The sequence below is a fragment of the Oncorhynchus nerka genome, linkage group LG24 (genome assembly GCF_034236695.1).
Source record: "Oncorhynchus nerka isolate Pitt River linkage group LG24, Oner_Uvic_2.0, whole genome shotgun sequence".
Classification (NCBI taxonomy): Eukaryota; Metazoa; Chordata; class Actinopteri; order Salmoniformes; family Salmonidae; genus Oncorhynchus; species Oncorhynchus nerka.
The window spans coordinates 28,570,017-28,634,123 of NC_088419.1; the positions used below are offsets into that span (position 1 = coordinate 28,570,017).

The following is a 64,107-nucleotide window of genomic DNA, read 5'->3' on the forward strand; positions in this document are numbered from 1 at the left end:
GCTATACCATTGGGAATCAAATATTAAACCCATAGGCTACTAAAATAGAGTAATAGTTTTCGTTTAGGTTAGACTATTTTGTATTTAGCATTTTTTTTACACAAATAGGTAGACCTAATAATCTATTTAGCTTGTCTATTTTTTTTATAAACATGACTTTCCCCCCATGCACATTTTAAATAGATAATTATTTCAAGGATTTTCTTAAATCTATTGGCAGCACATTGTAATTTTACAAAAATATAGCTCACTAAATAAAATTGTCTACAATTTTGTATCTGAACATTTTAAAAGTGATGGATAAAAATCTGCAAACGCCCAGTGAAAATCACTTATTTTTACTATTACTTAAAAATGAGTTAATATAATTGCTAAGGTCTCAGGGTGTTTCGCCATTCTCCCATCAGATCTCGTAATGAGAGATTCGTTTTTACCAGTGATCATGATACTTCCCTCGGGCCATCCGTCAAATAATGTCCAAAACGAAGCCAAGCATGGAAATGATTTGTTCATTCAGACAAAACATTTCACACACTGCCTGCTTATTGGCAGCACCCGGACAGGTTAAGAATAGGCTCAGCGTGAATAAAGCTAAATTCGGCAACTACGGTTATTACACTGGACCCTTGGAAATTATAGGCTACAAATGTGAATGTCTTCTATGTGCAGCGTGAGCTATCCCCGCATGGGATGTGTAGCCTACTTCGCGGAAACATACATTTTCGTTGCATTACCGCATGTTTTCAGAAACAGGACTATCAGTTTGGTTTTGGTTGCCTATGTCTCCAATAATTACGCTACACTAACTGCAGTTTAAAACAATCAACACAAGATAAAGTGTACACCTACAGTACTGCCCTGCACCGTAGCCTAAATATTTTCAGTTTAATAAACCCTTAAAATTACTGCATACAAGAAAATAGACCAGTCTACTGTGTTTGTATAATTGTACAAATATATTCTCCCTCTTTGTAGGCTAATGCGCAACCTAAATATCGGAATATGGCATGTAGAATGAACCAAATACCACAACATCTATATTATTTTGGCTTCATATGAAATAATCACAGCTCAAACATGAAGGGAAAAAAATGTCATTACCTTTTCAGTGAATACATTTTGGCATTCATCTCGTGCACGAGGTGAGATTTCTCGGAATTTCTTCCTGAATTCACAGTTGTATCCATGTTCATGTCTTGTCACCCGTTGTATCTAACAAATTAAGTAGAATCTGAAGATGTGGAGTTTCACGGCGATCTTTCCGACCGTATCTTAAATGGCACTGAGAAAAGTCGTCCAAGCCATACCAACTGTGCTAATAAAACGAATTAAATCCTTCATGGCAATAAGTATCACCAGTTGCAAATATCGGACCCGATACAAACTAGTAGCCTACTCTCAATTCCACTGCTGCAGTAGCCTATAGCCCAAGTGGTGAAATTGGCTGTGAATGTGCAGGCGTTTGCTTTGGTGCAGCTACAAGTCACAACTGACTGGAAACAGCCAAGCCCTTAAAAAAGGTATCGACAGCGTGTGTCGACGTCAAAAAAGTGCAAGATATTTCGGCGGCTAACCTAGCAAATTGAGAGGAATAGCAAGTTTAGAATTGTGATTGTGTCCTTCGTTACAGTGCAAAAGCCTGTATCTACAAGTAGGCTGCTACCTATTACTGAAAGCTTCATTAACGTCGTGGACATTGACCATAGCCTATAGTTTATTCAATGACCATTTCCAAATGAAACGGCATTGTCATGACATGCAAATAGCATCAGACATTCAGAGGTAAAACAACTTTTCAGCATGTCCAAATTCAATATCAGGTTGCACCTATGCCAATGAGTAGAACCAGCCAGGATTTTCTTCGAATGCTGTGTGCATTAAAAAAAATCTGAGTCAAATTCGCGGAATACCTTTGGCACACATCAAGCGGTAAGGATGGAGCAGAGAGATCGATTGAGGACTTGAGTGCCCCAAATCCTTTTTTAGCATGGGCAGCGCCATTGAGGACTTTCAACATTTGGAAGTTGTCAACTGGGTGGGACTTCCTATGGGATTTTAAGGAAGGATCACATGATTCCATCTGGGTCATCAGGAGAGCTCAGCCAATTAATTATACTCCTGAGAAAACCTTCCATAATTACAGGTGGCAGTATGCACCCTTTTCAGTTTATTTGCCAACTCAGAAGTAGTAGAAGAAGAAAATGGACAACTTCAAAATGTAGATGGCTTTAATGGCGCTGCCACAGATAAAACAATGAGCCAGGGCCTCATTTCCCAGTTGCGATATAACTTAAGCATTATAATGATTGTACCAGATGCATCGTTATTTATGAGCCTTTTTTAAAGTATTTCCTAACAAACATGTAGTGAACCTGTAAGAGCGACAGCTAAGAGTTTCATTTGGGGCGTGTTCGGTTTTTCACATGATCCAGTTAGGGGAGCTGTCCTGTTCACTGGTTCTGAAATCGATGCTGTTTGCGTCGTAAGCAAACACGACTAATAGCCTTGTTTCATGTGAAACGTAGGCTAGGCCTATACATTTCGCAGACTAGTTTTATGAATAAAGATAAAAAACATAATCTACAAATTAACCATTTTCGTAATGTAATGTTAATTGATTTCAAGATTTGTACCCCAGTCGTCTTCTTTCCTCCTCAGTGCTTTAGCACACTGCGCCACAATACACCAAGTGTACAAAACATTAGGAACACCTCTTTCCATGACATAGATTGACCAGGTGAATCCAGGTGAAAGCTATGATCCCTTATTGACATCACTTGTTAAATCCACTTCTATCAGTGTAGATGAAGGGGAGGAAACAGGTTAAATAAGGTTTTTTAAGCCTGGAGATAATTGAGACATGGATTGTGTATGTGTGCCAATCAGAGGGTGAATGGACAAGACAAAATATTTAAGTGCCTTTAAACGAGTGGTGGTAGTTGTTGACAGGCACAGCAGTTTTAAGTGTGTCAGCATGGGCCAGCATCTTTGTATTCCACATAAGCATTTTGATAATGATTTTTTTTTTAAAATCAATTTCACCCCCCTACTTACTTTCAGTTACTTTTGGATTACTTTGCCCTTAAAAGGGATTATAAGAAGAGACAAATTATCCATTAAACACATTTGGTGTTTGTCATCATAGAGGTCTCTGATTTGTGGTCAGATTTGCAGGCGGAACAAATTTAAACTTGCGCCATTTTTCAATGCTGAATTGAATGTCAGAGAAAACAGAAAGATGACAATGTATTTTTCTCAAACATTCTTTCTGAATGTAAAAGTAATCCAAAAAGTAATCATCAACAAAAAAAGTAAAGTAGCTGTAATCTGATTACAATAGTTTTGATGGTAACGTAACGGATTACAGCTAGGTTTTTTTGTAATCAGATTACATGCAGTTACTCACCAACCCTGATTAGTGTTGTTCTGCTGAACTCTGACAATGGCTTGGTGTTTATAGTGTTGCATGTATTTCCAATTCCATCATTTGTACTGGATAAGATTAATCTTTGGATAAAGCTTGCCAAAATACATTTTTCAAATATTACATTAGATCCTATACATTACCTAAATTAAACATTTAATATCGTATGATCATGCCCATTCACACAAAACGCGTAGAAATGGTTTTAGAATGATATATTGTGAGCTGTGACGTGTATTCATGGTTGCCAAGGGAAGCCAGGCTTACCCAAATATTTGACTAATAAAAAATTCTCTCCCTTGTGTTTTCGTAATTTTCAATTAGTTTGCAAGTGGCTGAATCTCACAGGGGAAATCATCCGAGCGAGGGACACGTGCCCCCCTGTCTCAGTATGTGTAGCCCATGTATCGGGTGCTGTCTGGACCAAAAGAGTATGACATGTTGTGGTCGTAGCAGTTGGCCTCCCTTGATAAAACAATTATAAAATAATTAGCCAATCAGTGTACAGCTGAGCTCGACTGTGGGTTGTCCTGGTGCAGGAAAACACAGCCCAAGGGAGGCCAGTTTGGATTTGGCTTCACACCAATCCAATCACATCATCAGCAAAACCTCATTTTCATTTGTGGTCTGCTTGTGTTGAAGTCTTGCAATAGCTTCCTTTCAAAATCGTCCCTTTCCTAAGCCATGGATGGAGATGGGGATTTTGAATTTATGGTCTTGACTTAATTCTCTTTACAGGCAAATGATTATGGCAGCGATTCTGATCTAAGCATAAATATTTTTTTGCCACTGGCCTGAGATGATTGAAGTTCTAGATGTAGACTAGCCCTTTTAGGCTCACGTTAACTAGGTAGCTAATTTAGCTGGTGAATTGTTGCCCATGCGAGGAAGTTAGGCTAGCAAGCATTTTAACTAGGTAGCACATGACAACAAAAAATAAAAGCATACTCTATGATGGAGAGTTGGATGCTAAGTGTACTTAATGTTTTGTCATGCGATCGATAAACTTACACAAACGCTTGGATTGCTATCGCTGTAAAGCATCATTTCAAAATCTGAGATGACAGGTGGATTAACAAAAGGTTAAGCTGTGTTTTGCAATATTGAATATTTTTTAGTAATATCATTTGACTGTGACGCTATGCTATTCAGTGGTTGCTGATGACAATTATCCCGCTTAAGGGATGCGTAGCGTCAAATTAACGCTACGGAGGCTCTGGGTAACTAGGCCCAGATCTCATAGGACTTATACATCTAAGCAGCGGTTTAGAACTTCTCAAAACCAAATATGGCGGGAAGTGGGAGAGGCTGGAGCTAGGTGAAACTGGGCCAACATACTGCTAATTTTGAAACATTCGATCTCAGTACAGTTTTCTGTTCCCAAAACTACAATCGGTTACGAACAGAGTGGACTAAGTTTTGTAGACGTATATTTTAAATGACATTGTTTAGAAGGAATGCCAGGGCGAATTGAGTTATTGCACATGCGCACAGAGTAGGGACCAGTTCTGTCTGTGATATAATGCTGCGTTCAAGTACTAGTCTTAACTAGGAGATGTCCAATTTGCTAACTGGTTGTAGTTACACACAACGAATCAGAAAGTTTGACATTTCCGAGTTTCCTATTTCCAACTAGCATTTGAACGCGGCATAAATCTATGGGATGAGGGAGGGAGTATGGACATAATGGAGCGCTCTCCACGCACTCACATGACATGTACACAAAAAGTGATGTTACACGCTCCTTCCAGTGTTTACGCGCCGCCCGCGTTGTGTACGAGATGGAAGGAAACATGACAATAACAATTAACCAAAACGATGTCCTGATGCCGGAGAAAGAAGACATGTCCGTGTCTAGATCAGACAGGTATATATAAATAGTTGATCTATGTTTCAGGCTAACACAGAGCAGTACAGAGGCCGAATATATATCTCATTGGCAAACGATATTTCTTAGGAACTTGTTTTCAGTTCCAACCGCTTCCACTGGATGTCACCAGTCTTTGGAATTTGGTTGAGGTTATTCATTTGTGCAATGAAGAAGTAGGGCCATCCTGGAAAAGGGTAACGCTGCTGAGAGTTGGCCAAGACTTGAAAGTAGCGTTAGTTTCCTCTCGTCCTCCATTGAAAACAGATAGACCCGTCTTGAATTTGATCGATTATTAACGTTTAAATGCAAAAGTAGTTTGAAATATTTTGGCAAAGTTTATAAGCAACTTTTGAAATATTTTGTAGTGACGTTGCGCATTTTGGAAGCTGTTTTTTTCTAGATCAAACGCGTCAAATAAATTGACATTTTGGATATATATGGACGAAATTAATCTAACAAAATGACCAATTGTGATGTTTATGGGACATATTGGAGTGCCAACAAAAGAAGCTCGTCAAAGGTAAGGCATGTTTTATATTTTATTTCTGCGTTTTGTGTAGCGCCTGCAGGGTTGAAATATGCTACTCTCTTTGTTTACTGGTTGTGCTATCATCAGATAATAGCTTCTTATGCTTTCGCCAAAAAGCCTTTTTAAAATCTGACATGTTGGCTGGATTCACAACGAGTGTAGCGTTTATTTGAGTATCTTACATGTGTGATTTAATGAAAGTTTGATTTTTATATCAATTTATTTGAATTTGCCGAGCTGCATTTTCCCTGTTTTTTGGCCAAGTGGGACGCTACCGTCCCCTATACCATAAGAAGTTAAAGGTCTTACTCACATCGGCTACAGAGAGCGGGATCACAGTCATCCTGAACTACTGGTGCTCTCACTCATGTTTAAAAATATATATATATTTCACCTTTATTTAACCAGGTAGGCTAGTTGAGAACAAGTTCTCATTTGCAACTGCGACCTGGCCAAGATAAAGCATAGCAGTGTGAATAGACAACACAGAGTTACACATGGAGTAAACAATTAACAAGTCAATAACACAGTAGGAAAAAAAGAGAGTCTATATACATTGTGTGCAAAAGGCATGAGGAGGTAGGCGAATAATTACAATTTTGCAGATTAACACTGGAGTGATAAATGATCAGATGGTCATGTACAGGTAGAGATATTGGTGTGCAAAAGAGCAGAAAAGTAAATAAATATAAACAGTATGGGGATGAGGTAGGTAAAATTGGGTGGGCTATTTACCGATAGACTATGTACAGCTGCAGCGATTGGTTAGCTGCTCAGATAGCAGATGTTTGAAGTTGGTGAGGGAGATAAAAGTCTCCAACTTCAGCGATTTTTGCAATTCGTTCCAGTCACAGGCAACACAGAACTGGAACAAAAGGCAGCCAAATGAGGTGTTGGCTTTAGGGATGATCAGTGAGATACACCTGCTGGAGCGCGTGCTACGGGTGGGTGTTGCCATCGTGACCAGTGAACTGAGATAAGGCGGAGCTTTACCTAGCATGAACTTGTAGATGACCTGGAGCCAGTGGGTCTGGCGACGAATATGTAGCGAGGGCCAGCCGACTAGAGCATACAGGTCGCAGTGGTGGGTGGTAATAAGGTGCTTTAGTAACAAAACGGATGGCACTGTGATAAACTGCATCCAGTTTGCTGAGTAGAGTATTGGAAGCTATTTTGTAGATGACATTGCCGAAGTCGAGGATCGGTAGGATAGTCAGTTTTACTAGGGTAAGTTTGGCGGCATGAGTGAAGGAGGCTTTGTTGCGGAATAGAAAGCCGACTCTAGATTTGATTTTAGATTGAAGATGTTTGATATGAGTCTGGAAGGATAGTTTACATACTTATAGATGTCCACATATTCTAGGTCGGAACCATCCAGGGTGGTGATGCTAGTCGGGCGTGCGGGTGCCGGCAGCGAACGGTTGAAAAGCATGCATTTGGTTTTATTAGCGTTTAAGAGCAGTTGGAGGCCACGGAAGGAGTGTTGTATGGCATTGAAGCTCATTTGGAGGTTAGATAGCACAGTTTCCAAGGACGGGCCGGAAGTATACAGAATGGTGTCGTCTGCGTAGAGGTGGATCAGGGAATCGCCCGCAGCAAGAGCAACATCATTGATATATACAGAGAAAAGAGTCGGCCCGAGAATTGAACCCTGTGGCACCCCCATAGAGACTGCCAGAGGACAGGACAGCATGCCCTCCAGATTTGACACACTGAACTCTGTCTGCAAAGTAGTTGGTGAACCAGGCAAGGCAGTCATTAGAAAAACCGAGGCTACTGAGTCTGCCGATAACAATATGGTGATTGACAGAGTCGAAAGCCTTGGCAAGGTCGATGAAGATGGCTGCACAGTACTGTCTTTTATCGATGGCGGTTATGATATCGTTTAGTACCTTGAGCGTGGCTGAGGTGCACCCGTGACCGGCTCGGAAACCAGATTGCACAGCGGAGAAGGTACGGTGGGATTCGAGATGGTCAGTGACCTGTTTGTTGACTTGGCTTTCGGTTCAGTGTTGCTTGCCTCAAAGTGAGCATATAAGGCATATAGAGCTCATCTAGTAGGCTTGCATCACTGGGCAGCTCGCGCTTGGGTTTCCCTTTGTAATCCGCGATAGTTTGCAATTAAACAGGGTGATATATCGAATGAATTTGATTAATTTGAATGTGTTTTTAAGCTATATTCCAAATGCCTGTATTGCAAAATCATTTTTTTTGTTTCATTTTTCATTTTTGAGCATTTATGTCTGCTTGTTCTCATGTTGTCTATTTGGTCTCGTCTCATTTGCTCTCTCTGTACTGTGCACCTTCCCATTACATTACATTACATTTAAGTCATTTAGCAGACGCTCTTATCCAGAGCGACTTACAAATTGCTTCCCATTTACACTAGAGATCTGTATATCATGACGAGATGCTCATGTCTCCTCCCTAACAATTGGAGTTGTTGTCCCAAAGGCGGGAAGGCAGGCAACAAGCTTGGGTTCAAAATAAGTGCATAGAAACGCATTGGGATTATTTTGGATAGATTTTGGTGAGATTGAAACCTCTCGCTTCGCCTCTTTCTCACAAGCCCCTCCCCCTACCATTCACAACAACAAAGATGAGAGATCACTTCTTCCTCTCTGTCAAACGGTTTCAACTCGCTATTTGCATTTGAGGTTTGGTCCTAGAGAATCTGTTAAATGGACACCGAAACACGTGGAGACATTATTTTACTGTAATACAGGAGAAGTTAACCTTTGGAACCATACCATGTTTATGTTACAACTCTTCAAATTTCAAGCAGAGCAGACACTGCTAAAACAGATGTACTAATGACCGTTCATTCTAGCCTTAAACTCACTGTATGTGTTGCTTGTAATCCATGGCTTCTGGTTGGGATATGTACGTATGGTCACTTCCACATTGAGCGAGTCACTGGTACTTCCTGTTGGAGTTTTTCTTTGTAAGCAGGAATCAGGAGGATAGAGTTATGCAGTGGTGGAAAAAGTACCCAATTGTCATACTTGAGTAAAAGTACAGATGCCTTAATATAAAATGACTCAAGTAAATGTCACAGAGTAAAATACTACTTGAGTAAAAGTCTAAAAGTATTGGGTCTTAAATAAACTTAAGTATCAAAAATAAATGTAATCGCTTAAATATACTTAAGTTTCAAATTCCTTAAGCAAACCATATGGTGACAGTGTTTTTATTTTATTTACAGATATCCTGGAGCACACTCCAACACTCAGACATCATTTACAAACTAAGCATGTGTTTAGTGAGTCTGCCAGATCAGAGGCAGTAGGGATGACCAGGGATGTTCTCTTGATAAGTATGTGAATTAGACCACATGAACGTGCCCTGCTAAGTATTCAAAATGTAAAGAGTACTTTTGGGTGTCAGGGAAAATGTATGGAGTAAAAAGTACATATTATTTTCTTTATGAATATAGTGAAGTAAAAGTTGTCCAAAATACAAATAGTAAAGTACAGATACCCCTAAAAATTACTTACGTAGTACTTTAAAGTATTTTTACTGAAGTACTTAACACCACTGGGGTTATGGTCAGATTTGCCAAATGGAGGGCGAGCTTTATATGCGTCTCTTTGTGTGGAGTAAAGGTGATCTCAAGGTTTGTTGCCTCTAGTTTCACAGGTGACATTCTGGTAGAAATGAGATTAAAATGGATTCCATTTTTTTACTGGATTAAAATCACTGACCATTAGGAGCACCGACACTGGATGAGCATTTTCTTGTTTGCTTATGGCCTTATACAGCTCTTAGTGCCAACATCTGTTTGTGGTGGTAAATAGACTGCTTTGAAAAATATAGATAAACTCTCTTGGTAAATAGTATGGTTTACAGCTTATCATGTGGTATTCTAACTCGGGCGAGCAGAACCTCGAGTCTTCCTTAATATTAGAGATCGCGCACCAGCTTTTGTTAAGGGAGAAATAAACACCGCCCCCCTTGAGCTTACCCTACGCTGCCGTTCTGTCCTAGAAAAAACTGCTAGAATATTATCCATGTCCTTGTTTAGCCAAGTGTCCGAAAAACATAGGATATTACATTTCTTCGGCCTCTAGATCGTCGTGTCTTTCTCTTCTGAGTGTCTGGGAGTAGGGCCTGGTCAGGGTTGAGCAATGTGTCCTTTGCTGCCGAAATTGTTCATCCAAATTGAGGTCAGTGATCACTGTTCTGATGCCCAGAAGCTCTTTTAGGTCGTAGGAAACGATGGTGGAAATATGTAAAAACCAAAGTTAAGATGAGCTCTAAAAAAAACACACAATAGCAGAATTGGTCTGGAGCCATAAAACGGCCGCTATACATTCCAGCGCCCTTCTTCTGAAGATGCCCTGGTCGACGATTCCCATGAAAGGGCCACCCTGCTGGGCTGCTCTGGCCAGCACTCTGCTACTGATGGAAATAGTTGGAAGTCCACTGGGGTGGAATAATCAACCTGCCTCAGAGGTCAAAGAGGAGAAAGAAAGAGGGCACATAAAAGGAGTTTGACATTTTCTCTGGTTAATAATTCCAGACAGATGCAATGTAATTTACCGGATGGATTGCTTCATGGTCTATCAGTCAGTCTGATGGCTGGGTTTCATTGTGACAACAAAGCTAAATTCGAAGTGCAATCCATTTTATTTGGACTATTTTGAAAAACAGCTTATCCAGGCAGTTTTCAGTTCCATTTTGTTGTCTTAAATATTCTTTCTGTGCAAGTTTGAAGGCTAACTCAGCAGTTTTGAACTTCACCCTGTGTTATCTGAACCATTGCACCTCTCTGGTTATGTATTCACTACTTAATAGGGGTTCCACTGCCAGTGCAGCAGCAGACACTACAACCACTGCATTCTGTTTTTCACAACCACTGCATTCTGTGTTTCACAACCACTGCGTTCTGTGTTTCACAACCACTGCATTCTGTGTTTCACAACCACTGCATTCTGTGTTTCACAACCACTGCATTCTGTGTTTCACAACCACTGCATTCTGTGTTTCACAACCACTGCATCCTGTTTTTCACAACCACTGCATCCTGTTTTTCACAACCACTGCATCCTGTTTTTCACAACCACTGCATCCTGTTTTTCACAACCACTGCATCCTGTTTTTCACAACCACTGCATCCTGTTTTTCACAACCACAGCATGTATTGTTGGATTCACTCCTGCCGTTGTTGTTTTAGATTCCTAGTGTACGTTTGTCGGGAGTCCCGCTTTACCCCCGTTTCCTCCTGCAGGCCTGTGTGGAGGAAGTGCCTCTGGGAAAACTACAGTGGCCAGTAAGATAACTGAGGCTCTGGATGTTCCCTGGGTGGTCCTCCTCTCCATTGACTCTTTCTATAAGGTATACTACAGGACTATTTCTAGAAGGTTAACTTAGTTTTCTAGAATCTTTCTACTAAAAGAGTATCATGTAAATGCTATAAGGAGGACACCAAGGTAAACTATAAGAAGATATGCTTAGCCCCAGGACTTTATCCTTGGTAAGATCCTGGCTTTATTTATAATGAAGGCTCTAAAGGTAAACTCACCAAACTAGTCCCCTGTGATTTTGTATAGGAGTAGTACAGAACTATCAATACCCTCTGCAGCAGAGATAGGCAACTACCGGCCAGCCTGCAGCCCCGCTTTTGTGGGGGGGTGTCCATGTCAGTCCATGTCTCTTACTTTTTCCAAGTTACTTTTGAGAGTTAGAATACAAAAGGTGCAATATTTTTACATGTGGTTATGCATCAGCAGTTTTTCTCTTATGTCAGTCACTGACAGTCACTCAATTAGCCCATGTAGGCTAACATTTATTAGATTGGTAGGTTAGTCTAGCCAGATATCTAAACTTCTAACTTCACTTGGGGCCTCCAAAATGCTAGTCCCTGCAATGTATTGTGGGTACGCAGACTCGCGAGCCACTGCGGCCCCTCATGAGAAGTTCCGATTTTTTTATGATCCTCCCCCATCAAAGTTGCCCATACCTGCTCTAGAGGCATGCTCATCCTACCCAGGAAGACCCACTAAACTCAATAGCATTCTGAGACTGCTGCTTGCATTGTTTCCCTGTTGTTAAAGAAAGTTTAACAGAACCTGGTTGTGGTGTGTTTACCTTGATTTGTCCTCAACCCTCCAAACGGTCGGCCATTTTAATCCTGATTTGAGCTTTTTAATTGTGTAAACCTCTAACTTGAATAATTCATATCAATTTACTGTAGCAGCCATGTCCTCATTTGAGGTGACAAAGGAATGGCTTTAACAACTCATATTTTGTTGCCCCAATAGGCTTGTGTGAATTTAAAACATCTCTATATATTGACTATCACAAAGGGCATTTCGTTATAGTAATTCCATTCGGTGTTTAAAGTCGATGGCAAAAATAAAATCTTGGTCGACCTAGAGTCTGTTCTTTCGACCAGAAATTCAAAAATGTGTATTTTTCCCTATATAGACACACCCTTTGCTACTGAGCTTGTCTGATGCTTTAAGCACACTGTGTTTAAATAATGAAGACACTAATTATTTAGCCTAACCAGAAGAAAAAAATGTGTTCCTGACCCTCTTCCTCACGCTGCTGCTGGCCTTCGCAGATTCTACTGTTACGCTCCTGCTGCTCCACCAGGGGTCGGCAACCTTTTCCATTTGTAGTGCCAATTCATCCTAACATTTCTACTGATCTGCTTGCCAGTTGTGATTTTAAATGCTCATTTTCATGGAACAGTTGCATTTCATTTATAATAGTCTTCAAATCTCAATCATTGTGGTTAATCAAAATTCTAAAAGTAACTTCTATTGGCATTGCCAACTATGTAAAAAATAGTTTACACAAAGCCAACAAATAAAAACATTACAGCCTTAAGGTAGAACATATCCTGATTTAAAAATAAATATCCTATAAATCATATTGGCTACGCATGGCCTGTTTGCAAGGAACTTGAAATATTTGGTAAACTATTAATTTAGGTCCGGCCTGAAAATCGCACTAGCAAACTTATAACATTGTATAAATATTCTGGGCCCTCAGTTTCCCTCTATGAAATAACACATATGGAATCATGTAGTAACCAAACAAGTGACAGCTTTGCACACTCTTGGCATTCTCTTGGCTTCACCTGGAAAGCTTTTCCAACAGTCTTAAAGGAGTTCCCACCTATGTTGAGCACTTGTTGGCTGCTTTTTCTTCACTCTGTGCTTTTCCCAAAACATCTCAATTTGGTTGAGGTCGGGAGGCCAGGTCATCTGATGCTGCACTCATCACTGTCCTTCTTGGTAAAATAGCCGTTACACAGCCTGGAGGTGTGTTGGGTCATTGTTCTGTTAAAAAACAAATGATAGTCCCACTAAGCGCAAACCAGATAGCATTCTGCAGCGATACGCCATCCTGTGGTAGCCATGCTGGTTAAGTGTGCCTTGAATTCTAAATATATCAGTGTCACCAGCAAACCAACTCCACACCATAACACTGCCTCCTCCATGCTTTACGGGGGTAAATACACCTGCGGAGATCATTCATTCACCCACACCGTGTCTCACAAAGACACGGCAGTTGGATCCAAAAATCTCCAATTCGGACTCCAGACTAAAGGACAAATTTCCACCTGTCCATTGCTCGTGTTTCTTGGCCCAAGTAAGTCTCTTATTATTGGTGTCCTTGATTCCATATGCTTTTTCATAGGTTTGATGTCTTCACTATCATTCTACAATGTAGAAAATAGTACAAATACAATAAAACCCTCGAATGAGTAGGTATGTCCAAACTTTTGACTTGTACTGTGTGTGTGCACACACAGTTGAAGTCAGAAGTTTACATACACTTAGGTTGGAGTCATTAAAACTTGTTTTTCAACCACTCCACAAATTTCTTGTTAACAAACTATAGTTTTGACAAGTCGGTTAGGACATCTACTTTGTGCATGACACGGCATAATGGCATAATTTTTTCAACAATTGTTTACAGACAGATTATTTCACTTATAATTCACTGTATAACAATTCCTGTGGGCCAGAAGTTTACATACACTAAGTTGACTGTGCCTTTAAACAGCTTGGAAAATTCCAGAAAATGATGTCATGGCTAGAGAAGCTTCTGATAGGCTAATTGACATAATTTGAGTCAATTGGAGTTAGGCCTTGAAATACATCTTCAAACCCAGTGCCTCTTTGCTTGACATCATAGGAAAATCAAAAGAAATCAGCCAAGACCTCAGAAAAAACTTGTAGACCTCCACAAGTCTGGTTCATCCTTGGGAGCAATTTCCAAATGCCTGAAGGTACCACGTTCATCTGTACAAACAATAGTACACAAGTATAAACACCATGGGACCACGCAGCCGTCCAACCGCTCAGGAAAGAGACACGTTCTGTCTCCTAGAGATGAATGCACTTTGGTGCAAAAAGTGCAAATCAATCCCAGAAAAACAGCACAGGACCTTGTGAAGATGCTGGAGGAAACAGGTACAAAAGTATCTCTAACCACAAACAAGTCCTATATCGACATAACCTGAAAGGCCGCTCAGCAAGGAAGAAGCCACTGCTCCAAAACTGCCATAAAAAAGCCTGACTACAGTTTTGCAACTGCACATGGGGACAGAGATCGTACTATTTGGAGAAATGTCCTCTGGTCTGATGAAACAAAAATAGAACTGTTTGGCCATAATGACCATTGTTATGTTTGGAGGAAAAAGGGGGAGGCTTGCAAGCCGAAGAACACCATCACAACCGTGAAGCACGGGGGTGCCAGCATCATGTTGTGGGGGTGCTTTGCTGCAGGAGGGACTGGTGCACTTCACAAAATAGATGGCTTCATGAGGGAGGAAAATTATGTGGATATATTGAAGCAACATCTCAGACATCAGTAAGGAAGTTAAAGCTTGGTTGCAAATGGGTCTTCCAAATGGACAATGACCCCAAGCATACTTCCAAAGTTGTGGCAAAATGGCTTAAGGACATCAAAGTCAAGTTATTGGAGTGGTCATCACAAAGCCCTGACCTCAATCCTATAAAAAATGTGCATGCAGAACTGAAAAAGCATGTGCGAGCAAGGATGCCTACAAACCTGACTCCGTCACACCAGCTCGGTCAGGAGGAATGGGCCAAAATTCGCCCAACTTATTGTGGGAAGCTTGAGGAAGGCTACCCAAAATGTTTGACCCAAGTTAAACAATTCAAAGGCAATGCTACCAAATACTAATTGAGTGTATGTAAACTTCTGACCCACTGGGAATGTGATGAAAGAAATAAAATCTGAAATAAATAATTCTCTCTACTATTATTCTGACATTTAAAATTCTTAAAATAAAGTGGTGATCCTAACTGACCGAAGACAGGGACTTTTTGCTAGGATTAAATATTAGGAATTGTGAAAAGACCAGTTTAAATGTATTTGGTTAAGGTGCATGTAAACTTCTGACTTCAACTGTGTGTGTATATATATACTTGTTTTTGTTTTTTTGACTGCCTGACCAAAAAAATCTTGATCGACCGACCAGTCGACTAAATAAGGACAGCTCTAGTTTAGTTGTTGCTTTCATGTCCTCAAGACGCAATACATTTTCATGGCTGAAAGAAGCACAGCTATCCAGAGAAACAATGACATTACTTGTAACTCTAAACTTGTTTTATGAAGGGAGTGTTGATGTAATTAAGCCATAGAACCCTAGGGAAGCACGAGTCTATCTGTACATATAGCCAGCATTCGTGATGGACTTTATAACACATTATCAATAAAGAATGACTATTTTGCCTGACTACTAGGGAACTTAGAGGTCACTTGGCTCCCTCCCTATGAGCTGTTGCCTCTATTATTTTAAAGCCATTTTAAATCACCAGGGGGTAGTAATGTGGTAAATTAATGAAACCATGAACACTTTTTCTCTCTGTGTGAGATCCACTCCCCTCTTTCTGATCAATATGAGTTATCCTGGTCATTCACTGCAGCTCTGTAATGGGGTCTGGACACTCTGTAGCTCTGATCACATCTGATCGTAACAAGCTGGCCTGCACTGTTCTGCTCAGCCACCTCTGACATTACTTCCAATGGTTAAAAAATCACATTACCCATTATCGGAGCTACAGTGGGAGGTAATTACAGCAAACAAACTGGGGCGGCAGGTAGCCTAGTGGTTCGAGTGTTGGGCCAGTAACTGAAAGATCAATCCCCGAGCTGACATGGTAAAAATCTGTCATTCTGCACCTGAACAAGGCAGTTAACCCACTGTTCCTTGGTAGGCCGTTGTTGTAAATAAGAATTTGTTATTAACTGACTTACCTAGTAGTTAAATAAAGGTTACATTTAAAAACGATATATATATATTTTTTAACTGCTTCGTTTAGGGCCTTAAATCAGAGAGGGATTGGCCGGAGGATTATGGGGTAGAGAGCAAGGGATGAGCGGGTATAGGTCAGAGGAACAGAGGGAAGAGGGGGGATTTGGAGCGTCTCTTAACCATTTGGTTTTACTGTAAACATGGAGACAGGACTGCAGAGGGGAGCTGCCAGGAGCTGTGTCCTTTGGACCTCGCCAACCCACCTGTCTCCCTCTGCCAGCCACACTCACACGCTCTTACCTGGCACACCTGGTGGGCACATCCTTCATAATGCTTGAGAAACCTGGTCCAGTCCCTGTTCTGCCATATGCTGTCTGCCTAATTATGTACAGTCAGTGTACACCATCTGCTTTGTGTGGTAATAATCTCTCTTTATGGTGTGTCCTCTTTTTTGCAGAAAACTGTGTATGGTGCCAATGTTGTCATATTTGAAGGGATTCTAGCATTTGGGCCGTATTGGGCCGTACTCACCACCAATGTTCTCTCAAATGATTTCCGGGCACTGAGCAAATTTCAGGTTTGCTGAGCGCAAACGTGAACATTGACAATTCTGTGCAACTTCCGACGCACATTTACTGTGAACTCTGAGGCTGTACCCGCTTTAAGTTAGTTTTAACAGAGGTCAAGTAGGCTACTGTGGCTATTTGATCAATGTTGGTCTACCAGAGTGGCCTATCATCAAAAACAATGGAGAAAATGCATCCCATAACATTTTATCATGGAAATAGCTGTTCTATCATTCAGCCTACAATAGTAGCCAATGTGTGGTGTTCAATGTAGGCCTGCATTCCATGAGACGTTTGGAAAAAAACATGCAGGGCTTAACATTAACCTGTTCCACATGTCCTTCAAACAAGGAAGTGACTGAAAATGTTGTCTGATGCAAGAAACAACTTTACAAAAACAAAAATACATAATTATTCCCATACCATTATTACAGAGAATCAGACAAATCATGCAACCCTCAGCCTATTAGCTATTTAGCTTATTCAAGCCTTCCCCATTAAGAAAAGGAAAAAAAGCTTGGACTCATTTTTCAAAAGGTGGCTAGAAATGCACACATTTTGTGCTCTTTTAGGAAGCAATAACTCCCCCATTGGTGACTACAAATTATCTATAACTGGGATAATAACTCACTAACTACCAAAAGATATGAACAAATGTGCCCACGTGGCTACATGCAGCTCTCGCTTTGATCTCAAAACAAGCATATTTACTCTCATGCTGTAAACACAGTCCAGTTCAAATGGAATCTCACAAATCCATATATGGCAATGGTTGGTTTGCGTATAGGCCTACTGCAGCTCTGATTGGTTATGGTGCACCGGTCTGTGAGTACGCGCCTGAGTTGTGCCTGTCAATGCATTAGAATCCTATTCCGATGCGTTCTGCCTACAACAAAATCTCTTGCATAGTTAGTTTTGCATACTAATAAGTTTTGCATAGTTTGTTGCATTGAAAGTGGCTAATATTGCATTGATTCGATCACAATTCCATCAGTAAAGGGAAACGTTGATAGTGTTATCTAACGTGGAAAACTCTAGAAAGTTGAGAAGTTCAATCTCTTGCTTCTCTACAAAAGCTGATATTTCTTCTGCGTGGCAGTCCTGCGGCAGTGCCCTCTTCAGATCTGTGTGGGTGTGTGGACCATGTTAATTCCTTAGTGATGTGAACACAGAGGAACTTGAGGCTCTCGACCCGCTCCACTACAGCCCCATCGAAGTGGATGGGGGCATGCTCACTCCTCCATTTCCTGTAGTCCACAATCAGCTTCTTTGTCTTGCTGATGTTGAGGGAGAGGTTGTTGTCCTGGCACCACACTCCAGGTCTCTGACCTCCCTATACGCTGCCTCGTCATCGGTGATCAGTCCTACTGCCAATGTGTCATCAGCAAACTTGATGATGATGTTGTTGGAGTCGTGCGCAGCAACGCAAATGTAGGTGAACAGGGAGTACAGGAGGGGACTAAGCACACAACCGTGAGGGGCACCCGTATCGGTCAGCATGGGGGATGTGTTGTTGCCTACCCTCACCACCTGGCTGCGGCCCGTCAAACTCCAGGATTCAGTTGCAGAGGGAGGTGTTCAGTCCCAGGGTTCTGAGTTTGGTGTAGACCACTGAGTTGTCATCAGTGAACTGTTGATCTGTTGGGGCAGTATGCAAATTGGAGTGGGTTCAGGGTGTCTGGGATGATGGTGTTGTGAGCCATGACCAGCCTTTCAAAGTATTTCATGGCTATAGATGTGAGTGCTATGGGGCGATAGTCATTTAGGCAGGTCAGCCCTTGCTCTGAGTAGGCGTCCTGGTATTCCGTCTGGCTCCCTGGCCTTGCAAATATTAACCTGTTTAAAGGTCTTACTCACATCGGCTACGGAGAGCAAGAAGTCGTCATGGACAGCTGGTGCTCTCATGCATGTTCAGGGTTGCTTGCCTCGAAGCGAGCGTGTCTGTTAGGGTCGCGTCGCTGGGCAGCTCGCGGCTGGGTTTCCCTTTGTAATCCGTGATAGTTTGTAAGCCCTGCCACATCCGTTGAGAGTCAGAGCTGGCATAGTAAGATTCGATCTTAGACCTTTATTGATACTTTGCCTGTTTGATGTCTCGTCTGAGGTCAAGTGTTTGGATTAATGTCCCGCTCCTTGAAAACGTCAGTTCTAGCTTTTAGCTAAGTGCAGATGTTGCCTATAATCCATGCCTTCTGTTTGGGGTATGTAAAGTGCCTTTAAGTATTCACAACCCTTGACTTTTTCCACATTTTGTTGTTACTGCCTGTAAATTAACTTAACTTTGTCCTGAATTCAATCTTTATGTTGGAGGCAAATACAACACAATGCATCACTGAGTACCACTCTTCATATTTTCAAGCATGGTGGTGGTGGCTGTATTATGTTATGGATATGCGTGTCATCTCAAGGAACGGGAGTTTTTTTAGGATGAAAAGAAATGTAATAGATCTAAGTACAAGCAAAATCCTAGAGGAAAACGTGGTTGTCTGCTTTGTGGCCTAGTTACAGTTTTGACTTAAATCTGTTTGAAAATCTATGGCAAGACATGAAAATGTCTGTGTCTCAACAACCAACTTAAAGAATGTGCAAATATTGTACAATCCAGGTGTGCAAAGCTCAGAAATACTCACAGATGTAATCACTGCCAAAGGTGACTCTAAAGGGTGTGAATACTTATGTAAATTTGATATTTCTGTATTTCCTTTTAAATACATATGCAAAAAAAATATAATACATGTTTTCACTTTATTCTGGTGTATTTTGTGTAAATTGGAATCCATTTTGAATTCAGGCTTTAACACAACAAAATGTGGAATAAGTCAAAGGGTATGAGTACTTTCTGAAGACACTGTACGTAGGGTCACTGTGTGGATGACGTCAATGGACTTATTAATGAAGCTGGTGACTGATGTGGTAAACTCAACTCAACTCAATGTTGTCTGATGAATCCCGAAACATATTCCAATCTGTGCTAGTGAAACAGTCCTGTAGCTTAGCATCCGCTTCATCAGACCACTTCCGTATTGGGCGTGTCACTGGTTTGAGTTTTTGCTTGGAAGCAGGAGGATAGAGTTATGGTCTGATTTGCCAAAGGGAGGGCCTTGTATGTGTGTGGAGTAAATGTGATTTAGAGTTGACACAAGTAACATGCTGTTAAAAACGAGTTATGGAGAAGCCACGAGAAATGCTGCCTCTTAATGTGCATTTTCTTGATCGCTGATTAGGGTCTTTGTGTCATAGAAAAAATATAGATGAAAAGTCTCTTGGTAAATAGTATGGTCTGCTGCTTATCATGAGGTATTCTAACTCAGGCGAGCAAAATCTTGAGACTTCCTTATAACATTAGAAATCACACACCAGCTGTTCTTAAGACACACACTCTTCCTCCCTTTGTCTTGTCCGAGTCTGCTGTCGGGTCTTTGCGATGCATAGAAAAACCAGTGAGACTTACAGCCATGTCCTCGTTCAGCCATGACTGCGAGAAACATAGGATATCACAGTTTTTCAGGTCCCGTTGATAGGACAGTCTCAAACGGAGTTCATCCAGTTTGTTCTCCAGTGACTAAACGTTCGCCAATAGAACAGAGGGCAATGGCGGTCTATTTGCTCGCCGACCTAGTCTCGTCAGGGTGCCGGCTCGCCTGCCTCTCTTTCTCCACTGCTTCCTCTTTCGAGTCCTGGGGATTAAGGCCTGGTTCGGCGTAAGCAGAACGTCCAGGATTGCTGACTCGTTTAAGTAGTCATTTCCATCCAAATTGAGCTTAGGGATCGCTTTTCTGATGTCCAGAAGCTGTTTCCGGTCAAAAGAAATGATGGCGGCGACATTATGTACAAAACAAGTTAAGATCAGCATCATCATCGATTTAATGGAGAGCCGCTACCATCCTCAAGCAGATTCAAGGAAATAAGAGGGATTCTCTCTCTGTATTCACTGTTTTACCTTTCTCCTGCTCACTGCTCTCTGCCTGGGCCTGCTTGGGTTGCAGGCTGGGGCTGGGGCTGGCCCTGGGTGACTGGGCTGGGGACTGGCTGATAGAAATGGAGGAGCACTGGGTAGGGTGAAGTGTGGGGCTGTGTGTCTTGTTGGGGATCCATTCCAGCAGCAGGCTTGGCTAAAGTTACACTTGCTAACACAAAGCCCAGTTCTCTTCAAGGAAGAAATGCATGAAAAATGTCCCTTAAGATTAAAACAAAGGAACGTGTAAATTAGTACTCTTTTAGTACAATTGATGGCAGTTCTTCAGGCAACCCTTGTCAGCTATCTTGGTCCTCTTTATTTCAACAGATAGATCAACAACTTTTCACAAAGACTACGTTGGCTCATCTAAATCCATGAAGTAGAGTCTAGACTTGCAGCCTGCCTAGGACTCTCCTTCCCTCCATTATATCTAGAGGTTGTGTTTGGCCAGTGTGTCAGTGAATGGACTAGACTGTGTTTTATTGATGGTGCTGTTGATGGGTCCCTTAGTTCTCTTCGATCCGCCAGTGCTGTGTGTACAGAAATCCATACAAATTAAACTCTGAGCACATGGGTTTGCATTGGCAAAGCACTTCTGTTCCTGGTGATTTATCAGTTCAGCCATTGTAGAGTGAGGTTGGGCTACGCTTGGCAAGGATGAGAAGCCAAACAATGCAGATAATTGGATGTACTTTCATTTACATGTTTTCTATAAAAGTGTTGTTGTTTTTCTTTTAAGATGTACGACTTTAAATCACTGTAATTGTGGCTCACTTAGTACTAAACATTTCTAATCAACCACTTTATTTATTTTCCTATAAATTGGTTCCCTCTCAACCCTTTGCCATGACTCCAACAGGCCTTACCCTGCTGGCTGCGCCAAGTGTCCAGTCCGTTCTGGCCCGACAATGAGTAGCCATCTTTAATGCTGTAAAATGTTCCTAAACTGCCCTGCTCATTTCCCCAAATAACAGAGGTCCTGAGAGAGATTCTAAGCCTCAGCCTAGAGAGATGGAGAGGCCAGGTTGATCTACTGCCAAGCCCCTTCTCCCTGTCCTATCATAGCCCGTCATGTGGAGAAGCTGGAGCCCTTCTCCTCATCCCTTCCTATACACTGACAGCTCTACTGGCGTGGCGCTTTGGGTTCGACTGGTTGGTCAGGAAGCATATTTACTGCGCAATGACTGACCGTCTCATTGTCTGTCTGAGTTACACTCCAACACTCAATGGCCAATGAGTCATCAATAGCTCTTTTTGGGTTGTTGCGGTCTTTTTGCGTCTCCATCGCATACAGTGGTTCTGCTGGACCATTACTTCTACTAACGTTTGTTTTGCTGAGGTTAGAGCTTTGAGCACTGCATTTAGTTACCCCTGACTGGCTGATGATGGCTGTTTCAATTGATGTGTGTTCAGGAAAAGAGCATTAAAGACCCAATAGGCAATCTTTACAGTAGATCCGATTTAACTTCTTTCAACCCTGGGACATTGATTTCCCAACCATCATGTATGTGGGGTGTCCCACCCCTGAAGGAATTTAGTTTTTACCCAGCACCCCGCCATGAAATTATATCTTGGGTTAACACTGCCCTATGAATTGATTATATACATGACCTCTCTTAACCCTCTCTTTCTCTCCTTCTCGCTCTCCCCCAGCTGCTGGACATGAAAGTGTTTGTGGACACAGACTCAGACATCCGTCTGCTCAGGTGTCTGAAGAGGGACATATCGGAGCGCGGCCGTGACATCAGTGGAGTCATTAAGCAGTACAACAAGTTTGTCAAGCCTAGCTTTGAGCAGTGCATCGAGCCCACTGTACAGGTGGCTGATATTGTGGTCCCCAGGGGTGAGTGGTTTGTAGATAGCTACTACCACAGTAGTTTCTTTAGATTCAATTCAGAATAATACAAGTATTGTACAAATACTTCTGAAAACTATAGCGAATCTGCTATAAAAGTGCAATGTGTGTGTTGGCCACTTCAGGGGGTGAAAACTTTGTTACATTGGATCTGATTGTTCAGCATGTTCAGTCAGCTTGAAAATGTATGTGTGAATCGTGCTCTATCTCCAATACCTCTTCCCATAGACCCTAACGTGAAAGCATGGAGGAGTCCTTCCTATGTCTGTACATGTTGTCATCTCTCTGGCCCACACCATGCCCAGAGTTTGTGCATGCCAGCCCGACATGACCCCTATCCCATGGTTCAGGACTAGGATAAGGAGTTTTTCCTGACCACCTTCCCTATCAAGAAAAACACTTGGTGCTACCCATGACCTCTGAACCCTGTCCTATCCCTCAACATGGGTGGGTCATTTCTGGATTAATGAAATGATTGATGATGATTCTCATTCTCTAGGAGTGCTCAAGACTACGTCCTATTGTACTATGTCCTACTACGTCCTATTGTACTATGTCCTACTACGTCCTATTGTACTATGTCCTACTACGTCCTATTGTACTACGTCCTATTGTACTATGTCCTATTGTACTATGTCCTACTATGTCCTATTGTACTATGTCCTACTACGTCCTATTGTACTATGTCCTACTATGTCCTGTTGTAGTATGTCCTACTACATCCTATTATACTATGTCATATTATGTCCTATTGTATTATGTCCTACTACGTCCTATTGTACTATGTCCTACTACGTCCTATTGTACTACGTCCTATTGTACTATGTCCTATTGTACTATGTCCTACTATGTCCTATTGTACTATGTCCTACTACGTCCTATTGTACTATGTCCTACTATGTCCTGTTGTAGTATGTCCTACTACATCCTATTATACTATGTCCTATTATGTCCTATTGTACTATGTCCTATTGTACTATGTCCTACTATGTCCTATTGAAACCAGCCGACTCAAACTCAGTTGTCCTGTATATTCACTGTTTCAATCTGGTATCCAAAAGTAATCCTGAAATCTCAGAGGCTAGTCTCCAAGTAGAAGTTGACCCAACCAGTTGCCCATTCCACTTCTGCCCTCTAGTGGTCAGGATTCACCAACACACGTTATGAATTTGTCATGTAGATTGTCTGTCTGGTATCGGGCTGAACTAAACTCAACGCTTTCTCTTCACCAAGGGCCTCCTAATGAGTGGATTTATAACTGAGGGGCTATTCCTCATACTTTACATGCGTGTGTGTCAAGGGCCTCCTAATGAGTGGATTTATAACTGAGGGGCTATTCCTCATACTTTACATGCGTGTGTGTCAAGGGCATCCTAATGAGTGGATTTATAACTGAGGGGCTATTCATCATACTTTACATGCGTGTGTGTCAAGGGCATCCTAATGAGTGGATTTATAACTGAGGGGCTATTCCTCATACTTTACATGCGTGTGTGTCAAGGGCATCCTAATGAGTGGATTTATAACTGAGGGGCTATTCCTCATACTTTACATGCGTGTGTGTCAAGGGCCTCCTAATGAGTGGATTTATAACTGAGGGGCTATTCCTCATACTTTACATGCATGTGTGTCAAGGGCCTCCTAATGAGTGGATTTATAACTGAGGGGCTATTCCTCATACTTTACATGCGTGTGTGTCAAGGGCATCCTAATGAGTGGATTTATAACTGAGGGGCTATTCCTCATACTTTACATGCGTGTGTGTCAAGGGCCTCCTAATGAGTGGATTTATAACTGAGGGGCTATTCCTCATACTTTACATGCGTGTGTGTCAAGGGCATCCTAATGAGTGGATTTATAACTGAGGGGCTATTCCTCATATTTTACATGCGTGTGTGTCAAGGGCATCCTAATGAGTGGATTTATAACTGAGGGGCTATTCCTCATACTTTACATGCGTGTGTGTCAAGGGCATCCTAATGAGTGGATTTATAACTGAGGGGCTATTCCTCATACTTTACATGCGTGTGTGTCAAGGGCCTCCTAATGAGTGGATTTATAACTGAGGGGCTATTCCTCATACTTTACATGCGTGTGTGTCAAGGGCCTCCTAATGAGTGGATTTATAACTGAGGGGCTATTCCTCATACTTTACATGCGTGTGTGTCAAGGGCATCCTAATGAGTGGATTTATAACTGAGGGGCTATTCCTCATACTTTACATGCGTGTGTGTCAAGGGCATCCTAATGAGTGGATTTATAACTGAGGGGCTATTCCTCATACTTTACATGCGTGTGTCAAGGGCATCCTAATGAGTGGATTTATAACTGAGGGGCTATTCCTCATACTTTACATGCGTGTGTGTCAAGGGCCTCCCATTTATCTGTCAGCGCCATGACCCATATGCTCCGACTCCCATCTGCTGTTAGACTCCTTTTATGGTCCCTACAAACTATGATCTACACTGAGTGTACAAAACATTCAGAACACCTGCTCTTTCCATGACAGACTGACCAAGTGAATCTAGGTGAAAGCTATGATCCCTTATTGATGTCACCTGTTAAATCCGGTTAGATCAGTGTAGATGAAGGAGAAAGGTTAAAGAAGGATTTTTAAGCCTTTAGACAATTGTGACATGGATTGTGTATGTGGGCCATTCAGAGAGTGAATGCCTTTGAACGGGGTATGGTAGTAGGTGCCAGATGCACCGGTTTTAGTGTACCAAGAACTGCAAAGTTGCTGGGTTTTTCACGCTGAACAGTTAGTTTCCCTTTGTATCAAGAATGTCCACCACCCAAAGGACATCCAGCCAGCTTGACAAAACTGTGGAAAGCATTGGAGTCAACATGGGTCAACATCCCTGTGGGTTTCGACACCTTGTAGAGTCCATGCCCCAATGAATTGAGGCTGTGCTGAGGGCCAAAGGGGGTGCAACTCAATATTTTTGGTTACTGTACCACCAACTCAATTTTGCTCTGCCCGGAGTACCCCTGAAGTACCTCCTTGTGCATTTTACCAGTAGGCCTATGGTCTCTGGAGTCGTACACCCATACACCCGTACACCCGTACACCCGTCGGCGTGTGGGTAAAAGAGCAAGAGATCAAGAGACAGCATGTGCTAAAGAGAAAGCAAAAAGTGTGTGTGCACGTGCCTGCGTTTGTGAGGATTTGTGGATTAAGGGATCTCTGTAGTAAAATACCATTGTGTCTGGTGTGGATCAAGTAATGAACGGTGTCCAGTGGACAGAGACGGAGGCCGCTCGTCCTCCATACATCACTGTGAGTGTCTGATGATGATGAGGACAGGGCCTGTTGTAGCCTAATGGACCATAACACCCTCCACTAAGAGACATCATATAGCAAGACTGCTGAGCCCACTATAGTACTTCTGTTCAGGAAAGCCCCAAAAGTAATGTAAATGTTTGGGGGGCATTCTGTTTGACATGTACTACAAAAAAAATATATATTGCCCAGAAAAATTTACATTTCAAATTAAATTCACTCGGCTGTTCACTGGGCCTTGCTGTGAGATCAGCGCACCAGAACGTAACCTGATCTGATGCATGATTATACCTTCATGGAGAGAGAGCTACCGGTTCATTTGAAATTATGGAAATACACGCTGCATTACATGGAAACGGGAAACCAGTAAAGATACCCAGAGCTTATCAGATGACACGCTGAATGTCTGTGTGATTCATGGAAAAATGGAGGGGAATGTAATATCATTGCAAGTCATCAACGGGAAGGATGTTTGTGTTGATTTAAAAGGGTGGTGGGGGACTGGGGACATTTGGCTTTGGAAGGTTGGAATGGCTTGTCTCATTTCATGAGTTATGTTTTGTTTTTATATCTCTCCTCCCTGTGTCTGTAATGAAATACTTGCTAAACCCTGGCCGAATGCACTCTGACCATCTCAGCGTGAAGTCACAATGAGGTATGACTGCCACGCCCCCCTCCCCATCCATCTACCCCCCCCCCCTTCCTTGTGGTACCTGTCTTTTATTCTGTTTCCTGTCAGCAGAAGCTCAGAGAGCACATCAAAGAAAAAATATGTGCCCAGTCTGAAGGATTACTGACTTAGACCAAACAACTTATCTTACCAAATATTGTTGACATGGTCAATTAATGAAAATACCAACAGAAATGTTTGTGTAAACTAAATGAAAGGCTGTCCACCTCCTTTCTTCCACACTGTCAGTCATGAAAACTATCGCTAACTCCATGAGGATGAGCTGTGGTTAAGACCTTAATAGACAGTTGGAAGATGTCATGGATAGATCACTTTGCGGTAGCTGCAAGTAGATGTAAGGAATTCCTTGTTATCGAAAAAGATCAGAAGCTTCGGGTTATCCCTCCATGTTTATCAGATGACCTCACACTAAGGCCATTGAAAATATTGTCAAACAACTCCTCCCAGTCAGACATGAACCATTGAAATGTCGTCTGGTCCTGAAGCCGTCCCCTTGCTGAACAGGGGCCCTAACTCTCCCCCCCCCCCCCCCCCCCCAGGGCCCCCTCTCAGCCTGCTCTCACACCACCTCCCTGCCCTATCAGCTTCTCCACAGAGATCATATGGCATCTACTCTGTCCTGCTGCCGTCTAAGTGATGTATTTTCTTTCTTCTCTTTGTCATCTCTCTTGTTCTTGCAAAATGAATATTTATCACCTTCTGCAGAGAACTCCGCTGGGATATGTGAGGATAAACTCTTGCATCTTCATCTTTTTTGGGGGGGAGATCCTCTCCCCCTCATTTCCATGTATTTAATGATCTGTTGTTAACATTTCATCCAGAATCAAAGCCAAACCTTTGTTTGCTGTCATTGCTGTTTTTCATTTATCTCTGAACCAACTGCTTGATTCTTTGTTTTCTTTCTGCTTTCTACACCCTAACTGGCCTGTATTTTGGTTCCAGATACATAAATAGAAAAAATACAGTACTAAAGTATTTAGAGGGAGTTGTCTTGGCTTCTTTAATTGGCAACAACATTGCAGAACATATAGCAAAGTGTTAAATTGCTTTATGGCATTTCTATTTCAAAATAGAACCACTGTTTAGTACTGTACAACGCAAGTTATTTTCTAGATTCTAAATGGTCCTAGTTTTCCATTGTCTGCCAGTAAAGCACCATATACTCCAGACTGGACCAGAGGAGCCTGTTCAAGCATGGCTGTTGCCAGGATCTGCGCACAAATACCCCTCACCCCACTTTGCCTGGCTGTGCAGCCGTGACCTCCAAACATGTTCACGAGGAGGAAAGTAAAATATCCCAGTGGTATCTTACTTTTGTCTCCCTGGCTTGACTGCTGTCTCTGTGTGTTGTTGTAGTACTGTGAACTCCCCAGCAGTGGTCTGTAGGTGTTGTAGTACTGTGAACTCCCCAACAGAGGGCAGTGTCTCTGTGTTGTGTAGGTCTGTTCTGGCCTCAGCCCACCAGGGACAGCCCCTACCCAAGACCCTCAGCGTCATGGAGGGCACCCCACAGGTCCACGGCATGCACACCATCATCAGGTAAGACCATAGAGGTTTGGAAGAGCGCTGGGGCCCGGTTTCTCACCCTGTCAACACTGTCTCTGCACTGTCACGAGTTTATAATGAATATACACTCAGTGGCAAGGTTATTAGGTTCTCGAAAATGTTTTGCTCCCTCAGACAGTGTGTCACGTGGCTTGCTATATATGGCAGGCAGACAGGCATTGTTACTGTTTTGAACGTTAGAATGGGCAAAACGAGTGACCTAAGCAACTTTGAGCGTGGTATGATCGTCAGTGCCAGGCACGCCGGTTCCAGTATGTCAGAAATGTCCAGCCTCCTGGGCTTTTCACGCACGATAGTGTCTATGATTTACCGAGAATGGTGCGACAAACAAAAAACATGCAGTCCAGTGGGTGAAAACAGCTTGTTAATGAGAGAGGTCAAATGAGAATGGCAAGAATCGTGCAAGCTAAAACTGGCAAATAACAACTGTGGTTTGCAGAACGGCAACTCGGAATTCACAACTCGTCGGTCCTTGTCGCGGATGGGTTATTGCAGCAGACGACCAAACTTTTCCACTCCTATCAACTAAAAACAGGAAGAAGCGGCTCCAGTCGGCAAGCAATCACCAACACTGGACAATTGAGTAGTGGAAAAAGATCACCTGGTCCGACGAATCCCGGTTCCTGTTGCGTCTTGCTGAAAGCGGAGTCAGGATTTGACGTTAGCAGCATGTGTCCATGGCCCCATCCTGCCTGGTGTCAAAGGTACAGGCTGGTGGTCTAATGGTGTGGGGAATGTTTTCCTGGCTCACGTTAGGTACCTTGATACCAATTGAGGTACGTTTGAATGCCACATCTTGTACAATCAATGCCCTGAAGAATTCAGGCTGTTCTGGAGGCAAAGTTGGGCCCGAACCCATACTAGATGGGTCTACCTAATTAACTGGCCACTGAGTGTACATGCACACACCCTCACTCCCAGGCCTTGTGTGTGTGTGTGTGTGTGTGCTAATCGTGACAAGTTCATCTTCTACTCCAAGAGATTAATGAGGCTCCTGATAGAACATGCCCTCTCCTTCCTGCCCCTCAAGGTGAGTGGCCCTGCAAATGCATGGCCAATTCTATATCGCCCCTTGTGCACAACCATACACTAATGTAGGTCTCTACTTTGCCTCTCATCCTCTCTAGCCTGTGCAAGTGGAGACTCCCCAAGGTTCCATCTATGAAGGCAAGAGACTCAGTGGTAAAAGGGTAAGGCTCTGTGCTGATACCTCTCCACTTTCACACAGTGTTTTGGGCCCTAAACTGCAATAAAGTATCAATGTACTCCCTGATACTACATTACAGCAAAATTGTTACGATCATGCTGATTGCTAATTGTCATTCTTGGCCAGAGATTTTGCAGTGGTTAAACTAGTGTTATCTCTCTCCAGTCCTTGTCTTCATCACCATTGAATCTGCTTTGTTAACGTGTGTTTTTACTAGACGCCTGCATTGAAAATGTCTCGTCACAAAATGTGTGGCAGTGTGGATGGGCCAGAGAAAATCATTAATTTCACTCACGTTATGGGGATGTGTTTGCTTGGCTCTCAGTGGGAGCAGCTCGGTTAGACAGCAGGGTTATTATGACTATATTACTCTACTGCAGATGTCTATCTCCTGACATCAGGCTCTGTAACATTGAACGCTCACCATGCTGATCCTTCTGCTCAATGGACGTTTACTTGCAAACTAACTGTGAGGGAGTGTAAAGCCTAAAAAGCTATTTAATTGTGTGTGTGTGTGTGTGGATCACAGGCGTGTCCATACTGAGAGCAGGGGAGACCATGGAGCAGGCTCTAATGGTTGTGCGTAAAGACAATCGCCTGAGAAAGATCCTCATCCAGACCAACCATGACACTGGAGAGCCAGAGGTAGCACACAAATACATCAGTCCTGTAGTTCACCAAGGCTTCTGTATGTTTTGCGTGGCCCTCTGTCTGTGATGCAAGGCTTCACGCACACCCAGACATTAACCTTTCAACTCTGAGACCCTAAAGCAGGAGTGTACGATTGTATCGGTCGTCTGTTTTGTCTGTGGCTTCATTCAAGGCTAGGTGTCAGTCTCATTGCTAACTAGCCTCATTGACCTCAGGTTCACTTCATCATCAGGGTCACAGACTATCCATATCTTTGAGATAATACCGTATGATGTCAGATGTAGTCTTCACGCTTTGGCCGTTTCTTCTTCAGCTGTACTGGTTTCATTCACAACAGATGCTCAAATCGTGACATTTTAAGTTAACACAATCCACAAATTAAGATATTGTATAAAATGTTATTTGACCACTGCTGTCCTGTGTTCCCTGTCTAGTTCCACTACCTGCGTTTCCATAAGGACATCAGTGAGGACTATGTCATCTTGATGGACATCACTCTGTCCACTGGGGCTGCTGCTCTAATGGCCGTCTGAGTGCTGCTGGTCAGTTCTACTTTATTCTACCTCATTCTACTCCTCTTGTCTAGTCGAATATTCTCGTGTTAGTCTTCTCTACCCTGCCACACACATGTTGAGGAGAAGTTGGGGCTTGGGGGTTTATCATCCAGATAATGTTGGTTATGCCTGAGACATGGCCTGGTGTTGAGGTAACAGGAGAGCAGCTCTGCTGGTGGAGACTGGACGACCACAGCGGCAGGAGATGGAGGAAAGATTTGGATGCTTGTTGGCTGTCATGAAACATTGTTTTAGTTCAGTAAGTTCGAGGCTCTGTCTCATTTGTGATAAGGCTGCAGAGCTAAAGGTACAGCTCTTGTGCTTTAGCCCTCGCCCCCTTGTGAAATGGAAACATTTGGGGTCAATAATTGCCATCCACCATGGTGGCCAAAGTCCATGGTTCTGTTTGCCCTCAGAGAGCAAACTTCACTGCATCCAGGTCAATCCAATACTTTTCTCCCATGTCAATCTCTGCGAAAGATATTCATGGTCGTGTGTGTTTGTCACTAGAAGCATTGGTTGTAGTATGTATGTTATATTTGACAATAAGGCGCCGAAGACATCAGACTAACCCCATTAAGGAGCACGTTTTGAAAGGTAGTGGGAACTGGGAAGAGCTTGAGATCTCCACAAGTCTGGCTATGGTTGCCACCCATGTGTATGTCTGACACCCTGAAGGACCATGATGTCCAGGAGGATAAGATCATCCTGCTGTCTCTATTGATGGCAGAGATGGGCGTCCACTCTGTGGCCTATGCCTTCCCCAAGGTCCTCATCACCACCGCCATCGACAAGAATGTCAACGACGAGTACCACATAATCCCTGGCATTGGTGGGTGTCTCTCTCACACTCTCACATACACACAAATATCCACATTTTCCTTCATAACTTTGGCCTCATGCTAATCCAGTGAGTAAGCTGTTTGACTGATTTGAAGTGATATGACATTGTGTGATGACCTAATCACAAATTGAAAACATCCAGATTGTCAAATGTAGCTGGTTCCACAGCTCTGTTGTGAATCAACCCAAACTCCGACCCACGTGTTCCATCAGCAGGGTCACTGACACACCCCTCATTGTCACTAGTCCAAGTCAACATGACTGACTCTCCTCTCTCTTCCTCCAGGTAATTTCGGGGATCGTTATTTAGGGACGGACGCTCCCTCGGACTGGTATGAGAGTGATGAAGGAATGGATTACTGAACTGTTTTGGAAGAGGAGGGAGGGGCGGTCAGCACACGAGCACGTAGACATGCATGCCCTTGTCCTGCTCCTAAGAGCTCTGGACCCCCACTCAGCACCCCGCTACTGCCCACCGCCCTGTGCCAACTCCTCCCCTCTGAGCGAGGTGGAAGGTCATGAGGCTACCTACCCTCCTGAGGAGGAAATGTGATATTAGCTTAGCTAGTGACACCCAGAGCCATGTATTTTTAGAGCTGGGCCATTACGGTTTCTGCATTATGACTCATTTTTACATGACACTACAACATTTTTAACTTTTTTTTTTGTCCCCAATTTTGTGATATCCAATTGGTAGCTACGACCTTGTCTCATCGCTGCAACTCCCCAATAGGCTCGGGAGAGGCGAAAGTCGATACATGCATCCTCCAAAACATGACCCGCCGACTTACGCTGCCTCTTAACACACTGTTCGCTTAACCCGGAAGTCAGACGCACCAATGTCGTAGGGAACGCTGCTTGCAGGCACCCGGACACAAGGAGTTTCTATGGAAAGGAAAGCTCCCCGGCCAAACCCTCCCCTGACCCGGATGGCTCCTGACATGACCGGGAGCCCCATAGGATCGAACCCCAGGCTGTAGTGGGTCATCAGCACTGTGAAGCAGTGCCTTAGATGACTTTGTCACTCGGGAGGCCCAACACTACAGCATTCTATAGCGGCCATGTTATTGCCCCATTAACATTACATGAGGAATATGTAAGGAATAATCGAGGGGCTATGCATTCTATGTAAAATAATGAACGGCGTGGAAGGTGTGTTCCAAGTGGCACTAACCTTCCATGGAGTTGCATTATTTTCCAGTGAACGCATAGAGCCCCAAATTGATTATCCCTTTTATACCATGGCTATAATTTAACACATTTGCCACTAAAAATGTGCATCTGCAGAAAGAACTGTTTATCCACTTAAAGATACAGTAGTTGCATTAGTAACCAAACCAACAAACTTGCTAGTTTAGCTAACCAAACCATCAATGCTAGCTTGCTATTATGAAAATCAAATTCAACAATACCAATAATGTTTTCAACTTGACTTTTTCTTTCAAAAGCAGCTCAAACATTGAACATGTAAGAATGAACTATAACCATTGAATTCTACCGCGCTGATATGCCGTGTTATAGGGAAATAATGCACACTCTAGAAAGACCTTTAAACCAATCAGAAACAAGTATTCAACAATGCCATGGTATAAAATGTCTAGAATGAGCATTATGATGCATTTACATGACACTTTCCAATTACATGGCAGCATCCCATTAACATGACGTGGGGAATATGTAAATAATGCTATGTAACTGAATGTCTGAAATTAGAACAATTAGTCAACATTCTAAAATTTGGCCCAAATCTCTATATACATGGCTCTGGTGATACCTATAAACCCATACACATCTATTCACTGATGAGAATACTTGACATCAGGGAAGGAGAGAGAAAACCAAATGCATCTGTTAGTGCCATATCTTAACTGTGCTTCAATAACATGAAGATTAATATTATATGGTGATGGCCGTTGTTATTTATAGGGGAGTCTTTGTCTTATAGCTGAGAAGAACATGTTAATGGTCTGAGGGTACAATGGACCAGGTAGGTAGTGAACATATAAGGTAGTATAGCTAATAGGTAGCTTTAAGCTCAATATAGCCTAAATATTAGTTAACAGTCCGCTTCTATGGACATTCTGTACTGTCCTCTCTTTGGAGATAATTTACAGTTCTCTTAGCTGTGACAAAGGTCTTAGGCAATTGTTCACCAAAAACATAATAATTTGCTTCATTGTGGTTTAAGATGATTCACTTGAATTAGGGAAAGTATTTATTATTTGAGGCCATTTTGGTTTCCTTCCATCACCGATATGGAGCGTACCAAAGGGCCCGTTAGTAGGGAAGTCCGTTGATTACGCCGAACATCGTCCCGTTCATCTAAGGCTGGGTTAAAGCTAGATATGAGGAGTAGTATGGGAACTTTGAAGCCCAAAAGTGTGTTGCATTGCGGGGAGTAAATTAAAGGCCCAGTTTAGTCAACAACTTGATTTCCCTGTGTTTTATATTTCCACACTGAGGTTGGAATAGTACTGTGAAATTGAAAATGATGACAATGCACTTGTGTAAGAGCTGTTTGAAAAGACCCCCTTGAAATTTCACCCTGTTTTGGTGAGATGAAGTTTTGATATGTGAACGATTGCCAGTATATTAGTTAATAGACCAATAAGAAAGTGTTCCAAACCTAATTTTCTGTTTTTCCATCCACACTCGGACCACTTCCAGACGGTCCTAGTAACATTATTGCTTGAGAAATGGCTCTTTGCTATTTTTGCTTATTTTTGACCATTTTGATTTAAAAACAATCACATTACCCAGAAATTATTTAATATTGAGATAAAAGCAGCTGCATTTGACCTTAAAGGATTTTATTAGATTTCCCCTCATTTATATATCATAGGTTGTAGTTGATGCAGAAAAATGTTTTTTACTTTGCATCCATTTCTCTGTGTAATATACTTGAATAATACTAATATTTAATATTTTCTCATTTAAATTGATACCCCTGCTTGGTTCACAAAGGCAGTATAATAGAGAGAATTTACCACAGGATGCTTTATCTTGGATGTAACCATCATGAATGATGTTTTTATGGCCTGACCAGCTCTTGCCAATTTACATTTATTGTGTTTTCTGGACTTCATAGTTACAATATTGCAAGACAGAACCTTGAGGATTCAATGGCTATATCAGCGTTAAAATACAGTGTCTTAAAAATAAGGTTCCAAAATATGGTGCCTCAGGCATTTTTTGCCTAATCAATGACATAATGCAATGCATATGGGTAGCTTAGACATTTGGATAGTAAAGGTACAGTGTAACCTATTTATCCAGATAGAAAAAAAAAAATAGGAAGACCGTCTGTATCACCATGCGTCAGACAGTGCTTCTGTATAGGACTTCTAATGCAGCTTTCGCTACAGTATTTGCCTATTCAGTTACCTCACCTGCATTTCTGTTTTGTATGGCTTGAACTGTTGATGGGTCTTTGGTTACTTTATCGGCTTGTGTGGTTCACTCCGCTTGGTTACATTTTTATGCTAAACAATTTGCCATGAATCTTGTTTCTTTTTTCTTTTTTTTTGCCTTTTGTTGTTTTAAAATAGGAAAACGCATCATGTATGAACAGGCCTTGATTGAAAAAGACAATTAGTTTCCTGTTTTAAGTGTGTTAACTTAAGTGGTGTAAAGTACTTAAGTAAAATGACTTTATTAAAGTACCACTTAAGTTGTTTTTTGTTGTATCTGTACTTTACTTTATTTATATTTTTGACAACTTTATCTTCAATACATTTGTAAAGAAAATAATGTACTTTTTACTCCATATATTTTCTCATGACACCCAAAAGTACTAGTTAAATTTGGAATGCTTAGCAGGACAGGAAAATGGTCCAATTCACTCACTTATCAAGAGAACATCCCTGGTCATCCCTACTGCCTCTGATCTGGAGGACTCGCGAAACACACGTGCTTCATTTGTAAATTATGTCTGTGATGTTGTAGTGTGCCACTGGCTATCCATTAATAAATATAAAACAATACAATTGTGCCATCTGATTTGCTTAATATAAGCCATTTGAAATGATTTATACTTTTGCTTTGATATTTACATATATTTAAAACCAAATACTTTGACTTTTACTCAAATAGTATTTTATTGGGTGTCTTTTACTTGAGTCATTTTATATTAAGGTTACTTTTTACTTTTTTACTGAAGTATGGCAATTAGGTACTTTTTCCACCACTGGTTAATTTAGCAAATAGGAAAATGGTGTTATTATTTCATGTTCAAAGAAACAGTGCGCGTGTGCAGGAGTTGTCACTTCATATTGGTGACGTCTTGATGAAGTGGGGTTAGCTTCGTTTGCACCGCCTGAGGGCGACATTCCATCGATCTGATCCTAGCTTCATTGTGGAAGTGACGTATGTTACAGTCGTGATCATCTGTGTATGTCAATTGGATCTGTAAAGGAGGAATGTATAGCAAACCGTTTTGGTAGTGTGTGTGTATATACTGTATATATATTATTATATGGTGTTATTATTTCATGTTCAATATATATGGGGTTTACAATTGGTTCAGTAATGTTAGGGTTGTATGACAAAGGTTGGTGACAGATCTTTTGCTACTGAGGTTGCAAGGCTAGGATGGAATGCTTTCTTCTGGTTGACTAGCAACCAGGGTTTTTATGGTGAATAAAGAAAGGATATACACACTATTAGGATTACATTAAGTACGGTTCATATGACACGCTGACAATTAATTTTACACTTCATATTGATATTTCTAGCAGCTTGCTTTCTCGGGTAATGGGGAACGTTACGTGGGCCCGTGTCATTCGACGGCATGGTCTGCGGAGTAAGCTAGTTACGTTGTCCATTATGGCAAAAGTTGTCTTTATTTTGTGACCTCAATAAACGATTACCGATATCACCCGACCATTGAAGTCGACTATATTTAAGTCATATTGTGAAGTTATGTCTTGTATTAAATTTAAAGTTATAATAAACTACCAATGTCGACACGCAATATTCGGGATGCCAAGGCATATGATTCCGGTTATAAGCAGTTCTGACAAGTTTGTCTGTGTTCCTGCAGAGCAGGGTTAGGGTCAATTTCAATTTTTATTTGAAATTCCAATTCATATATTGAATTAACTTGTGAAGTGGAGACTTTAATTTGAATTGAATTTAAATTTGTGGAATTGTTGGGGATAATATTGAATTATTCGAACATACCTAACATTGGAATAGAGAGGAATTCAATTATCTGAATTCAAAGACTGACCTGGAATTTAATTTGAATTAAATTGAATTTACAGGGTAAGCGAATTGACATAGGCTTGAATTTGGGGAATTAAATCCATCCCTGCTGCAGAAAGCGGAGAATGGTGGGCCTGTGGAGATCCTACCGGGCTCTGGTGACAAGGCATCCATGGACTGTCCAGATAATCACAGCCAGTAAGAAAACACCAATGATGTATACAAACCCTGGATTGCTGATGTTATGTTTTGGCCAATGAGAGGCTTTGAAGCCACTGGTCGGCCATATTGGCACTCCTCAGAACAACAGTCATATTCATAGGAATGAATGGATTTATACTGTATTTCATTTAATTGTTTCAAGATCAAAATGTATTTTTGTTGTAGTGGGGAGAGTAACATAACTATATATATATGTGAATGTATATATATATATATTTGTGTGTATGTGTTTCGCTTGCTTAATATAAATTAAAAGTATGCATTAAGGTGTCTGCAATAGAATAAACGTGGCAAAACCAAATATAGTATTAGTAAATGCCTTTCTGTAGCTTCCAAAATATTTTTACACTGGTGGTGGAGTGGCAAGATGGAGACACAGTGGCTTCAAAACAGTGACTCATCTAGTGTGTGTATATATACATTTTAAAATACCCACTACACTAAGCTACACTACAGTAACTACACTATGTCCATTATGCTCCTCTACAGCAAAGCCCCTGGCAAGAGTCCCTGAAATTCCCTCAAAAAGAGAGGGCGACGGAGACAATTTACCCCAGCATTTTCTCTGAAGCTTTCACCTGATCAGCTTAAACTTTTACAGGTCAAATCAATCAGACTTTTTCTGTCCAAATGTTTACAAATGCAACCCCGTATTCCATGGCTCACGGATGAGAGCTGCAGTCTGAATGGGGTTGTTCAATTTGTGCTGTACCTTAAAATGGAACCATATCTGTGTTTTGTAAATATTTGACATATTCCCTGTTGATTCAGTGACAGTGTTGCTTGTGGTGGCAAACATGTTGGTTTTTGACACATACCCTTATGAAAAAAGATTGCAGTCAGAGTGCAGTATAACTATAGTTAGAGTATAGTTATTCTGCAGTATGCTCTAAATAGTAATTTAGCAGTCATTTAGCTGTGTAACTGCAGTTAGAGTGCAGTATAACTGCAGTTATTCTGCATTTACTGTGTCTCTTTTACTGCAGTTTCAAAACAGCATTTTTTTTGTAAGGGTAGCATTCATCAGAAGAGGAAGCACTGACTACTCAGGGTATCCAGGTAAATATTACTTAATTGATCTTTTGCTGAAGTTTTTCTTTTCATAAAGGAGTGAACATTTCCTTGCCGACATAGGCGAACCATAATGTTGTCCTTTTATGCAGTTTTATTATGTAGGTTACTCTTGTAGAATAGAGGCGTTTTTCCTATGATGCTGATGTGACTCATTAACCAACATCTACATGCCCACACGGTCTGTTTTGTCCGTTAACCAACACAAGATGGCAATGAAGAAGTATTTTCGCTACACGGTCTTTACTACCCTCACTAGCTGACAGGTCATTGCGGCGATGAATATGTCAGGGTTAGGTGCCAGCTTTGTTTTGATAGCTAATTAAATCCAATCAATATTTGGTCAGATATTTCACCCTGATTTGACTTGAATATTTGTCTGACTTAGTCCTCTCTATAACCTGTAGTTCAGGGGTAGCTAGTGCTGAGAAGTTAAGGGATTTTTTATTTTATTATTATTTTTAAACTTATTTGACCGATGTGTGTTCAATTATTTGAATTCCATTTTGTTCGTTTTTTTCTGTGAGCTCAATGCGCACATTGCACAGCTTTTCAAGCGATAAATCAGATCCTACCTGAACTGTGTGATGTAGTAGGGATTTGTAGTTTCCAACAGGCCAACATTCTACATTGTTTATCGCATAATTAACTACAATAACCATAATCCATTGCGCATCTACTTGTCCAGTCTGTGTTTCTTTTATGCCTGCTATGGAGAATGTGCGATTGTGAGGGGATAGCAGCTGTTGCTTTGGGAGGTAGCTCTACCTGAAAATACATTATCAAAATGATGGATAGTTGGTAGTCAGCAGTCATAAGTATGCCTTATTTACTTTGAAAATAGGTATTTTGTCAGACAGCATAGGCAGCAGCTCTATAGAGATGAGATGATAAATAATAGTTATCAAATAAAACAAATGTCATATACACAACAACTTAAATATTTTATTAAAGTAATGTGAATAAATTATGTTTAATAAGTGAATCGCAGTAATGGGCAGTCACTACCATCATGGGAATTTATTTGTATTATTTTTTCATATAAACGAACTGAAACCGAACCGACCTCAAAAAGCACTAATCCGTCAACACTAGGGGTAGCCAAAGTCTATATTGTCCCCACAGGCAATTACCTGGGTGTTTCTCCTCTCAGAAGCAAAACTTTGTCTGTGTGACCAATAACAATGCAAAGAGGAAACGTCAACTGGGTTGTGTAACCTTTACTTAACTAGGCAAGTCAGTTGAGAACAAATTCTTATTTACAATGACGGCCTAAACCGGCCAAACCTAGACGATGCTGGGCCAATTGTGTGCCGCCCTATGGGGTGTGGGTTAAAGGGTTGCAGGCAGTTAAACATTTATGTAATCAAGATGTCTGACTTGAGTGACTCATCATCTTTGTTTTCAATGGGAAGAGAGATAGGAGCCACTGGCGTTTGTATGTACTGTAATGCACATGAGACATTCAGAAGACAGAGAGAGGGCACCAGATAAGGATATAACGAGTGTGTGTGAATGTGTGTGTGTTCAAATTAATGTCTGCTCTGAAAAGGCAGAGACACTGCAAGCACACCTACATTTTACTGACCTCTGTTTGGCTTAGCTCCAGGTCTGCTTACCTAGCCTGTATGATACATGGAATTCAGTACCTGGCATCAGTCAGTCAATGGAAGGATGGATGAATTAACAAATAACGAACAAACAACTGAATGAGAAAAGAGAGATATCAGGACACCAGTGAGCCACGGTAGCAGTAGCTGATACCCAAAGTCAAATTGTGAGTATGAATCTTAAGAAGTACTCCTCTTCCCCTCCTATGTGGGTGAGACAGGTCCGGCTGGGCTGGCTTCATCAGCTAAATACCTCTGAGGGCTCAGTGGGTCCACTCCCTCCCCAGTGGAACAACCATCAGGCCCCAGGGGGAATGCCTGCCAACTCTTCCCCGGATCACTTCACTTAAGCCTGGGCCACGTCAATCACCATCTACCCCATTAGCCTCCAGAGGCCCTGGCTCTCCCTCAAGGACGGGCCCTGGAGCCGCCGCCAGCCACCCGCCAAGCTAGCTGGTGCTGACATCAGCACTCTCACTTAGGCATGGGGAGAAGAAGCTTGTTACCACCTCTTGACTAGCTACCATGTCTTGCCTCAGTGGGCATCAGATGGATGCTAGATCTAGATAGGGTATTAAAGTTTGGAGGAAATATATATATTTTTTTCACCTTTCCTGTGTGTTTTATCACTGGACACATACTGTAGGACCTTACAAAAGTGAAATGGTAAATGTAAGTGTCGACCTAGGGGCTGGCTGTGTTTAAGGATGAGCTCATATACTGTAGCCAAGCCTCAAGTTTCTCAAGATTTATGCTTGGTTTGTTCTGTTCTTAAAGGGACAGTTATTAGAAATAAAGGTTTACAATTTATTTTTATTTATTTGACCTTTATTTAACTAGGCATGTCAGTTAAGAACAAATTCTTATTTATAATGACAGTCTGGCAAAAGGCCTCCTGTGGGGACGGGGGCTGGGATAAAAAAATATATATACACTACCGTTCAAAAGTTTGGGGTCACTTAGAACAGTAAAGAGGCGACTCCGGGGTGCTGGCTTTCTAGGCAGAGTTGCAAAGAAAATACATATCTCAGACTGGCCAATAAGAAGAAAAGATTAAGATGGGCAAAAGAACACAGACACTGGACAGAGGATCTCTGCCTAGAAGGCCAGCATCCCGGAGTCGCCTCTTCACTGTTGACGTTGAGACTGGTGTTTTGCGGGTACTATTTAATAAAGCTGCCAGTTGAGGACTTGTGAGGCGTCTGTTTCTCAAACTAGACACTCTAATGTACTTGTCCTCTTGCTCAGTTGCGCCACGGGGCCTCCCACTCCTCTTTCTATTCTGGTTAGAGCCAGTTTGCGCTGTTCTGTGAAGGGAGTAGTACACAGCGTTGTACAAGATCTTCAGTTTCTTGCCAATTTCTCGCATGGAATAGCCTTCATTTCTCAGAACAAGAATAGACTGACGAGTTTCAGAAGAAAGTTATTTGTTTCTGACCATTTTGAGCCTGTAATCGAACCCACAAATGCTGATGCTCCTGATACTCAACTACTCTAAAGAAGCCAGTTTTTTATTTATTTTATCAGGACAACAGTTTTGAGCTATGCTAACATAATTGCAAATGGGTTTTCTAATGATCAATTAGCCTTTTAAAATGATAAACTTAGATTAGCTAGCACAACGTGTCATTGGAACACAGGATTGATGGTTGCTGATAATGTGCCTCTACACCTATGTAGATATTCCATACAAAAATCTACAACATTAACAATTTCTACACTGTATTTCTGATCAATTTGATGTTATTTTAAAGGACAAAACATTTGCTTTTCTTTCAAAAACAAGGACATTTCAAAGTAACCCCAAACTTTTGAACGGTAGTGTATATAGGGCAAAACACACATCACGACAAGAGACACCACAACACTACATAAAGAGAGACCTAAGACAACAACATAGCATGGAAGCAACACATGACAACACAGCATGGAAGCAACACAACATGACAACAACATGGTAGCAACACAACATGGCAACAGCGCAACATGGTAGCAGCACAAAACATGGTACAAACATTATTGGGCACAGACAACAGCACAAAGGGCAAAAAGGTAGAGACAACAATTCATCACACAAAGCAGCCACAACTGTCAGTAAGAGTGTCCATGATTGAGTCCTGGAATGAAAAGATGGAGATATAACTGTCCAGTTTGAGTATTTTTTGCAGCTCATTCCAGTCGCTAGCTGCAACAAACTGAAAAGAGGAGCAATCCAGGAATGTGTGTGCTTTGAGAACCTTTGACAAAATGTGACTGGCAGAATGAGTGTTATACTGGAGGATGAGGGCTGCAGTAGGTATCTGAGATCGGGGGGAGTGAGGCCTAAGAGGGTTTTATAAATAAGCATCAACCAGTGGGTCTTGCGACGGGTTTACAGAGATGACCAGTTTACAGAGGAGTATAGAGTGCAGTATTGTGTCCTATAAGGAGCATTGGTGGCAAATCTGATGGCCGAATGGTAAAGAACATCTAACCGCCCGAGAGCACCCTTACCTGCTGATCTATAAATTACATCTCCGTAATCTAACATGGGTAGGATGGTCATCTGAATCAGGGTTAGTTTGGCAGCTGGGGTGAAAGAGGAGCGATTATAATAGAGGAAACCACATCTAGATTTAACCTTAGCCTGCAGCTTTGATATGTAAAGAGAGAAGGACAGTGTACCGTCTAGCCATACTCCCAAGTAATTGTATGAGGTGATTAACTCAAGCTCTAAACCCTCAGAGGTAGTAATCACACCAGTGGGGAGGGGCGTTCTTCTTACCAAACCATATTACCTTTGTTTTGGAGGTTAAGGGCAGAGAAAGCTTGTTAGACACTAAAAAAGTTTGTTATAGAGAGTATAAGATTGTATCATCTGCATATACATGGATGAGAGAGCTTCCTACTGCCTGAGTTATGTTGTTGATGTAAATTGAGAAGAGCGTGGGGCCTAGGATCGAGTCCTTGGGTACTCCATGGTGATACAGACAGCAGATGTTCTGACTTTATACACAGCACTCCTCGAGAGAGGTAGTTAGCAAACCAGGCCAAAGACCCCTCAGAGACACCAATACTCCTTAGCCGGCCCACAAGAATGGAATGGTCTACCATATCAAAAGCTTTGGCCAAGTCAATAAAATAAAACAGGCCGATAACAGTTGGGATAGGCTTGATCTCCCCCTTTAAAAAAAGGACTAACCATGGCTCCCTTCCAAGCAATGGGAACCTCCCTAGAAAGGAGCGACAGGTTAAAAAGGTCTGAGATTGGCTTGGCAATGATAGGGGCAGCAACCTTAAAGAAGAAAGGGTCTAAATCATCTGACCCATATGTTTTTTGGGGTCAAGTTTAAGGAGCTCCTTTAGCACCTTGGACTCAGTGACCGCCTGCAGGGAGAAACTTTGTAGCGTGCAGGGGAAAAAGATGGACAAGCATCGGGGCTAGTCACATTAGAAGGGTTAAGAGATGGATACAATGAAGGACAGACACCACTCAGATATATATAGGTTCATCTGACTTTTAAGTAGTTTGTGTGTGTGTGTGTGTGTGTGTGTGTGCTTGCCTTATGTCTCATAATACTGTTAAAGGTTAGTTGTAGAGGCTCCAGTAAAAGCACAGAAAGGTTCAACTCTCTTCACAGATGTTTTTGCCGGATCGAACTGCCTTTATTAGTTCTACCCTGACATTTTAAGAAAAGGTTAGATCACTGAAAACAGGCTCCTCTGCCTGTCAAAGCAATATTATTAAGGCCCAATGTCCTTTTTAAAAAATTATTTGGGTGCTAGAGGTAGAGTCTGCCCTGTCAGGTCTGAGTTGACTTCAATTGAAGTTCTCTGCTGAGTGTGCCATGCAGGAGCACCATAACACCTCATCTTCCTGTATTTGGACCTGGAGGTCCGTAGGCTGGGGCTCCACCATGGCCTCATTCCAAACCAATCTTGCCGATTTCACAACTCCCTCCCTGCAGATCTGAGTGCATAGGGTCCACCGGGTTTTCTCCATGGTTTGATAGTGTGGGGTTTGGAATCAGGCCAAGCTTTTCTCTAATGAGTCTAATGTCTATCCATTTCCCACTGAAGTTGTGTCCTTTTGTCTCTCTGTCCCTCCCCAGTGTGTGTCCCTCCATTACTTTTCTCCCAAAAGAGGTGAGGGCCATCTGCCCAAGGCCAGTCAGGTCCACACCGCCCAGAACAAATCATTTGAAATAAACCAGGACCGTTCTCTCTCTTCACACCTTAGCCCCCGCCACGCAGCATCATATTATCACTATGACCAGCCAAGCTAAAAACAGAAGCACCCTAATTCTGTAGCTCTGCCATCAGTTGTTGGGTGAGCTGTCAGTGTCTCAGCCATGGTCTCCACTCTGTCATGCATCTCTACCATATAGCCCGGTCATCCTCCATCTCTACCACATAGCCTGGTCATCCTGCATCTCTACCACATAGCCTGGTCATCCTCCATCTCTACCACATAGCCTGGTCATCCTCCATTTGTACCACATTGCAGACAGAGTTCAGTGTGTCAAATCGGAGGGCATGTTGTCCGGTCCTCTGGCAGTCTCTATGGGGGTGCCACAGGGTTCAATTCTCGGGCTGACTCTTTTCTCTGTATATATCAATGATGTTGCTCTTGCTGCGGGTGATTCCCTGATCCACCTCTACGCAGACGACACCATTCTGTATACTTCTGGCTCTTCCTTGGACACTGTGCTGTCTAACCTCCAAAAGAGCTTCAATGCCATATAACACTCCTTCCGTGGCCTCCAACTGCTCTTAAACGCTAGTAAAACCAAATGCATGCTTTTCAACCGTTCGCTGCCTGCACCCGCACGCCCGACTAGCATCACCACCCTGGATGGTTCCGACCTAGAATATGTGGACATCTATAAGTACCTAGGTGTCTGGCTAGACTGTAAACTCTCCTTCCAGACTCATATCAAACATCTCCAATCCAAAATCAAATCTAGAATCGGCTTTCTATTTCGCCACAAAGCCTCCTTCACTCACGTGGCCAAACTTACCCTAGTAAAACTGACTATCCTACCGATCTTCGACTTCGGCGATGTCATCTACAAAATAGCTTCCAATACTCTACTCAGCAAACTGGATGCAGTTTATCACAATGCCATCCGTTTTGTTACTAAAGCAGCTTATACCTCCCACCACTGCGACCTGTATGCTCTAGTCGGCTGGCACTCGCTACATATTAGTCGCCAGACCCACTGGCTCCAGGTCATCTACAAGTCCATGCTAGGTAAAGCTCCGCCTTATCTCAGTTCACTGGTCACGATGGCAACACCCACCCATAGCATGCGCTCCAGCAGGTGTATCTCACTGATCATCCATAAAGCCAACACCTCATTTGGCCGGCTTTCGTTCCATTTCTCTACTGACTGTGACTGGAACGAATTGCAAAAATCGTTGAAGTTGGAGACTTTTATCTCCCTCACCAACTTTAAACATCTGCTATCTGAGCAGCTAACCAATCGCTGCAGCTGTACATAGTCCATCGGTAAATAGCCCACCCAATTTACTTACCTCATCCCCATACTGTTTTTATTTATTTACTTTTCTGCTCTTTTGCCCACCAGTATCTCTACCTGCACATGACCATCTGATTATTTATCACTCCAGTGTTAATCTGCTAAATTGTAATTATTCGCCTTCCTCCTCATGCCTTTTGCACACAATGTATATAGACTCTTTTTTTTATCTTTTTTATATTTTTTCTACTGTGTTATTGACTTGTTTATTGTTTACTCCATGTGTAACTCTGTGTTGTTGTCTGTTCACACTGCTATGCTTTATCTTGGCCAGGTCGCAGTTGTAAATGAGAACTTGTTCTCAACCAACCTACCTGGTTAAATAAAGGTGAAATAAAAAAATAAAAAATAATTGCCTAGTCATCCTGCATCTCTACCACATAGCCTGGCCATCCTCCATCTCTACCACATAGCCTGGTCATCCTCCATCTCTACCACATAGCCTGGTCCCTGGCCATCCTCCATCTCTCCTCCATCCACCACATAGCCTGGCCATCCTCCATCTCTACCACATAGCCTGGTCATCCTCCATCTCTACCACATAGCCTGGTCATCCTGCATCTCTACCACATAGCCCAGTCATCCTCCATCACTACCACATAGACTGGCCATCCTCCATCTCTACCACATAGCCTGGTCATCCTCCATCTCTACCACATAGCCCGGTCATCCTCCATCTCTACCACATAGCCCGGTCATCCTCCATCTCTACCACATAGCCTGGTTGTTCTGCATCTCTACCACCTAGCCTGTTTGTCTTGCATCTCTACCACCTAGCCTGGTTGTTCTGCATCTCTACCACATAGCCTGGTTGTCCAGCATCTCTACCACATAGCCTGGTTGTTCTGCATCTCTACCACCAAGCCTGGTTGTTCTGCATCTCTACCACCAAGCCTGGTTGTTCTGCATCTCTACCACATAGCCTGGTTGTTCTGCATCTCTACCACATAGCCTGGTTGTTCTGCATCTCTACCACCAAGCCTGGTTGTTCTGCATCTCTACCACATAGCCTGGTTGTTCTGCATCTCTACCACATAGCCTGGTCGTCCTGCATCTGTACCACATAGCCTGGTTGTCCTGCATCTCTACCACATAGCCTGGTTGTCCTGCATCTCTACCACCAAGCCTGGTCGTCCTGCATCTCTACCAGCTAGCAGGGTCGTCCTGCATCTCTACCACCTAGCAGGGTCACCCCGCATCTTGAACAGAATGCTAACACCTTGACTGGTCACGTCACTCTGACCTTCACACAGGCCATTCCCTGGACCAGTAGAGGGGTGAGGGAAAGCAGATGAGGCGTGACTAGTGAGAGTATCTGTTTTAGAGTTTGGAGCTCCCTAGAGGCAGTGATCCGTGATCTAAGCTCCCATCTCTCCCTCTCTGTAGGGAACAAGAATCACTCTCTCTCTCCATGGTGTCTCTCATCAGAATTTCTGCCCCATTGTTCACAGAGAGGGCTTCTCAGCTCTATTCTTCTTGACAGGTAGCAGCAGTCTACCACACACTCACACACTCTCTCTCTCCTACACACACACACACTCTCTCACACTCACACACTCTCTCACACACACACTCTATCTCTCACTCACTGAAACACACACACACTGCTCTCCCTCCTTTACCTTGGACTCTTCCAAACGTTGTTTACAAGAATCCCCAACTTCCTTTGACAGGAGCCACCATGAAACCCACCTTTTCCCCAGGTGCGTAGCCTCTCTCTCTAGTGGTGTATCTGTTTGACTGTTCATTAACTGCTGTGTGATAAATGGCATCTATCTGACTCCAGACCTGCCCGGTGAGAGTGTCACAAAGAGGAATGCTTTGATCCTGAAATGGGCTTGTGTTTATATCTAACGAGATACTGACTTGCATTTGTTCAAGCAGAGAGAAGTCATTTGAGTTGCTTTGTCCCTTTTCATGATTTCAACAAAGGCAGTACATATTGATCTCTGTCTGTATTGTTAGTTGTACAGAGAATTGATGGAAAAGTTTTTCCGCTCAGAAGTTTTCTAGCCAGCAACATTGTGGAGAGAGAGTCATCGTTTTCAGCTTAATTTAGACCAAGTTTGGAGTCACCGTTTTCACAACTCACACCCCGCAAAGAAACCACACCGTTTAGCCTGGAAACACTTTCAGCTGTTGCCTGTGTAATTCACATGTCAATGGGTTTCTCTTCATCATCAATCAATCTCGCGCAGTCATATTCATCAATGCATCTCCTAAATCAGATGTTTGCATCCTCTGCTGTAGATTTCCCATCGAAGTCGATCTCCGCAGAGACACGAGAGTCTGTTTTTTTGATCACGCACATATAAATAATGCATGTGTATGTTTGTCCCCCCCTCCTGTCTGAGGTTGAGGCGAGGTGATCGATGCCCCCAGGCCCAGCCTCTGGGCAGCGGAAGGGAAGGGAACCCGTGACATTTCCAACACATTGGTGGAGACTGCTCCGTCAACCAGATTGGCACTCTCTGTGTGTGTTAACAGGAGGGCACGCACACACACCGTATACACACAGGACACTGTGATGTCCCACTGAGGCCTTTCTGGCAATGAAATCAGTTTCCACCAGTCGCTATGGCCAGTGTCCATAGACTCCTCTCTCTTGTGCGCGCTCTCTCTCTCTCACCAATTGATAAATGACACTGTACTCTTGAAACCTTTCACTCTCTCTACGAGCTCTCTCTCTCCCTCCCCTCTCTCTTTCCCTCCCCCTCTCTCTCTCTCTCTCTCTCTGCCCCCCCCCCTTCTCTCTCTTTCTAGTGAGGAGATATTTACAGAGCATAGAGCTACTGAATGGTTGACCTATCCTGTGTGACCGGGGCATGCACACTTCCAGTCAGTCAGTGTGTCAGTCACACCTGTGGCATTAAGGTCTCCAAAGACAATGGCCTACAGTACTGTACTAGTGTGTTTTAGGATGACTCGGTCAGAACTTTGGGGATGAGTCCAGAGGAGAAAGGTTCAGTGTTTTCTTTTATTACTTGCGACACTAAATCATGATAATCAGGCCTTGCTAAATCACCTCAATGGATTTGGAGTGATTATACATTTTTAAGATTCACATCAGTTAAGTCACACATCTCTTGTGTTCTGAATGTCTATGCTAATTGGATCTGAGTGCTTTTATAGAAATAATCTATATTAGTGGCTGTATTGGTTACATTGGTTTGGTGCCTCTATCTAATGATATTAGCATGTTGGTGACAACTAGGGTTGCAAAAATCCTGTAACTTTTCCAAAATTCCCAGGTTTTCCAGAATTCCTGGTTGGAGGATGCCTCTTTTTCCCCCTTATTCCCCTGATTCCAGGAATGTTAAATCCAATATTTCTAAGAAACTTTGGAATTTTGAGTAAGTTGCTGGAATTTTTAACCTTATTGACAAATCATTTAAACCGTAAGACACTTGTTCACATGAATCTACACAGTGTCACAAAGATATTAGTAATACAATGTACTACAACTGTGTAACAGTTGAGTGGGCATGTGTAGAATAGGACAAATGCCCAGTCAACCATTCCTCTGCTACATTGTAACTACAGTCTAACTAATCAGTTTATGTAGTGTTTATGAATCGTATATTTTCCTTTATTATATTTACAGTTGAAGTCTGAAGTCCACTTAGGTTGGAGTCATTAAAACTAGTTTTTCAACCAATCCACACATTTCTTGTAAACAAACTAATGTTTTGGCAAGTCAGTTAGGACATCTACTTTGTGCATGACACAAGTAATTTTTCCAACAATTGTTGACAGACAGATTATTCATCATATAATTCACTGTAAAATCAAAAGAAATCAGCCAAGACCTCAGAAAAAAATGTAGACCGCCACAAGTCTGGTTCCAAGGTACCACGTTCATCTGTACAAACAATAGTATGCCAGTATAAACACCATGGGACCACGCAGCCGTCATAGCGCTCAGGAAGGAGACGCGTTCTGTCTCCTAGAGATGAACGTACTTTGGTGCGAAAAGTGCAAATCAATCCCAGAACAACAACAAAGGACCTTGTGAAGATGCTGAAGGAAACAGGTACAAAAGTATCTCTATCCACAGTAAAACGAGTCCTATATTGACATAACCTGAAAGGCCGCTCAGCAGTTTGCAACTGCACATGGGGACAAAGATCATACCTTTTGGAGAAATGTCCTCTGGTCTGATGAAATAAAAATAGAACTGTTTGGCCGTAATGACCATCATTATGTTTGGAGGAAAAATGGGGGGCTTGCAAGCCGAAGAACACCATCCCAACCGTGAAGCACGGGGATGGCAGCATTATCAAATCAAATGTATTTATATAGACCTTCTTACATCAGCTGATATCTCAAAGTGATGTACAGCAACCCAGCCTAAAATCCCAAACAGCAAGCAATGCAGGTGTAGAAGCACGGTGGCTAGGAAAAACTCCCTAGACAGGCCAAAACCTAGGAAGAAACCTAGAGAGGAACCAGGCTATGAGGGGTGGCCAGTCCTCTTCTGACTGTGCCGGGTGGAGATAATAACAGAATATGGCCAAGATGTTCATAAATGACCAGCATGGTCAAATAATAATAATCACAGTAGTTGTCGAGGGTGCAGCAAGTCAGCACCTCAGGAGTAAATGTCAGTTGGCTTTTCATAGCCGATCATTAAGAGTATCTCTACCGCTCCTGCTGTCTCTAGAGAGTTGAAAACAGCAGGTCTGGGACAGGTAGCACGTCCGGTGAACAGGTCAGGGTTCCATAGCCGCAGGCAGAACAGTTGAAACTGGAGCAGCAGCACGGCCAGGTGGACTGGGGACAGCAAGGAGTCATCATGCCAGGTAGTCCTGAGGCATGGTCCTAGGGCTCAGGTCCTCCGAGAGAGAGAGAGAAAGAAAGAAAGAGAGAAAGAAAGAAAGAATTAGAGAGATTCACACCGGATAAGACAGGAGAAGTACTCCAGATATAACAAACTGACCCTAGCCCCCCGACATATAAACTACTGCAGTATGAATATTGGAGGCTGAGACAGGAGGGGTCAGGAGACACTGTGGCCCCATCCGATGATACCCCAGGACAGGGCCAAACAGGAAGGATATAACCCCACCCACTTTGCCAAAGCACAGCCCCCACACCACTAGAGGGATATCTTCAACCACCAACTTACCATCCTGAGACAAGGCTGAGTATAGCCCACAAAGATCTCCGCCACGGCACAACCCAAGGGGGTGCGCCAACCCAGACAGGAAGATCATGTCAGTGACTCAACTCACTCAAGTGACACAACCCTCCTAGGGACGGTATGAAAGAGCCCTAGTAAGCCAGTGACTCAGCCCCTTTAATAGGGTTAGAGGCAGAGAATCCCAGTGGAGAGAGGGGAACCGGCCAGCCAGAGACAGCAAGGGTGGTTGGTTGCTCCAGAGCCTTTCCGTTCACCTTCACACTCCTGGGCCAGACTACACTCAATCATATGACCCACTGAAGAGATGAGTCTTCAGTAAAGACTTAAAGGTTGAGACCGAGTGTGCGTCTCTCACATGGGTAGGCAGACCATTTCATAAAAATGGAGCTCTATAGGAGAAAGCCCTGCCTCCAGCTGTTTGCTTAGAAATTCTAGGGACAATTAGGAGGCCTGCGTCTTGTGACCGTAGCGTACGTGTAGGTATGTACGGCAGGACCAAATCGGAAAGATAGGTAGGAGCAAGCCCATGTAATGCTTTGTAGGTTAGCAGTAAAACCTTGAAATCAGCCCTTGCCTTAACAGGAAGCCAGTGTAGGGAGGCTAGCACTGGAGTAATATGATCAATTTTTTTGGTTCTAGTCAGGATTCTAGCAGCCATATTTAGCACTGACTGAAGTTTATTTAGTGCTTTATCCGGGAAGCCGGAAAGTAGAGCATTGCTGTAGTCTAACCTAGAAGTAACAAAAGCATGGATACATTTTTCTGCATCATTTTTGGACAGGAAGTTTCTGATTTTTACAATGTTAAGTAGATGGAAAAAAGCTGTCCTTGAAACAGTCTTGATATGTTCGTCAAAAGAGAGATCAGGGTCCAGAGTAATGCCGAGGTCCTTCACAGTTTTATTTGAGACGAATGTACAACCATCAAGATTAATTGTCAGATTCAACAGAAGATCTCTTTGTTTCTTGGGACCTAGAACAAGCAGCTATGTTTTGTCTGAGTTTAAAAGTAGAACGTTTGCAGCCATCCACTTCCTTATGTCTGAAACACAGGCTTCTAGCGAGGGCATTTGTGTTGTGGGGGTTCTTTGCTGCAGGAGGGACTGGTGCACTTCACAAAATAGATGGCATCATGAGGTAGGAAAATTAATTAGTGGGTATATTGAAGCAACATCTCAGACATCAGTCAGGAAGTTCAAGCTTGGTCGCAAATGGGTTTTCCAAATGGACAATGACCCCAAGCATACTTCCAGATTTGTGGCAAAATGGCTTAAGGACGACAAGGTCAAGGTATTTGAGTAGCCATCACAAAGCCCTGACCTCAACCCTATAGAAAATTTGTGGGCAGAACTGAAAAAACATGTGCGAGCAAGGATGCCTACAAACCCGACTCAATTACACCAGCTCTGTCAGGAGGAATGGGCCAAAATTCACCCAACTTATTGTGGGAAGCCTGTGGAAGGCTACAAAATACTAATTGAGTGTATGTAAACTTCTGACCCACTGGCAATGTGATGAAAGAGATAAAAGCTGAAATAAATAATTCTCTCTACTATTATTCTGACATTTCACATTCTTAAAATAACGTGATGATCCTAACTGACCTAAAACAGGGAATTTTTACTAGGATTAAATTACAGGAATTGTGAAAAACCGAGTTTAAATGTAGTTGGCTAAGGTGTATGTAAACTTCCGACTTCAACTGTATGTACAGTGGGGCAAAAAAGTATATGGTGGGCCACCAATTGTGCAAGTTCTCCCACTTAAAAAGATGAGAGAGGCCTGTAATTTTCATCATAGGTACACTTCAACTATGACAGACAAAATGAGAAAAAAAATCCAGAAAATCACATTGTAGGATTTTTTATGAATTTATTTGCAAATTATGGTGGAAAATAAGTATTTGGACAATAACAAAAGTTTATCTCAATACTTTGTTATATACCCTTTGTTGGCAATGACAGAGGTCAAACGTTTTCTGTAAGTCTTCACAAGGTTTTCACACACTGTTGCTGGTATTTTGGCCCATTCCTCCATGCAGATCTCCTCTAGAGCAGTGATGTTTTGGGGCTGTTGCTGGGCAACATGGACTTTCAACTCCCTCCAAAGATTTTCTATGGGGTTGAGATCTGGAGACTGGCTAGGCCACTCCAGGACCTTGAAATGCTTCTTACGAAGCCACTCCTTCGTTGCCCGGGTGGTGTGTTTGGGATCATTGTCATGCTGAAAGACCCAGTCACGTTTCATCTTCAATGCCCTTGCTGATGGAAGGAAGTTGTCACTCAAAATCTCACGATACATGGCCCCATTCATTCTTTCCTTTACACAGATCAGTCGTCCTGGTCCCTTTGCAGAAAAACAGCCCCAAAGCATGATGTTTCCACCCCCATGCTTCACAGTAGGTATGGTGTTCTTTGGATGCAACTCTGCATTCTTTGTCCTCCAAACACGACGAGTTGAGTTTTTACCAAAAAGTTATATTTTGGTTTCATCTGACCATATGACATTCTCCCAATCTTCTTCTGGATCATCCAAATGCTCTCTAGCAAACTTCAGACGGGCCTGGACATGTACTGGCTTAAGCAAGGGGACACGTCTGGCACTGCAGGAATTTGAGCCCCTGGCGGCGTAGTGTGTTACTGATGGTAGGCTTTGTTACTTTGGTCCCAGCTCTCTGCAGGTCATTCACTAGGTCCCCCCGTGTGGTTCTGAGATTTTTGCTCACCGTTCTTGTGATCATTTTGACCCCACGGGGTGAGATCTTGAGTGGAGCCCCAGATCGGGGGAGATTATCAGTGGTCTTGTATGTCTTCCATTTCCTAATAATTGCTCCCACAGTTGATTTCTTCAAACCAAGCTGATTACCTATTGCAGATTCAGTCTTCCCAGCCTGGTGCAGGTCTAAAATGTTGTTTCTGGTGGCCTTTGACAGCTCTTTGGTCTTGGCCATAGTAGAGTTTGGAGTGTGACTGTTTGAGGTTGTGGACAGGTGTCTTTTATACTGATAACAAGTTCAAACAGGTGCCATTAATACAAGTAACGAGTGGAAGACAATGAGCCTCTTAAAGAAGAAGTTACAGGTCTGTGAGAGCCAGAAATCTTGCTTGTTTGTAGGTGACCAAATTCTTATTTTCCACCATAATTTGCATTAAAAATCCTACCATGTGATTTTCTGGATTTTTTTTCTCCATTTTGTCTGTCATAGTTGAAGTGTACCTATGATGAAAATTACAGGCCTCTCTCATCTTTTTAAGTGGGAGAACTTGCACAATTGGTGGCTGACTAAATACTTTTTTGCCCCACTGTATGTCTTACACCCATAGAGATGTATTATTGAATATTGTGTTCTAATTATATTACTATGGGACCCCCATTAAAATTATTATAACAAGACAAGTGGTGTATGGTGAGTGATTATTTTTGTATGGTGAGTGATTATGTATAATAATCATCAGTAGTGACTGATGTTATCAGTAAAGCAGAAGCAGGTGTACAGGGGATTAATGGTGAATGGGGGTTGATGTCTTTGAATGGTCTTCTCCTGCTTTTTCTGTCGTTGGCACCGTTTCAGGTTGGCATGTGTCTAAGCACGTGCCCGCTGTGCGCTGGCACAGAGCGGCAGATGCCCGCATCCCAATGATCTTCCTGTTACTCTCTCTTTCTCCACCCCTTCTTTCTTACTTCCTCTAACCTCTCCCTCCCTCTTTTCTCTTCCTCTCTCTCGTCCGGGCACGCTGGTGGGGGTGGGTGATGTCATCTCCCAGCAGGTGCTTGAGAGGCGGGGTCTAGCCAATCACAACGTGACACGGACGGCCAAGATGATGAGAATCGGATTCTTCTTCGTCGTGAGTCCTCCTTCCTCGCTCTTTCTGTCTTTTATCTCACTGTCTCACCTCAAATGACTGGTTAGTGTCAGTATATCAGTCTGTACCACACATGCACATTGGGTTGCTCTCTCACACACAAGGGAGAGGAGGTTTGCAGGGACGGGTTCATGTGCTGTCACAAACACTCCATCGGCCAGCTGTTAAAGGGAAACAGCTCTGCGACTGTGCGTCAATAGCAGCCACATGTAGGTATGAGTAGGTCTCTGAAGGAGTGAGAGAACAGCTGGGCAGCGTGGGCTGGCCACCCAAGGCCAGGCCACAGCACCAAGGCTCCTGGACACGCCACACACAGATGTTCCCTCTGACACACTCCTTCTCACAGACTCTGTGAGATGCCGTTGGCAGTGACACTCTACAGAGAGCTGAGAAACTCTGTTGTCGTGACTCACCACAGTGTGCGCTTGTGTGTGTTTGTATGTGGCCATCAGCCCAGTCACGGACCACCCTCTGTGTGACATCACTGGACAGAGCAGGGAGAGTGAGTGCAGAGCGTCACCTAGAAATATTATGTTTTTGTTACGAAGGCAAAGATTATTTATAATTGTGTTCATTCATTAAATATTCTATTGTTTTTGTGCAGTGCCACTGAGAGGAGACCAACACTGTCTACACAGTTATGTAAAAGTAAAGCTCTAACACAAGATGACTTACAGATCTGAAAGAGGTGCTGTGGTAGACTATGTTGTCTCACATATTTGTTTCTAGAATGTTCCCGAAAGCAATAACATTTTCCATGTTTATTTCCTGCTGTTACCCAATCAGTTTTTTTATGATGAATCTGTGTGAAGAATCCTGGTGGTCCTGTTTCCATCCCCAGGGCACTGTATTAGGTGGATGGTACAAGGTTTTGGACAAGCTGGTCACTGGGGGGACCAAAAGTGCCTCCATCAAAAAAATGCTTGCCACTAAGATGAGAGGGGCATCTGGGTGGCTGCATTTTACGTGTTAATTTTCAATAAAAAACTAAAACAACTTCAGTACCACCAGCCATTTGACATGAATAGATCAATTAACATGGTTCATATTACTTTAGATAAATTCTCTAATGGGCTGGTCATTATCCCTTGCATGACTCCTTTACTTACAAGCCAAATAACAACAAACATTCTAAATATGAATGGACCCCAGGTGAAGGTGCCCTCAGAAGTGCCTGTCACTGTGGTGCCAGCCAGAGCTGAGTGAATAGGTGTAACACACATCAGAGAAATCTATTTCTGCCTGTTCCCACGTTTACCCCTGGAGGGTGAAGCCCCCCTCAGCGCGTGTCAACTAATCCTTGCATTGACAGGTGGGGAACAAGGCCTGCTTGTATAATACACCGCTAACATGATTTGGGGTCTGTGAATGCACAGGAAGAGAGAGGACAATGAGAGGCGAGCGCAGCATGGCCCTCTCCTGGAGGAGGGATTAGTGTACACTCTGAAGGATGCATGCTCTCCTTTCACAGCATTGCTATTTTCACACACAACTACCACAAAACAGGGACTCCAGGGCTAAATTTAGATCTTAAAGACCCATTTCTGTTTCAATGTCCTGTCAATGTTACCATATATAACACATTGTGGAGGGAGGGGGAGTTGATGCTGGTGGTCCCTGTCTAAATGAAGTTCAATAGTAGTTGTACGTCAGGTGGTGAAATTGGCCAAAGCTTTACCTGGTGAGTCCTAACCACAGTGATGATTCTCCCTTTATTACAGTCACTGAGCTGTAAAGATGCTTCATGTTAAGAAACAGGATCTTCCCAGACTTAGATGATTTTCAGTGACCTGAAAGAAGGGTAAGATTAGCACAGTTGGTCTGAGCAGCCTGACTTGCCTAGTTAAATAAAGGTAAAACAAATAATACAAATAAATCAATAACTCCTGCCTCAGTGACCATAATGTTGGTGATTTGATCAATGTTGCATCAAATATCAATAACAATCTACAGAGTGAGGGTCCGTGTTTTAGTAACGACACAGCAACAGGTAAATTGCTATTTTTACTTCTGTAAAATTATATGTTTTATAACACAATTTGGCTTTTATGTACAACCCTTTAGAGGTAACAAGAAGCTCTACTTTCAGGGCCCAACTCGACTCATCATAATCACCGCAATTATCCAATTTTCTTTTGAAACCTTTTAAAAGTGGCCAGTGTGCATCATTATATCTGTACCCCATGCCCATGCAAAAGCCACTGACCGTTTTTCCCACAAATTTTTCAGACACGTCCACATTTATATCAACATGTATATTCACACACACAGACCCCACGCACACACACACACACACACACACATGCACACACACACACAGAGACAGATAAAACAGTGTTTGTTCTTGTCATGTATCAACAGGTGGGCTTTGCTCCGTGTTTCCTGGGTGCCTTCCTGGGGATCTCTAGAACCTTGAATGGACTGACTGTGGAAGGAGAACATTGCCAAGCTCAAGAGGGTAAGGCTCATCTCAGCATGACTTTACCCCACAGTTGTCAATTAAACGTACAGTACATTGAACCTCAAAGAATAATATGATTAAAAAACATACAGTACTAGTCAAAAGTTTGGATACACCTACTCATTCCAGGGTTTTTCTTTTACAATTTTCTACATTGTAGAACAATAGTGAAAACTATGAAATAGTAAAAACTATGAAAAAACACATATGGAATCATTTAGTAAGCAAAAAAGTCTTAAACAAAGGAAAATATATTTTATATTTGAGATTCTTCAAAGTAGCCAAACTTTGCCTTGATGACAGATTTGCACACTCTTGGCATTCTTCAACCAGCTTCATGAGGTATGAACTGGAATGCATTTCAATTAACAGGTGTGCCTTATTAAAATGACATTTGTGGAATTTCTTTCCTCCTTAATGTGTTTGAGCCAATCAGTTGTGTTTGGGCTCCCGAGTGGTGCAGCGGTCTAAGGCACTGCATCTGAGAGCTAGAGGCGTCACTACAGACCCTGGTTCGATTCCAGGCTGTATCACAACTGGCCGTGATTGGGAGTCCCATAGGGTGGCGCACAATTGGCCCAACGTCGTCCAGGTTAGGGTTTGGCCGGGGTAGGCAGTCATTGTAAATAAGAATTTGTTCTTAACTGACTTGCCTAGTTAAATAAAGGTTAAATAAAATTAAATGTAAGGGTGATATACAGAAGATAGCCCTATTTGGTAAAATACAAAGTCCATATTATGGCAAGAACAGCTCAAATAAGTAAAAATAAATGACAGTCCATCATTACTTGAAGACATGAAGGTAAGTCAATCCGGAAAATTTCAATCCGTTTCTTCAAGTGCAGTCGCAAAAACCATCAACCATTATGATGAAACTGGCTCTCATGAGGACCGCCACAGGAAAGGAAGACCCAGAGTTACCTCTGCTACAGAGGATAAGTTCATTAGAGTTACCAGCCTCAGCAATTGCAGCCCAAATAAATAAGTAACAGACACATCTCAACATCAACTGTGCAGAGGAGACAGTGAATCAGGCCTTCATATTTTAGTTGCTGCAAAGAAACCACTACTAAAGGACACCAATAATAAGAAGATACTTGCTCGGTCCAAGAAACACGAGCAATGGACATTAGACCGGTGGAAATCTGTCGTTTTTTGGTTCCAACCGCCGTGTCTTTTTGAGACGCAGAATAGGTGAACGGATGATCGCCATATGTGTGGTTCCCACCGTGAAGCGTGAAGGAGGAGGTGTGATGGTGTGGGGGTGCTTTGCTGGTGACACTGTCTGTAATTGATTTAGAATTCAAGGCACACCTAACCAGCATGGCTACCACAGCATTCTGCAGTGATACGCCATCCATCTGGTTTGCCCATAGTGGGACTATCATTTGTTTTTCAGCAGGACAATAAACCAACACACCTCCAGGCTTTGTAAGGGCTATTTGACAAAGAAGGAGAGTGATGGAGTGCTACATCAGATGGCCTGGCCTCCACAATCCCCTGACCTCAACGCAACTGAGATGGTTTGGGATGAGTTAGACCGCAGAGTGAAGGAAAAGTAGCCAACAAGTGCTCAGCAAATGTGGAAACTCATTCAAGACTGAAAATAATTCCAGTTGAAGCTGGTTTAGAGAATGCCAAGAGAGTGCAAAGCTGTCATCAAGCTGTCAGGCAAAGGGTGGCTATTTTGAAGAATCTAAGTACTTTATTGGTTACTACATGATTCCATATGTGTTATTTCATAGTTCTACAATGTAGAAAATAGTCCAAATAAAGAAAAACCATTGAATGAGTAGGTGTGTCCAAACTTTTGACTGGTACTGTATATTAAGTATGAGTCACAACTCCAGATATTATAGAAATGTACACATGCTGATTTTTGTCATCTTTAAAAATCAACATGTTGTCTTAAAAGATAAGTGTTTAGTGTTGGCCTTGTAGCCAGTACCTCCTGTAGTACCCTCTGTAGTACCCTCTGTTGTACCTCCTGTGGTACCTTCTTTAGTACTTCTTTAGAGGTACTACTAGTCCCCTTGTAGTACCCTCTGTAGGACCCTCTGTAGGTCCTTCTGTAGGACCCCTGTAGTACCTCTGTTAGGACCCCCTGTAGGTCCTTCTATAGGACCCCTGTAGTACCTCCGTTATGAACTCCTGTAGGTCCTTCTGTAGGACCCCCTGTAGGTCATTTTGTAAGACCCCTGTAGGACCCCCTGTAGTACCTCCTGTAGGACCCCTTGAATCACCTCCTGTAGGACCTGAGCTGAGGCTTCCTGTGGAACTCCTTTCCTCTCCTCCCCTGTGTTCTCCAGGAAGCTAACAGAGTGACCCCCATCTCTGACCCAGTTTAATTAGAAGCTATTTCCTCCCATGGAGGGACATAATGGAGAGAAGGAGGGTTGAAATAGCGGCGGGTGACTCATGTCTTAGATAAGGGGTGTGTGTGTGTAACAGGGGTGTTCTTCCACCGCTCCCTTCCTCTCGCTCGGCGGACCATAAATTATTTATGCAAGGAAGGCACTTGAGCTAAAATGAGGCCGAAAGGGCAGTCACCAAAATGTCAGAAGAGACAGAAAACAAATGGCAAATGTGCTCATTAGGCAAGACTGTGATGTAAAATATATGTGAGGTGAAAGACAATAACATGACCACACCTCCCTCATCTAAAGCGAGGTGAAACTTGGTCTGGAGCCACAGACCGACGTTACTAGTTTGAATGGACATTAGTGACACGTGAGAATGTTGACAGACACATGCAGCATCATCCTCAGTCCTCAGCACTGCTCTTCATTAGCTAGTGGCAGTCCGCTCGCGTGTCAATCACAACACAAGCCCAGCTATGACTTCCCTTCATCTCATTTTAGATTGTGGGTCAAGCTTTCCCCCGAAACCACTTGGTTATTCATGTGTCTCATTATAACAATCACTCTGATGCTACAGGACCTCCCTCCTTTATGAGAGGATGAATGAGATAGAGACGTGGGGGTCGGAGACGTCCATTTCGAGAGCTGCCATTCTCCTACATTCTCCATTCTCCCTTATTGGTCAGTCACTTCACTCAACTCTGCAAAGATTAGTGCTAGCGACTTGTCTACCTATTAGCGTTTTCATTACGCAACAGTTTGATGCCGTTATGACATTCTAAAGCTCAGTGTGTCATAATTAAGGGAGGAGATGGTGAGCGTTGGGCAAACTGTTGCATGACCACAGGACTGTAGCCTCGTGAGCTCAAATAAGTTGGTTGTCTCTTCAGCCCTAGACCACGAACGAAAGACGTTGCTCTCCAAAGGAGGATGGATTTTGGTGAGGTCATCGTGTGTCTCTGACGTTGTATCCCTGCAGTGTTTTAACCCCAGGTGGCCAACGCCTTGTTTGCTAGAAATTAGAAACTGTTACGCCCCAGAAAATCAACAAAGACAGGCAACATTTCTGAGAACATTGCCTTATTTTATACATCCAGTCTTGCCCAATAAAGACATTATTACAAAAAAAAGAATGAAATCCAGCCAATCTTGTTGCCTGTTGACCTTTAGTGAGATGGGCCAGGCTAAGTGAGGGTACAGGCAGTTCCAGATGTCTGGTTGTTTTATATGCCATGTGATGTAGCAGGACAGGGCACTGACCCACAGTTATTAAATTGAGACTATGGTGTTGAGCTGGTATTGAGTGTCACCTGTCATTGTCTGTGACTGACTCAGAGGGGGGCCAAAGCATACTGTAACGTCTCACAGCCTGAGTGACAGCCCCTACCCACCTGGTCAGGGTCAGAGGTCAACACAGGTTTGAACTGAAGGTAGACACCCCTGTGAGGGAGAGCTAGTGTCAGAAGTTAAATGTTTCTACCAGAAATTCACCATCGTTTCAACATAAAGATCTCTATGTCTCTTATTCTCTGCAGGACTACATGGATGCTTTGATCTCAAATTACTACCTAAGTTCTCCATGTGGAAAGATTCACATACTTACGGTATGAACCACTCTATGCTTCATCAATGTGTTCCGCTCTTTTTCAGCTATGGCCTCCAGTCCAGATTGCCAACTTCTTTTCATCCCACTGCACCATAGGTAAGGCCCAGGGATGGTTAGTGACGTCAATGTTATCCATATGATCACTCTGACAGAGCTCTAGAGTTCCTCCAGAAGGACAACCATCTCTGCAACACTGCACCAATCAGGCCTTTATGGTAGAGTGGCCAGACGGAAGCCACTCCTCAGTAAAAGGCACATGACAGCCAGCTTGGAGTTTGCCAAAAGGCACCTAAAGGACTCCCAGACCATGAGAAACAAGATTCTCTAGTCTGATGAAACCAAGCTTTAACTATATCCCCATCCAACCTGACAGAGCTTGAGAGGATCTGCAGATAATAATGGGAGAAACTCCCCAAACACAGGTGTGCCAAGCTTGTAGCGTCATACCCAAGAAGACTCAAGGATGTAAATCCCTGCCAAAGGTGCTTCAACACAGTACTGAGTTATGGGTCTGAGTACTTAAGTAAATGTGATATATATATATTTTATAAAAAATGATTTATAATTATTATTATTTATAAAATTATTTATAAAATATATATTTTCTTTTATAAATTAGCAAAAAATTCTAAAACCCTGGTTTGGCTATGTCATTATGGGGTGTTGTGTGTAGATTGAGGGTGGAAAAACAATTTTATCAATTTTAGATTAACGATGTAATATAACAAAATGTGGAAAAGGTCAAGGTGTCACACCCTGATCAGTTTCACCTGTCCTCGTTATTGTCTCCACCCCCTCCAGGTGTCGCTTGTTTTCCCCAGTGTATTTATCCCTGTGTTTCCTGTCTCTCAGTGCCAGTTCGTCTTGCATGTTAGTCAAGTCAAACAGTGTTTTTCCCGTACTCCTTTTACTATTCTCCTTTGATAGTCTTCCTGGTTTTGACCCCTGCCTGACTCTGGACTACTTTCCAGCCTGCCTGATCATCTTGCCTGCCCTGACCTTTATTCTGCCTGCCCTTCGGTACCTTTTGGATTCTGAACTGGTTTTGACCTTTTTGCCTGTCCACGACCATTCTCTTGTCTTACCCTATTGGATTAATAAATATTGTAAGATTCCAACAATCTGCCTCCTGTGTCGGCATCTGGGTCTCGCCTTGTGTCACAAGGGGTCTGAATACTTTCTGAATGCACTGTAATTGTTAGCATTAATACATTATAAAGTTGAAAGTCAGTCAGAGTGTAGTTGACATATGCATATGCAATGACTTACTCTGCTGTTAAACAGTACTCATCCAGATAATATTGAGATGTCTGGATGTGTTCTCATTTCAAATGATGACATTACCAGTAATATACTTTTATGTTATTATTTTGTATTAAGCTTAAATTGTATACACTATACTTTTAAACTGTACGTGGAATTTCAGTATTGAAGACGTATTTCCCTGTTCTTTTATATCTAACTTCTGTTTCAAAGATGACGTCATGGGTGGCTTTACTCCAACTTTGCACCGTTGTTGTTTGGGATAGTTGGGAAATGCTGCTTTGTCTGTCAACAAAATTCTGTCTGCAAACTTCTCCCAACCAAGAAAAGTGTGTTAGAGAATTGTTTGGACCAAACAAACAAATCCATTATCCTATTTCTGTAAAGAGGAATATTTTCTTCAACAAACTATGTAACGACTACATGGGGGGTGCCTTAGTTTTTCAATGCATAGTCATTATATTCAGTCAGGTGTGAAAGTATAGTTAATTTCTTACCGGTACTGGACACCCAAATGTGCACAATTATTTTTGTAATACTACAAAATTACAGGGTAGCCTATTCTGCCGACACAGACAAACAGTTGAATAAAAACGATGTTGCGGGAGACACTACAAAAACGGGAGACACAAATAGAATATGACGTCTATCTAAGCTGGAGGAGGAAATTATTGTCCAAAAACAAACAAAAGTGCCACTGCTCCAATAATAAAGACAGTGAATATGCACACTCACCGGGGATATAGCCGATGTTCTCTGCTGTCAGGATTTGGCAAGGATTGTTCCGGTTTTGGCCACTAGATGCCCCAATTCTGCTTTTTGACCCTTTTGTTTTCCCTTGTTTCCAGTTATTATTTGCACCTGTGCCTCGTTTCCCTTGAATGTATTTAAACCCTTAGTTTTCCTCAGTTCTTTGCTTTGTGTTTGAATGTTAGCACCCAGCCCCAGCGATGCGGTGAACATTTGTTACTCCAGTTGGACTCTCTTGTGGTACTCTGTTTTTGTTCTCGTTTATTCATTTTTTATTATCTTTTGAGGCTTTTTTCTGCTGTGGTAGCCTTGTGGATTTACCTTTTGACTTGGAGGATTACCTTTTTCTCTTGGAATTACTTTTGACGTTGTGGATTTATATTTTTGCCTGAAGAACTTTCCTTTTTACTTTATTAAAACACCATCTCAAGTACTGCTGTGTCTGCCTCATCTTCTGGGTTCTGCCGACTATTAGTGGCTCAGTTTGCTAAGTGACTCTTTCTCACACCGGAGACCCGAGTTCGTTACCGGGTCTTGACACTCTGCTAGTGCCAGTTAAGTTATGTTCCCTCAATTAAGTTTAGCTAACTAAAATAAAGATTGGAGTCTTTTCATTGTCATCTCTTTACAGTCAGTGGTTATTTTAGCATGTAAATCTTCGTGGGGCAAAAAAAGAAGAAGAAAGTGGGATACATGCCAAAAAAGCCATTACACAACACTAAACAATACATTAAGTGCACTATAACGGTGACAAACGGTGCCCACAAACTGTTAGGGCCTACATAAAGCTACCCCAACAGCAGTCCCAACATCTTACCACTGCTAAACCTGGCTATCAGCGGAAGCTTGTCTAGCGGCAAAACAGTTCATTAAGCCTGCCTTTTAAAATAACATAGCTGATATGGCTGACTTGCTTAAACAAATGTGGTTTCTAATGACAATTGAGATGTACCAACTATGGCATAAGGGTACGACAAGTGAATAAGAGGCCATCCGTAATTTCGATTGAGACATTAAAACCTGTTAAGGAGGCTGCAAATTTTTTCAGCTTTTTGTTAAAATTCACGCAGAATTTCAACGTCCTGCTACTCATGCCAGGAATATAGTATATGCATATGATTAGTATGTGTGGATAGAAAACCCTCTGAAGTCTCTAAAACTGGTTAAATCATGTCTGTGACTATAACAGAACGTGTGTAGGAGGCAAAATCCCAAGGAAAACTGTTCACAAAAACCACCAAAAAAATATCCCTCCGCCAGTGTCTGTATTGTCTATGGCAAGGGGAAATAGATAGCGTCCAGTTTACAATGCCTACAGCTTCCACACGATGTCGCCAGTACTGGCAATTGGCCTGAAGTTTATCCTTGGTTAGATGAGGAATAGGCACTTCCTGTCTTCGGGTACACCAGAGGAAGTTATGAAAGGGAGAAAATGGACCATGATTTCAAGACTTGCTGCTATCGAATACAGATCGCCCCGTGATCAATTTGATTGATTATTAACGTTTACTAATACCTAAAGTTGGATTACAAAAGTAGTTTGAAGTGTTTTGTCAAAGTTTATAGGCAACTTTTTTAATTTAAAAAAATGACGTTGCGTTTTTGAAAGCAGTTTTTTCCTGATCAGACGGGCTTCATAAAAGCACAAATCATGCTTCATTGACAGCATGCCCAATATTGAATGGTTATCATTTTAAACTTGGAAAAGAGACACTTAATCCCATATTTGGGACCACACAGCCACTCCACTGAATAGCAGGCTAGTGATTGCTTTGAATTGCTTGCAGTTAGCCAC

General features: G+C 42.5%; 1 protein-coding gene and 2 pseudogenes across 1 annotated transcript in view; 2 read left to right on the top strand and 1 right to left on the bottom strand.

The window, feature by feature from the left end:
• slc30a2 (solute carrier family 30 member 2) overlaps window positions 1–1,682 on the bottom strand; it is a 13,780-nt gene extending 12,098 nt beyond the window's left edge. The window contains exon 1 of the mRNA XM_029630704.2: window positions 1,102–1,682. Coding sequence (XP_029486564.1) covers window positions 1,102–1,193 — 92 coding nt within the window. The 5' untranslated portion in view covers window positions 1,194–1,682. The remainder of the gene's footprint in view (window positions 1–1,101) is intronic.
• A 16,448-nt stretch (window positions 1,683–18,130) lies between these two features.
• On the top strand, window positions 18,131–36,118 carry LOC115107477 (uridine-cytidine kinase-like 1; annotated as a pseudogene).
• On the top strand, window positions 31,650–60,399 carry LOC115107309 (protein Mpv17-like; annotated as a pseudogene).
• Window positions 60,400–64,107: the final 3,708 nt, after the last annotated feature.